General features: G+C 33.5%; 6 protein-coding genes and 1 pseudogene across 6 annotated transcripts in view; 4 read left to right on the top strand and 3 right to left on the bottom strand.

Moving 5' to 3' along the window:
• Positions 1 to 1,621, top strand: part of LOC133299649 (AP2-like ethylene-responsive transcription factor PLT1) — a 2,996-nt gene extending 1,375 nt beyond the window's left edge. The window contains exons 6-9 of the mRNA XM_061499132.1: positions 1 to 35; positions 146 to 196; positions 304 to 380; positions 870 to 1,621. The exon at positions 1 to 35 is cut by the window's left edge and continues 39 nt beyond it. Of these exons, the coding sequence (XP_061355116.1) occupies positions 1 to 35; positions 146 to 196; positions 304 to 380; positions 870 to 1,621 (915 nt within the window). The remainder of the gene's footprint in view (positions 36 to 145; positions 197 to 303; positions 381 to 869) is intronic.
• Positions 1,622 to 8,145: 6,524 nt separating this feature from the next.
• On the bottom strand, positions 8,146 to 11,735 carry LOC133299638 (zinc finger A20 and AN1 domain-containing stress-associated protein 8-like). The gene is made up of 3 exons (XM_061499121.1): positions 11,639 to 11,735; positions 11,465 to 11,522; positions 8,146 to 9,046 (listed from the first exon to the last, which is right to left on the bottom strand). Exon 3 carries the CDS (start codon positions 9,030 to 9,032, stop codon positions 8,514 to 8,516), a length of 519 nt encoding a protein of 172 aa, XP_061355105.1. The 5' UTR covers positions 9,033 to 9,046; positions 11,465 to 11,522; positions 11,639 to 11,735; the 3' UTR covers positions 8,146 to 8,513.
• Positions 11,736 to 17,519: 5,784 nt separating this feature from the next.
• Positions 17,520 to 17,867, top strand: LOC133299647 (uncharacterized). The gene has a single exon (XM_061499129.1). It carries the CDS (start codon positions 17,520 to 17,522, stop codon positions 17,865 to 17,867), a length of 348 nt encoding a protein of 115 aa, XP_061355113.1.
• Positions 17,868 to 21,438: 3,571 nt separating this feature from the next.
• LOC133299645 (uncharacterized) lies at positions 21,439 to 24,432 on the bottom strand (annotated as a pseudogene).
• A 15,823-nt stretch (positions 24,433 to 40,255) lies between these two features.
• LOC133299650 (cytochrome c-type biogenesis protein CcmE homolog, mitochondrial) lies at positions 40,256 to 41,417 on the bottom strand. Its single transcript, XM_061499133.1, has one exon. It carries the CDS (start codon positions 41,292 to 41,294, stop codon positions 40,512 to 40,514), a length of 783 nt encoding a protein of 260 aa, XP_061355117.1. The 5' UTR covers positions 41,295 to 41,417; the 3' UTR covers positions 40,256 to 40,511.
• A 661-nt stretch (positions 41,418 to 42,078) lies between these two features.
• Positions 42,079 to 46,000, top strand: LOC133299651 (zinc transporter ZTP29-like). Its single transcript, XM_061499134.1, has 12 exons — positions 42,079 to 42,142; positions 42,400 to 42,458; positions 42,623 to 42,715; positions 42,810 to 42,899; positions 43,033 to 43,114; positions 43,241 to 43,296; positions 43,503 to 43,559; positions 43,762 to 43,802; positions 45,099 to 45,166; positions 45,420 to 45,476; positions 45,566 to 45,683; positions 45,967 to 46,000. The coding sequence occupies exons 1-12, from the start codon at positions 42,079 to 42,081 to the stop codon at positions 45,998 to 46,000; spliced, it is 819 nt and encodes a 272-aa protein (XP_061355118.1).
• A 12,900-nt stretch (positions 46,001 to 58,900) lies between these two features.
• LOC133299644 (uncharacterized) lies at positions 58,901 to 62,727 on the top strand. The gene is made up of 4 exons (XM_061499128.1): positions 58,901 to 59,152; positions 59,242 to 59,700; positions 62,403 to 62,506; positions 62,697 to 62,727. Exons 1-4 carry the CDS (start codon positions 58,901 to 58,903, stop codon positions 62,725 to 62,727), a joined length of 846 nt encoding a protein of 281 aa, XP_061355112.1.
• The last annotated feature ends 9,362 nt before the right edge of the window (positions 62,728 to 72,089 follow it).

Raw genomic sequence — 72,089 nt, 5'->3', positions numbered from 1 at the left:
ATGACCAGACAAGAATTTGTGGCCGCCATTAGAAGGTGATTAATTAATATCAGCATATTTAAGTTAACCATATATAGTGCAATAATGATTATTTGAACAATCATTTTTTAAATTTAGTAGTTAAATTTTCGGAGATGAATTGCAGGAAAAGCAGTGGTTTCTCGAGGGGTGCATCAATGTATCGTGGAGTTACAAGGTGTCAAATGGGACGACAATGTTTTCTTCTCCCTCTCATCTCATGTATTAGTTCCCTTTCTTTCTATACTTTATCTTAGTAGATTATTATTATTATTCTTTGATCAGGCATCACCAACACGGAAGATGGCAAGCAAGGATTGGTAGAGTCGCAGGAAACAAAGACCTCTACTTGGGAACTTTCAGTAAGCCAAATATTTAACCTCAAGGCACACAAACTCACACTACGTTGGAATTCAATGTTGAATATATTAATAATATATTTCGAATAACATGTTCACGTATAAGTAAGCTCAATAGGTGAGAGCATCTTATTAGATATATTATTAGATATATATGGACCAGAGTCAAATAGTTTGCATTAATTCTAGAATTTCACTGCACCGGAAATACCACTGTTAACTATTCCAAATATATAGCGACGAAAAAACCTATATAATGACGGAATTGCGAGGAAATCTGTAACCGAAAATAGTTGTGAGGATCAAATAAGCGACACAATTTTCATAGCAATTCGCTCGTTATACAAGTTTTTATTGGTGTATTGATTCAAACACATCTAAAGTCTCAACCCTTATCTATCAAACTCATAACCTCCAACATTCAAAACAACAAAACAAATTAATTACCGATCAACACTCATCTTAGTTAATCGAATTCAACTTATATTACAGGTACTGAGGAAGAGGCTGCAGAAGCTTACGACATAGCTGCGATAAAATTCAGAGGTCTTAACGCTGTCACTAACTTTGACATGAATCGTTACGATGTGAAAGCCATTCTTGAAAGCAACACTCTCCCAATAGGAGGAGGAGCTGCTAAACGACTAAAGGAAGCTCAAGCTCTTGAGTCTTCGAGGAAGCGTGAAGAGATGAATATTGCACTTGGATCAAGCTTTCAATATGGAACCTCAAGCACAAGGCAACAAGTACAAGCTTACCCTATAATAATGCATCATCAGTTTGAACAATCTCAACCTTTGCTAAATTTACAAAACCATGATATCTCTCAGTGCTCTCAAGACCCTTATATACAAACACAACTTCAGTTGCACCAGCAGAGTGATTCTTCTAATTACGTTCACCAGTCAGCTCAGAATAATGCTCAGTTCTATAACAGTTACTTTCAGAACCACCAAGTTTTGCTTCCGGGAATGATGAACATGGGGTCTTCTTCTTCATCATCTGTGATGGAGAATAACAATGTTGGTGGCGGGTCTAGTGGGAGTTATAGTGGAGGGTTTATGGGGAATAATGGGTTTGGGATTGCTTTGAATTCCTCATCGGGTAACACAGTGGGATCAGCGGAGGAACTTGGGTTGTTTAAGGTTGATTATGACATGCCTTCCGGTGGTTATGGTGGCTGGTCGGCGGCGGAGTCCATGCAGACGTCAAATGCTGGCGTGTTTACTATGTGGAATGACTGACAGAAGAGACGCTCGGAGGTCGGGAAGTGTGTGGGCAAAAAGTTACAATGCAATTTTGTTTCTGCTTTTCTTTTATTCTTTTGGTTTATCATTCTCGCAATTGAAAAAGAAAAATATATTGAATTTCAATGCAACATTGACTGCTTAGAAATACCATATCTATTATTTATGTTAGTGTATTTAGCTGAATGTTCATGAGGCTTTTGCTCGATTCGATTCAGGTAAATTATGGAAGCTCTGACTTGTATATCGTTCTAATAAATAAGCGATATATATATATATATATAATGAGAAAAGTATTTCTTCGGTCACCGAAGATAAATTATTTTTAGTGAACTCAAAATAATGTCGTTTTAGGTTATAAAATTAAAAAATTATAATGATAAAGACTAATATAACCCTTCAATACATTATAATTATAAAAATACTTTGATTTCTGCCCCAAAATGATATTATTTTGTATTCACAAGAGATAACTTATCTCCATTGACTGAAAAAATCCTTTACCATATATATATATATGAGGATGGATCCCTTTACAAACTTTTTTTATAAATTACACTAAGTATGTAAATAAAATGTTTGTAAATATAACCTTCTCATATATATCACTATAAAAAAATGGTTGATTATTGGAGGTTTTTTAGTGTAGGTTAGGAAATCCTCCACTAAATGATTTAATTTTTAACAGGTTTTAAACATCCACAATTTAAAATTATATTATTTCATTATCTATATACCAATCCATATTATTGTTAGCGATCTCCATTTGTTTTGGTCATTAAAATATTTTCTGGCGGGCCTGGTTTTAAAAAAGAACTTAACTTAGCTAAAATCCAACCCAAACTTAACGGGAAAAAAAAGGAAGCACCAAGAACGTGTATCACTTAGGTTTTTATGCTTCAGCGCTCATCTTCTCTAGCGCCCCCGCCTCTGGTGGTACTCTTTTTGTTTGCTCCTATTTCTTCTCAAAAAATTAAGCTCTTTCTTCTTGTATCATTTCTCACTTCATGTGCATCTTTTGTTTTTTAGATTTAAGTTTTTCAAATTGGAATTTGCTTAATGCTTCATATGCTCCAACTTTCTCTCCCATCACTTTGCGTTCCTCAACTCGACCTTGCCGGAATCTCGCTGACGCCGGAAAAGTGAGACTCGAAGCTCGTGACAGTCACAACCAAATTATTTGCAAGAAAGTCATCCTTCATTTTGTTTCGAAGTCTTGTTTTTACAATTTTCATTGCTGAGAATGCACGCTCACTACTTGCTGTTGAAACATGTAGTGTTAAGATAAGACGAATTAGCATGTCAACCAAATGATAGAAATTTGGCTTTGTATTGAAAATATAACATGGTAAGCAAAATGCAGCATCTATAGAAGGTGAATACTCAAGCCACGAAGAAAATTCTTTGAACCAAGAAGCTTGAAAACGTCGAGGATGCTTTTCCTTTGAAAATGGATAGGAGCATTGAGGTTGATATGACCCAACTTTTAAATAAGCTCTCTGTATCTCATCGACTTCATTAGCTGAATATTCCCAAATTGGCTTACATTTTCCTGGATCATGTTCAAAAATTTTATTTTTGACTATAATAATGTCATCAGTATGTTCAAGTCTACAACACTTGGAAGGAGGTTGCTCATAAAAAGGTGCATCACTTTCACCAATAACCTCCATAGGAGCATCACTTGATTCACCTTGAGAGACTACTTTCCTTTTAAAGAACATATCTATACTTTTATGTTTATCCTTGCCCATAATTTTTCAACCTACATGTCAATTTGTAGATAGACGTTTATGTTAAGCAATAACAATACAAAAGAGGTTGTGAATTTAAAAAGAATAAGAGAACAACCACACTATAAAAAAATAGCTTTTAAGAGAACAAAATTAAAAATTATCATTGAACAGCAACACTACAAGAAGTAATGAATACAAAACAATATACTCCCTCAATAAGTGCACCGTTCACCTATCCAACAATATATTAGGTGTTGAGCTATTTAAAGCCTCACTAAGTGCAAAACTCCCTCACCAATTTTGTAGCTGCAAAAAATATATAACACTGTCAAATGATATGGTTTTAACATGATATATTAGTTTGACTAATTTTTTATTTTTTTTTAAAAAAAACTTGGTGTCTATTGACTCTAATCCATTTCCCCAATCAAGCCAATGCAAAAAGTGTCGTATAGTTCCTTATTTTTAATACAAAAAGTGCAGATTTTTAAAACAAAAAAATCCATGTCGATGTCGTATAGTTCCGCTGTTCCTCATTTCGTATATCACTAATACAACAAAAAATTGTAGATTTTTCACAAGCTGTAAACCAGAAAAAAAAGAAACCAATATCATACAATAGTTCCTCATTTTTAATACTCAGAATTTTCAGATGCATTTGAATCACGCAATGCTCAACAATGCTCCAGCCTCCAACATGGATCTTGTAAAAATTGATAATCATATTTAGAGAGAGAGAGAGAGAGGTGCCTCACCTTAAAATAACCAAGAGGCAGCACCACCAGAGGTCCAGAGCACTGCTGATGTGAAGAATCGAAGGAAGAAGAAAGCTAGATTTGAATTTGAAACTGAGAGATAAGGAAAGAAAAGCTCTTGTTTGTCGTATATAGGGGTGTAAATGCGGCAGGCTGGCCCGGCCCAACCTACAGCCCGGCCTACATTAAGCCTGGCTTGGCCCGACTTTTCAGAAAAGTAGAGTAGGCTTAGGCTTTTAAGAAAACATTTTAACAAATAGGCCGTAGGTCAATTTTGCCAAGCCTGGCCCAAAGCCTTGTAGGCTGGCCTATTTAATTTAATAAAAATAAAATAATATATTTTATGTGACATGGCAAAGTACCAATACCAACTCTAATTTTTAGATGAATGACATTCTCTTGTATACTTTATTTCAGCACCCAATAATTTTTTTTTTTTTTTTTTCCATTTCTTTGACTCTATTCCTCTATGATATACATTCTAGAGCTGGGGTATTATGTTGACTCTTTCTTGTTTGTTATTTTTTTCTTATGATAAGTATTAGTGCATGCATGAATGAAACTTTCTTTGCTCTATACAATTATTTTTTTTGCTTAGTATCTACAGTGGAAGGCCTACAAGGCCTGTAGGCCATGTCGGGCTTTCTTATTTTAAAAAATAGGCCGAGTTTGGCCTACAAATAAAGCCTTTAATAGGCCAGATAGGCTGAATTTTTTTTACGTAGGCTTGGGTCAGGAAGGCCAAAGCCCAGCCCATTTACTAGGGATGTGCATGGGTCAAACCGAATCAGCTTTTTTGAAAAATCGAACCGAATTGGTTTAAATGGTTCGGTTTAATTCAAAACTGGTTCGGTTTGGAACCGGTTCGGAAGTGGTTCGGAATCGGTTCAAAACCGGTTCGGGTCAACCTTCTTTTGAAAAGAAAAAAAAATTAAAATTTAAAAAATAAAGTTATAAAAATTAATTTAGTTTGATTTGAAAATGGTTCGGTTCGGTTCTAAAAACCGGTTCGGTTCATGAACCGGTTCTTTAAAAATCGGTTCGGTTCATGAACCGGTTTTTAAAACTGGTTATTTTGTGGGGCAGTTCGGTTCGGTTCGGTTCATGGTTCGACTCACTTTTATGGTTATTTCGCACACCCCTACCATTTACACCCCGTATAGCTTTCTGTACAAAGTGCCCATTAGGCTTTTTATAATATTTTTTAATTTTATTAGATATATTTTAATTTTTTTATACAAGTAAAAATAAAACACATAACCTAATATAATTTACCCAAATCTCTCATACTCTCATTAAATATATTTTAATTTTTAGCCCGAGCCAAATTATAATTTTAATCCAGATCAAATAATATTTAATTATATAATTATATATAATAAATACAATTTATTAAAATTTAGCCTGTCCCATATACCCCCAGCTTGTTTGTGGCTCCGCCACTTGGAGAGTGTTGTTAAACTAAATTAATATTGCTTTATTCATTGCTTCAAAACAGACTGTTCCAAATTTCACATGCTCCCCATCAAAGTTTCGTTTTTATTTTGCAAGATATCCAAAGGGGAATTTTTTTTTTATGATTTTAAAAGATACAACTTTGTGTCATTTTAAATTTATTTTATGTAAATTCTTTTATACATTCTGTAGAAATATAATATAGAGTATGTATTTATTATTTATGTTTTATGTTTTATTTTATATTTATAATATATATTAGTTACATTTATATTTATATTTATTTTACCTTTTTAATATGTGTGTTTTATGATAAAATAGTTTTAATCCGTGAGTAAGTTTCGGCCCAATCCACTTGCTCAAATGGTTTTGTGGATTAGGGTAAAGAAAAGTCCACACAAAATAAGTTTTGTGAATAAGGGCCAACCATAAAAATTATGGGGCTGACTCATAAAATTAAAATCATTCTGACAAAATTCTTTCTCTATAGTATTTTTTATTTCTCTATTTTTTCTTTTTCTTTTTTCGTGTACAAGCTGTTGTTTTCTTTGTGAATTGTCCTAGCATATAATCTGGGTAGGGCTTTCCTACAGATATGACGCGAACATATAATGAGTCCTCAACGCTTTTCTGTGGGCCAAGCTCAGATAAAATCCGACCCACAATTTAAGGTGAAACTACTAAAGTCTCAGCCGAAGATTGAACACTGTAAGGGTGTGTTTGGTACAAGAGCAATTTTTTGGTGACCGGGAATCATGATTAATGGAAATTCAGTAGAAATTGAGTTTACTTGGAATCTTACGAAAGATGTGTTTGGTTCGCCACAAATATTACCGGGAATATTGGGTAAAAATTACTGATTCCATATTTGGTTTAGAACGAAATATGTCTTGGAATATGAAGTTATTTTACAAAAATAACCCCAAACTATTTTTACTTTTGTAATTGATAGATTGGGTCTAGATTTTTATGTGTATTGGGGTATTTTTGTCTCAAAATTTATTGTTGTGCTTTCCCTTTACTTGGTATTCTGATTGGTATTCCGAATTACCATATTATTTTTGGTAATCTGAATAGTGACTTTTCTTTATAAATCAAATTACCGGTAATCCTTGGATATCCGGGAATCGTAATTTATTCCTTCTACCAAACGTGGTAATTACATTTACCAAAGAAGGATTACCGGTAATCCTCTCCAAAAACTTGAACCAAACACCCCCTAAATGACTTTGATTTATTTAATATTTGCATCGAGGGTGAAATGAATAATTCCTCGGCGGCTTTTGGTACGTGGTATTTTTCAGGATTTTTGGAAAACTGAATTTTTTTAAATTTTAAATTTTCGGATATTATCGTAAACTGTTAAAAGTTATATTTTTTAAAATCGAGATTTTCGAATAAAATTTTTTTTCTCCTCTATCAAATGCCCCCTCAAAGTAGAATACCTATTTGAATCCCCAAGTTTAATGTGTGTATGGGTGGGGGGAGAGAGTAGAACACCTCTACCTACAAGTTTAATGGATTATTAATTAGGTTGCAGAAGGGTATGTTAGATGTATGAGTTGTGCTGCGCACTGCGTCAGTAAAATTGCCCACATTACACAATTTAGCTAAAGCATATTGAGTTTTTCCCACCAACTGGTGTTCAGAAATTGGGAGTGATTAGTTTTCTAGATAATTTTGTGTTCTGTTTTCTTTTTATTACATGGTACTTACTGCTCCAGCAATCCATTTGGTTTCAGTTTGTTTGGCTGGGAGAACATAACCGGCTTCAGGCTGTGAGAATGACTCAATGAGCTTAAGTGATTATGGCTAGGATCTCCTGGCAATCCCTCTAAATTGTCCTTTATAGTGCTGATGCTTTAATATTTCGATCATTGAGAAATTTTAACCGTTGAGTTCGAATGGATTACCAAGTCTACCTTGCAGCTAGCCAATAGGGTTCAGCAAACCATTAGAGCCGCGGCAAATTTTAGGTAAGTTTAACCATTTTAAGCTATGATGCACGGACACGGACACGACACGTTGACACGTAAATTCTAAAAAATATCATATTTGGACACGTTGGAACACGTTTTAATATTAAATAAAAATTTTAATATATATATAATATAATTTATATTTAATACATATAAGAGTCCATAATAAGTCATATAACCAATCAAATATATAAATTTCATAACAGAAAAAAATTAATTTATAAATTATTTCTTTTATATTTAGTTAACAAAATAAAAAAAAATTATTTTAAAAAAAAATAAAAATAAAAATAAAAAATATATCCGAGCGTTAACTGCGTGTCCAAAAACGTGTCGGAATGTTGATCACGTGTCCCCAAATGTTGACTACATGTCAGACGCGTGTCCGAGCATGTCAGAACGTGTCCGAGTCCGACACGCAAATTTTTTCTCACGGAGCGTGTCCTGCTTTGTAGATTTTAACAAATAAATTTACTAAATCGTGTTCACTCTGTCCCAATATACAATTACTCTAGCTGAGTTCCAATTCTAACACTGATTTTCAAATTTGCAAACATTCAAGGATATGAAAAGGCCCAAACGTTTACAAGACACTGTTATCGAGAGAAGTTCATAGATAGCCCAAAATAATTACAATCTAAATGTCCATGGATGCTCTTGAAACCATCTGTAAATTGAACGTACCATTCTCCGAAACAGAATAGATGCATTACAAAGCTAACAACACCAACTTCCACCAAACCAGCAGAGATTTAAAAACACACTCGGGCAACATACATATTTTCGCCAAACACAATAAATAGTCCTTCAAATTGCAGACATGTCATATAACTCCCAAGTCCCCCACCACATATAAACAATATAATAGAAGAAGACCAACGAAATGTGCAGGAAACTTGCGCCATGTCATGACGAAATTGGGTATAACATCATCTCAAGGCATGAAACTTCAAGATACCAGATCTTAGATCTTATCAAGCTTCTCAGCCTTGACAACTGGGTTTGCTTTAGCTATGGCATCCCGGGCAGCAGTGCGGTAATCAAATGGGCAATCATGCTTGTCTGAGTAGCGATGTACGGCACAGAAAAGGTTACCACATCGACAATTAAATCCGGTCAAACCAACCCGCTTATTGCAGCTACTGCAACGTTTTGGACCATCCTTCAGCTTTGCCTCACCACTCTCCTCTGAACCTGAACCAAATAAATATTTCACAGTGATAGTTTTAGGCTCTACTGGAAGGACTGGGATATCCACATTAGCAGCAACAACAGGTTCATTTTCACTGCTGCTTGATGACCCATTCATGATATTCCCAATGGATGATGCTGCAAGCTGGGCCTGCTCCTGTTTCAACATCATGTCTTTGTGGCACTTTGAACACATGTTCATGGTGGCTGCACTTCCAAAAAACCCACAGTTGTTGATGCACAATATAGGACCTTCGGGGGGAGCTTGGCATCCAGTCTTGTCATGGTCCATTTTTTTTTAACTTCCTGCACCAGATATATTCATCTATAATCAAGTTATAAAAAATTTAACAATAAATATAGTAGTCACTCCTGAGCAATTGTGTTAAAACGTAAAGTCTACGTAGAAACGGTAGGAATGAGCAAAAACGTAAAATCGTGAAACGTAAATGAAACATAAGAGTTTACTACGAATATATATATATATATATATATATATATATATATATATATATATATATATATATATATCCAGCATATATAAAATAAAACACACCAATATATAGAAAGGAATTATAATTTATATTTAGTATATTCTAACAATGTTTTTATTATATAGAATGGAATTATAATTTATAATTTATAAAACAACTTTCAACCAATGTTTTTAGTATATTCTAACAATTATAATTTATAATAATTAGTAGTAAAAGAACTAAGAAAGGCATTCAAGTAGTAAAAAAAGATAGGCATTCAATCAGCCTGATGGGTGCTTGCGAACAAGTGCAGTGACTATGATTGAGCTGAAGGCAGAAGCACAGCAACACAAGCAGAAGCACAGCACAGCACATCACTACAAGATGGTGATGTCCGCAGCGCTGCAACTGGGTGAAGAACGATGCAACTGGGTTAAGAAGAAGAACGATGCAACTGGGTGAAGAAGCAAGGACGACAGCAGATTTCTTTTTTTATTTTTTTTCAGAACTGAGTCAACTCGGTAAACTCGCCGAGTCAACCGAGTTGACACGGTGTTTCAACCGTTTTGATCTAGATCCTGTTTCTACTTCCATTCCAACACGTTTTTTGTCAACCAAAAAAAAAAAAAAAACCACACAAACATCGACAACCATGCCGAAACTACATTTTAACAACCATGCTCCTCAACATACCCAATATCCAAATACGATTATTAACTAATTGATATAAAACATCAATATGAACACCCTTTTCCCAATGCAAAATATTGGCAAAACAAGTATATAACAGGGAGACAGTGCCTTGCTTCTCTTTAAACATGCATGTGCAAGGTTGCACAAACAGATAAACCTCCAAAATTCAAAATGTAGTTGTAGCCAAAGAAAAAGGAAATTCTTCCACTCCTAAGGGAGGGTGGGGTGAGGGAAATCCTTGCATGCAGCCTTACCCTTGCATATTTGCAAAGAGGCTGTTTCCTGGATTCGAACCCATGACCTTTTAGTCATAAAGGAACAGCTTTACCACTACTCCAGGCTCGCCCTCTTCAAAGATAGAAAATAACAAGTTAACAATTATGAATGTTAAAAACAAATCTTAAAAGAACTCAGAAGTTTATATCAATATAATTCAAACAAGTCAAAATAGCAATATTAGTTATGAAATGCCTTTCTACACCAATAAAAGGGTAGTTTAAAACAATCCCAGTATCCCAGCACTCTATCCCCGACCCCCGACCATAAAAGAGAAAGTTAAGGCACTAATACAATTTTAAGTGCTTACGGATTGCACATAGACTTCATGCAGTACTAAAAATCTTACAGAACATCCATTTCAATTAGAATTCACCACAAACAAGATGAAATATATATCAATGTATACTACTTCATTTCTTCTCAATTATAAACACACACTACTTCTGGCTAAAAGATTAAGATAGTTGCAGATGCTCAAACTGTAATAAGATAACAGAAAGCAGTCAAGTAGGACTTTTCTAAGCAAGTCCTGTTTTTAAAAAAGCTTTATATTTTTCAAGTGCATATATGACTCCTCAGTTCAACTAGTGCTCAACACCTGTTCGGTTGATATATCAAACCACAAGCCTTCCCGGGTCACATATAATTAGAAGAAGCCACATCCTTATCTATATCGAGCAGAATGGAAAATGAATCCTGTTGACCGACTTCTAAACGTTTTTGCTCAAAGCTAACCATCACTATGAAAATTGAAACCTTTAGTAAAAACATTTAAGGAAATCGTGAAAACATTTAACATCACATCATCTACCTATTGACCAACAATAAAAATCTTTTGACAGAAAATTCAGGAAAAATAAACAGAGAAACACAAATAACAAACCCCCCCAAAGCATTCAAGTCTCAATTTTTAGCAACAAACAAGTCCAGAAGCTATAGCCAGAACAGTAATACACACCAATCAGATTATAAAGCCAGAACTCTAACACCATACTGTTGAGTCTCAGCAGCGAAAATTTTACTAAATTGATTAAAAATTCAATAACACAACCATGGCATGTGAGAAAAAAAAGACCCTACGCCTCTATTCTTTGTCCCTATATGCAAACAGAACTTAGTATTTCCATCCAACTATAACTCGGATTCATTCACATAACACATGACAATTAAAACGACACATAATCATTACCAATGAATCGAATCAAAGACACGTCGTCCACGAGAAAATTGCAAGACATACGATAATCTAACCTGTTGGCAATAAAAGAAAAAAAACCTGGAAAATGAAACCTCGACGTGGATCTACAAGCTCAGAATCGCATCGGATATGAATCCTGAACTCACCGAATGAAACACCAAAAGGGAACTGAATAATTAATAATCGAATACGATATCGGATTAATGAGTAAAACAAAAATTGAAAACGAGACAGGGGCGATGAAACCCTAACCCTAGTAGATTTGGGATCGAAGAGGAGAGAGAAACCAAAGCCCAAAGAGAGAGACACAAATAGAGAGAAAGAGAGGAATGGATGCGTCGTTTGTGTGTCAGTGTTTGGTATTTAAAAGCGCTTTTTACTGTTTCTCTGTACCAACAAACTCTGTTTACTGAATTGAGGCGACGTGGGAAGTTACTATTGGGCGCGCGTGTTACTCATACATTCCCCATTTTGTCCCTTTCTCTTTTACTATTAACGGTTTTGCCAGCCTAGGAATATTTTTATTATTTAACTTCACATGCGTCTCAGGTACAGGGAGCATGCTAAAACGGACCGATTCATATTCTGATATTCATATCTTATGAACTGCTAAATTATTATCTTAATTAATGAAGATTGGCTGACATGGTAGATTAATCATAGTACAAAAACAACAAGACATGCATGCTCCAACCATTTTGCTTTTTGTAACTAATATTTTGTGGGTTTTTATTTTTGTTTTGCTTTCTCTTTTTTGATTTTGCGAGTGCTGTTATCAAATGTGCCGAAGGTACCACAACACCTCTATCGTAGAACCAATGATATAAAACATACTCAAAATTATTAAATTCAATCCGATCATCGACTTGGACGGGATATTGGATCATTGATTGGATTGATAGATTATGTTGGTTTCGGATAAACTTAAAAGGGGTGAATTGAGTTTTATAAAAATAATTTGCTAATTAAAAATTAACTCAAAGTATTAAATCAGGATAAGGATAGAGAGATATTAACACAATAATTTTTACGTGAAAAACCCAAAACGGAAGAAAAACCACGGGCCTTAAAATTGAATACTGAAATTCGACGGAAAATTCCACTATGAAACTTGCGTACAATGAGTTCTTTAGTATCCTAGTTTTCTAGTCTACCCCTTACACAAATTTCTAACTGTTATTCTAGTTTCCTAGTACGAAATTCTAATTCTTTAGTATTCTGAAACCCTATCACACAAGGATTCTCGAGTTACTCTCAATTTTCAAGAAAAAGAGACGTGCTGGTATCCCAATTTCCCAGCACAAGGACTGATATCCAAGTTTCCCAGAACAGACCTTCAAAAAGGTCAAGAAGAAAATTACAATTAAAGTATTTACCTCAGTGCTTCTTTTGCTTAAGCATATAGGTAATCTGAATTCCTATGGAGAAATATTTACTTTGCCAAAGGATGAATATATGAATGATTATTATTGAAAAAGCTCTTTAATTGGTGCACAAGAAAGAATTCTAATCTTGCAAATCTAATTCTCTCTTTTCTTTATTGTATATTCTTCTCTCTTTTCTCTCTTGTATTTTTTTCTCTATGAATAATATGCAATGAGCCCTATTTATAATAATAACATTTTCTCTCTCCTAAAAGCCCAAAAGGTATAATATTTAAGTTTAAAATCTTTTCCAAAATCTAACTAGAAATCTTTTACCCTTAAATGAAATTTTCAAAAATAAGATTTCTGATTTTTTCAAATAAAAAATATGTAAACCTTAAATATCTTATTCTATTATGCAATGCAATCCTAATCAAATCTTTGGCAAAAAATATTTTATTTCTCTTATATGAAATTTAAAAGATAAAATCTATTCTAAACCTGACTTGATCCCATGCTTTTCTAATTTTCTTTCTCTTAATGATATTTTCCATATCTTCTCCAATCTTCATGCAATCTTCAATTATCTTTAATACTATTTCAAATCAGAATAAATATTATTCTGAAATCTCAAACAATCAGCTCATTAGTAATTTCAAGACAATTAAATATTATCAATTAAATTAACATTAAATTGATTGTAATCATCAAAACATATTTTAAATCAATTAAACAATTGGGGTATACAAATATCCAACAGGTTATTAATCAGATCGGTGGATCATTGATATATATAAATATATATATAAAAATATGAACATATAAATTTAATTATATTCTCCACATCTAAAAGGAGTTAAACAAACTTAACTAAATAAGTTCAAAAATTACTCAATCACACTTTTACAAGTTCATAAAACACAAATAAATGAAAATGCACGCTATTACTATGTCAATTTAAATTGTAACTCAGAATTCCCATAAGCATACCTTTAAATGACATTCAAAAGGCTAGATGTTATGAATTCATATTTTTCAAATTCTTCTACATTGAAATGACATATATCACATTCTCTTAATTTATTGTTGCACAAATTGCTTCAGTATTGGAAGTTGAAATTTGAGGTCATTAAAGAAGAATATACTACTAGCAAATAAAATTACAAAAAAAATTAAAATGAGTTTTACATTTTTTTTAACAAGATGAAACAATTTTGTTTTTTTATTTATTTCTAAAAATGCATGACCCGACCAGGTCACCGAGTCACCGGTTTTGACTGGGTCCAATGTATGGCTGGTCCGATGATTGACTTGAATCATTCCAATGTCCGGTTCATCAGGTTTCGCGTCGAGCCGAGTTTCACAACACTAAAAACCATAAAGGGTAGCTGTCAACTAAGTATTCAAGAATTTGCTTTGACTAGGGGTTCAAACTTGGATAAAAGCAAAGTCATGAAAATTTTTGGGGATCGAAGGGGAACTGCCTCCCCTCGATGGGGGATTATTCTCACCCTTCCTCCGATGACAGTGACCCAATGTACTCTCTATTCCAATAAGGAGCTAGCCTTAGAGACCGTATTCCGAGGACAAGGTATGAGGTTGTGTGGGGATACCTCCATGTTATTTACCAAAAAAAGAAAATACTCAAATTGAATTGTGTTTGGATTTATTTGATTGCATTTTAATTACAAGTGTTCTGCTAATTACATTTTCTTGGTTAATTTATTTTCTTGCGATTAGAGGTAGGAAAACTCGATTATAATTAAAGTATTTTTTTATTCTTAGTAATACTCTCATAAAAAAATTTATATTTTGCAATAATTTTTAGCTCAATAAAGAGATAAATTGGAGAGCTCAAGTGGATTTTCTTTGGATTTTTGAATCATATAATTCATTGAAATCTAATTGAATCTTGCATTGAATATATTTAAGGAAAGTTTTTCTTTAAATATAAAAGGGAAGATTTTAAAGATTTGATTAAAGATATGATTAGAGATTCTAGTGAAGATTCCATTAAAGATATTATGGAAAATTAAAATATATGATTTTATCACTATAAAAAGCCAACTCTTGGAAACAGAAAGAAGCTGGCACATTCAGAAAGAAAGGAGCTCTTGTTGGAGATTGGAGAATTTCAAAGAGAGAGAAGACTTGAAGAATTGAGCAACATTGATTTCTTTTCTTCTTCGTCTTCTTCATGACTTCTTCTATTTCTTTTTCCTTTCTTTATTTTGTTTCAACCAATTATGTCTGGCTAAGTTTCTTTTGAAGTAAGGGTTACGGATCCAACGTGAATCCTTTTTGTGGTTTAAATTGTTTCTTTAACAAATTATCTCAGATTGTTTGTGTTTTACCTTGGATTAAATTTATATATTCTTGTATGAATTGATCATTCTTATAGGAATTTGAGAGTTAGAGTTCACAATAGGCATATTGGGATTTTAATCCTGACAGGGGTAAAATACTAGTTCTTGCATGATCTAGACATAGGCTTGCTTGGATTGCAAACTTTTAGAATTCATCAAGCTTAATGCTTAATCTAAAAGGAATTACTAAGACATTAGGGTTCTAATTGGGTTAAAGGGTTAAAGTCACTAAGAAATTAGGATTTAACCAACTAATTAATTATAAGGTGAATTGTTTGAAATAATTGAGATAGTTTATTATTGAAATTAATTTATACTACTCAAGGAGGATCAGATGTGAAATATTCCATAGTTACAGTTTCCATTATTAATCTTAAACTCCGTTTTAGTTCTCAGCATTCTTTGCCTTAATTATTTTAATTGCAATTATCTTTAAATTTAGTTTTATTATTAAAAATTATTCTTCCAATTACTTTGATCTGTCCAAATTAAAGGGAATAATGAGAATAGTGCTTGGTACAATTAATCCTCGTGTGACGACAAATCTACTCATTACTCTATTACTTGTACGACCGATATACTTGTCGTGAACGCAACAAGTTCTTGGTGCTGTTGTCGGGGATTAATTTACGCTAATATTATTCGTAGCTTTCGATCTTTAAGATTGGACTTTATTTTTTTATTTATTTTTTAATAAATTATTTTCTTATTTTATGCGAGACACAGTTCATCCTTCTTCTTTACAATTTGATCCAGAGATTGAGAAGACTGCAAAGAGGAACATGAAACTCACCAAAATAAAGAAACAAGAAGAATCCTGTAGTTCACAGCCAAGAGCGAAACCAGATATGGCCGAAAATAATCCACTACCACCTCTTCCTGAAGAACTGATGGACGTGATTCTCACGCCGAGTTTCACAAGGCCGAACTCAAGCATCGCGAGACCAACAATTACAGTTAACAACTTTGAAATCAAGCCGACATTGTTGACATTGGTCCAACAAAAATAGTTCGAAGGAGATGATTTAGAAGATCCACATGCTTATCTAGACAACTTCTTAGTGATATGTGACACTGTCAAGTGGGGTGGCGTGACGGATGATGCAATCAGGTTGTGGTTGTTCCTATTTTCTCTCAAAGAAGAAGCACTCAATTGGTTGTGTCAACAACATCAGTACTTGAGATGACATGGCTGCAAAGTTTTTAGCTCGATTCTTTCCAATGACCAAGTACAACCAGATGGTGAATGAGATCACCAACTTTATTCAACCTGAAAGAGATACCTTGTGTGCAGCATGGAAAAGATTCAAGGAGCTGCTGAGGAGGTGTCGTCAATATGAGCTACAACCCTGGGAGAAAGTTCATCTATTTTTCAACGGGATCACATCGAGAATGATGATCAATGCTGCCGCAAGAGGATCCATAAGACAGAAGACACCAACTCAAGCATTAAAGTTGTTTGAATCCATGGCTTCATTAGAGAATGAGAGTATCTCAATGCAAACAAAGAAATGAGTCTTCCATCTGGAGAGCAATGCTAGCACAACAAAAGCTCATATCTCAACAAATTGCAAATATCACTAGCATGTTTGAGAACTTTCAAGCTTCTGCTATTCAAGTTTAACCACTAGCTTGTGAGTATTGTAGAGGAAATCATGATACTAGGGATTGTGATACCCTAGTTGGAACAGAACCAGCTCAAGTTAATTATATGGGGAACCCTCAAAGGAACCAGAGTAGTCGCTATGGTGATGCTTACAATCCAAGATGAAAGTATACTCCAAGCTTTCCATACCAGTCACCACACCAGTTGCAACCACTACCTCCACAGAACACTACTTTTGAGTTCGAAAAGGCATTAATGCATTTAACCAAGACCACCACAGACTATATGCAAGGCATCGATGCATTTAGGAGTGATACAAGTGCATTCATTCAGGAGGCAAGGACTTCCTTCAAGAATTAAGATGCATCTATCAGAAATTTGGAGAGTCAAATTGGGCAGCTTTCAAGGCAACTAGCTGAGAGAAGTCAAGGCACTTTCCCTAGTGACACTGTGGTTAACTCGCGAGAGCATTGCAAGGCAATTACCACTAGAAGCGGGAAGGTGATTGAAAATCAAGAAAAACCAAAGGTGGTGTAAAAAAAGCTAGATGTAAGCTTAACAATTAAGAGGAGCAAGACAAGGAGAAAATTGAAGCTTCTACAAGTAACAATGAGCACACTCAAGAAGACAGAGAAAAAGCAAAGGACCAACCTCCTATAGTTCAAAAGAAGCAATGAAATTTTTCACGTTTTGAGAAACCTCCTTATCCCATAAGGCTCAAGCAACAATATGCCATGTTTTTAGATTTTTTAAAAAAATTGCAAATTAATACTTTTTTTGCTAAAGCATTAACTAACATGTCTCACTATGCTAAATTTATGAAACATTTATTCTCTAGAAAGCATAAGTTGCAGGAATTTGAGATAGTGGCTCTTACAGAGGAGTGTAGCGCTATTATTCAAAAGAAATTCCCACTAAAGCTCAGAGATCCAGGAAGCTTCAACATTCCAATTACGATAGGCAACATTAATGTTGGTCGGACATTATGCGATCTTGGAGCAAGCATCAACCTCATGCCATTGTCAGTAATGAAGTCTTTGGGGATTTCAGAATTAAAGCCTATTATAGTCTCATTGCAACTTGCTGATAGATCTTTGAGAAGACCAAATAGAGTCATTGAAGACATCCTCGTCGAGGTTGACTAATTCATCTTCCGTGCTGATTTCATAATCCTAGATATGGAAGAAAAAGGTGATGTGCCCCTTCTATTGGGAAGACCCTTCTTAGCCACCGCCAGAGCATTAATTGATGTGGAGCAAGGAAAGTTAGAATTGAGAATGAATGATGAAAATGTCATCATCAATGTCTTTGAGGCTATGAAGCATCCTGAAGACAAAGAAGATTGCTTTCAGGTCGATGTAATAGAAGAAGCAGTTTTAGAAAAGATCCTTCAGGAAACGAAACCTCCCACTATTGAAGATCAGTTTGCAGACATTTTGCACTCCTCATAGCTACTCAATGATGATCTATTGATTGAGGTAGTTAAAGACATCGATTCAACTGAAGTTTTAAATGCACAAATAGAAGAGTTAGTTGAATTGACTAGAAAATCTGGGGATAAAGTTTACTACATTGATGAGAAGGAAGTTGATAAAAGGAACAAGAAGGAAGTCCATCAGAACTATGAGGAACACAAGCCAAAAGTTAAGATGGAAAAACCCAGGAGCAATGAAAAACATGTAAAGACTAAATTTAGAGTTCCTGAGGCAACTCCATCCCATCCATTTGTGCAGGATTATTATGGAAGGACACAATACTTATTCCTTTGTGATGCGTACTTAAACAACAAGTGTTAATATCTGACAGATTTAGTATTCAAGTGAGAGTTATGGATAAAATAGATTCTACATCTTTTCTTCTGTTCGGTGGAGACTATGTTGCTTTGTTGGGAATGTGTGCTGCTAATTTATGCGAGCAACATTTCAAAAGGGTTTCATTCTAATTCCTCCGCATTTTCTGTTCACTGAGTTTCCTTTAAGAAAAATTAATTAATTAAATTAACTTTGTACAACATTTTGATGCAGGGTGGTGATTTGGATCATTATCTGGAAGAGCTTAACGTTCTTCATGATAAATCCATGTTATTTAAAGTCAATATAAAAAAGAAGAATTTGGAATCGTACACGGAGCCAAATTATCAAGTTTCTAAAGTTTGTTGTAGCGAAACTATTATCGCATCATACCTTAAATCTGTTGTTGACCCGAATGTATGTTGTTTTCATTTTTAAACGTTATTTGATTATATTAGTACTTTGCATTAGTTTTACAAATATTTTTAATTTTCAGAATCAAGCAGTATTCGTAATGCTTGTGACACTGGTGTTGTATCAGGAGATCCAGAAAGAGCTACGGTATCTTTAAATTAAAATCAGATTTTATCAATTAAATATTTTTTGCATTATTTGTATAACGTTTCATAATTTTAATGTCTTATCAGGATGATGAGAGTCAAACATGTGATAGTGCCGATGTTTCCCTCACTTTGTTGTCACTATTGATTATAAAATCTGATGTCGTCAAGGAAGAGGATTTTAATTTTTCAGTTAATCGTACTAAAAAGAGATTAAGATAAAGAAAGAGTTAAGTACTTACCCATTATTTGTGTGTTTATAATTTTTTACTACATATTATTTCTATAGTCTATATCATTAATACAATATATAGTGACTTCAACAATTTTTTTTAATTAGTTCTATTGCTGAAGTCGGAGACACCTTGCGGGAGAAAGGGAAGTTGTGTATAGATAGAGCTGTTGGGGTAGAAGTTGTGTAGCATCAATATTGTTCTGGGTGTTGTTGAACTATATATTTAAGAATTATTAGACAGTTAGGAAATATACAATGTCTTAATATTTATTTGATGTTTGATTGAACGATTGTGGATGATTGTCTAATGTTTAACATTAGGTTAAACATTAATTATTTGACGTTATGATATTTAATATAATCTAAATTTTTTGTGTTTGTTTTTCTTCTTCATCTTTTGAACTTTTGAAGTTAATCTTCTGCAATAATTAATATAAAATAATTCGCTTATTACTTGAAATTTTAAAATATTTATTGCTTTGTTTGATTACGAAATAAAAGGTTTAATGAAATATATGGTAAACCATCTCCAACTAAAAAAAATGAAGAGACACATTCTGCATCTTAAAACTATTTTGTCATTAAATTTTTTATTATTCATGTGTCTATACTTCAACCTACTTCTTTTAATTTATATGTATCAAGAAGTTTATTTTCTTTTTGTAAACTACATGATAGTCACTTAATCCTGATTATTTTCTGAAACCTTCTGATGTTTTTTTTCCTTAACCTTCTTTCAATGGTTACTTCTTCATCTTCTGCAAAGCGAGGAGCGATGGAGAAACAGAGACAGATACTCCTGAAATCTCTTTCAATGGATTTATTGAAGATTTTTAGAGTCACTAATGTAACATTCTTATAATCTATTATAGACATCATTCAATATTAAGTTGCAAATCCCTTATCTATTTTATCTTTTAATTATTTCTTTAATAATTGTGTCCTACAAAATTGCATTTATAAATTTTATTTAAAATTTACGTTAACTTTTATGAGACAAACAAATCGACTTCTTTCTTTCTTCGTGCATCACTCGGGTTAAAATACTAGTATTTATAAATGACTTATCAATAAAATTAAAACTTTTTTTTTATTGGGTACATAACTATTTTGTTAACACTATTTGATACTACAAGTTGAGTCTATTGTCAGAAGTTCAAATGTAAATAAAAAAGTCCCGCATCAAAAATTAATGAAACAAAATAAGTTTATGTAAGTAGAAAAAAATCATAAACACAATACTTTAAAGTATTTAGTCAAAAATATAAGGGATAGAATATTGTGACAACCAAATAATGTTACTAATAATGTTAATATCACATCTTACCCATTGATTTTCGCCAATCAACGGTTATAATTTTTCAAATCAAACTCATTAATTAATTATTAATTCGCAATAAATGATAACCGTTGATTGACGAAAATCAACAGTTAAGATGTGATAGTAACATTGGCAATAACATTATTTGGTTGTCACAATATCCTGTCCCAAAATATAATGTCAAACTTACAGTAATTTTTCACTTAATCCATAAAAATAAAAAAAGTAGCCCAAAAAAATCTTCACATTATTTCGAGCTCCCCTAAAGTAACGCTCTAAAGTGAAATATTTATGAAATTAAAATTGATAAATAAGATTTTTGAGTGGAAAAATGACAAATAAGTTTAAATATAGAAGGAAAGTCACTTTCTTATTTAAAAAATCATTTTTTATTGTAAATAAATATTTGTATGCTTTAAAATTACTGAAAAGTATGGATCTCAAGAGTAAAAATATTATGGCACATACAAATACAGCAGTGGAATATATATGATTTGTGAGGGAGCAGGACACGGGAAGAACGCAATAATTCTTTCGGTAAACAATCGATTCCAATTTAACATTAAACTAGTGAACTACCCGTGCTGATGCACGGGAAAAAAAATTGGTTTGTTTGGCATGGTGGGTCGGCCCTCCGGGCCGAACTCATTTTGTCAGTATTTCAAAGGTCTCAAATAGTCATTTTTTTAAATAACAAAACAGTCATTCATTGTTACATTAAAAATAGGAAAGAAAATGGGATAATAAAGTTCATATCTTTGAAGATAGATAAGGAAAAGAGACGCGAATAAATAGTCATTTTTTTTGTCTTTACCTGTAACATACAACGAAGTTATATCTTTGAAGAAAGAACCCAATATACTATAGCAATCTTTGAAATACTTCCTTGTAAACTATATTAAGGGTACTATTCGTAACGCAGCCATTTTCATCAAGTATCAATATCTTCAATCCATGCTTACTCTTTACTCTAGACAGTGCCACATATAATTGCCCATGAGTGAAGACAGGCTTAGGGAGATAAATTGCAACATGTGAAAGTGATTGTCCTTGACTCTTGTTGATAGTCATGGCAAACGATACAATCAGGGGGAATTGTCTTCTTTGGAAATTTACAGGAAACGTATGACTCGATGGGCTCATCGTCATTCTAGGGATTAACACAGTTTCCCCTATATTGCTTCCTGTAAGTACAATTGCCTCAACAACATGATTCCCTAATTTTGTAATAAGCAATCTCGTGCCATTGCATAAACCTCTCGACTGATCAATATTTCTTAATAGCATTACTGGAACTTTAACTTTCAAGATTAATTTATTATCAGGAATCCCTGAGCATGATAATGTATTTAAGATCTCAGGGGTGATTTCATCATCCTCAACAGAGGAAGTCCCACCTTGCTTAAGAATTTTATCCGAACTCAAAAAAGTCCTTTCTTCACCAGGAATCATAGACATTAGGTGCTCGTTTAACATAGCAACATCAGACAATTTAGGAGTTAGAATAACACGTTCTATAAAGAAGGTCTGATCCAAAATATTATCCAAGAGATTCGGATAAACAAAATTAACCATATCCGACAGCGGATCTTCCGATTCGACAATCAACAATTCATCTGGAATTGTTATAATAGATTCTCCATCAACATCATCTCCAAGATTACCATCCCCAACTTTAAGTAGCCACTCAGAAAATTCTTTTATTTCCTCTAAATTGTGAGTGCTACTTCCAGAATTAAGACGCATGTTCTTGGTCAAAGTTAATAAATGACAATGGGACCATAAATGAGAAGAATTGATGGTTGCATGAACTATATCTTGTCTGCTGCCATGAGGAATGACAGGTAATATTTGCCAAAAGTCACCTCCTAGAACAACAACTTTTTCACCAAATGGCATATCAACACAGCTTGTATCAGAAATTCTAAGAACATCTCTCAGTGTCCTATCCAGAGCCTCAAAGCAAAATCTATGTACCATTGGAGCTTCATCCCAAATGATTAACTTTGTTTTTTACAGCAACTCAGCTATAGTAGATTTCGGCCTTATATTACACGTTGAATCTTCATTGATTTGAATAGGAATACGAAATCTAGAATGCGATGTTCGTCCTCCAGGAAGCAGAAGGGAAGCAATTCCGCTAGAAGCAACATTAAGTACGATTCCAGCTTTTGATCTAATAGATGCTGAAAGAGTATTCCAAATAAATGTTTTTCCTGTACCACCGAACCCGTATAGGAAAAATAACCCTCAATTACCTGCCGTAACTGCTGAAACAATTTTATCATAAACAGCTTTCTGCTGATCAGTGAGGGAATTAATTAGTCTTTTATGCTCCTCTTCCAAAGCAAATTTGTCATACATTAATTCATCCAACACTAATCGATTTTGCATATCAAGCAAAGTTTCACTATTGATGCGTGGCATTGACGGATAATCAGAGAGGCATTTCCCATTGCTCTGCAGTACCTTATCAATTTCTTCAAGAGTTATGTTTTTTATAGACTCTTCTGTAAGAATTGCATCCAACAAAGCATAAAATTCAAAGGAAAAAAATTAAAAAAGTAACAAAGATAAAGTAATCAAAGAAAGAAAAGAGAGCGAAATAAGTACTAAAGCATCATTTGCTGAATGCGGAAAAAAAAAACAAAATAAGCACTAAAGCAACATTTGCTGAATACGGGCAAAAAAAGATAATAAGTACTAAGGCAACATATGCTGATTTCGGTTAAACAAAAAACAATTGTATGAAATATTATTATAACACGTACCTTGACGTCCTATTCTTTTCCTATGCCGATAAACAACGTCGTCGGATAAAAATTTCCAACACTCTTGCCAAACTTTTTCAGGTCTGTTCATTGAGTTGGCAAATAACAACAGAGCAAACAGACATCTAAGATAAGCAGCAGATCCCCAGGAACTTGCCTCCTTAATTGCATCAATATACTCATTGTCATCATCCAGAAGTCCTAAAGAATAGCACGCATCCTTAAATGTAGGAAAAACCACGCCATTGATCGTTCTAAGATCTTCATAACTGGTGCAACCTCTTTGAAGGAAATGGTTTGTTGGAAAAACCACGCCATTGATCGTTCTAAGATCTTCAGAATAAGATTACTCGTGACAAAACATTAAAAACACAAAACTATAACCGCAAAGAGTTTAAAAATAAGGAAATAGTCATGATACAGAATAAACCAATGACGTTTAAAAATTAAAAAAAGGCAGCAAAGAGTATGGGAAAAAAATAAAACCTGCAATAATTAAAAAAAGGATAACAGTGAGGAAGAATCTATTACCAACTAAATAAGGGGAGTCAGACGTTTCTTTCTCAATGATGTTTATAATCAACTAAATCAAAATCACTCGCACAAATATCAGAAACAACAATCGATTTAACATCAGTCCTCAAGTTGAAAGACAAACGATACTGATGCTTGGTTGGCCTAAAAACATCGCTATTGAATCCAACTCCAATTTTTTTTATAAAATAGCACTCTCCTTCGTTGATTTTATTCCGCACCTGCAAGATACCTTTGACAGTGGCGTGGAGCCTACCACCCTACAAAAGAATGGAGCCAACTTATGTCAACAACGTTAACTAAAATGATCAAAACAAAGATGAAAGATTTTTAAAACACAGAACACAACCTGTTCATCCAATAAAACCATTTCAAGATTGTCCTCCAAATTTTTACGCTGAAAGTTAGGAACTTTCCAAGTCCGAACCACCTTCACCTTAATCCTCCAGTCCTCCTTGGCAGGATTAACATCCTTCAGAAAATCATATTTTGAACTCATATTTTGTGTAAGAAGAAAAAACAGAGAAGCAATCACCGACGTTGAAGAATAATGCGTATGAGGAATTGTATAAATGAGAGTGATTTATAGTTTTTGAATTGTCTTCTTTAAAAAATGTGAAGTTTTTGAATTAAACTGAATAAAGATTTAAAAAACAAAGATAACGACAAAAGAGTGATTCAGTAGTTATAAATGAGATTTTCATGGAATAAAACAGTCATTTGTTTTAATAACAATGAATATCCCATTTTTTTTTTCAAAAAACGTAAAGATTTGAATTAAACTCAATAAAGGTGAAAAAAACGATTAGATTACATGATAACCATCAATTATTTAAAAAACAAAGATGACGACAAAAGAGTGATTCAGTAGTTATAAATGAGATTTTCATGGAATAAAACAGAAGTTTTTTCTAATAACAAAACACTCATACCTGATTCCATTGAATATAGAGGTTAATAAAAGATTCAAATTTAAAAATCTGAAAATAAGGAACAAAGGTCGGGATATGTATAATTATTTTTTTTTACTAATTAATTTTTTTCCGAGTAAATAGAATTGTATTCTTTAAAAAATGTGAAGTTTTTGAATTAAACTGAATACAGATTTAAAAAACAAAGATAACGACAAAGAGTGATTTAGTATTTATAAATCAATGAATATCTCTTTTTTTAACAGTCATTTCATGGAATAAAACAGTCATTTGTTTTAATAACAATGAATATCCTGTTTTTTTTTTCAAAAAACGTAAAGATTTGAATTAAACTGAATAAAGGTTAAAAAAACGATTAGATTACATGATCAACATCAATTATTTAAAAAACAAAGATGACGACAAAAGAGTGATTCAGTAGTTATAAATGAGATTTTCATGGAATAAAACAGTCATTTGTTTTAATAACAATGAATATCCCATTTTTTTTTCAAAAAACGTAAAGATTTGAATTAAACTGAATAAAGGTTAAAAAAACGATTAGATTACATGATCAACATCAATTATTTAAAAAACAAAGATGACGACAAAAGAGTGATTTAGTAGTTATAAATGAGATTTTCATGGAATAAAACAGAAGTTTTTTCTAATAAAAAAACACTCATACCTGATTCCACTGAATCAAGAGGTTAATAAAAGATTCAAATTTAAAAACCTGAAAATAAGGAACAAAGGTCGGGATATGTATAATTTTTTTTTTACTAATTAAATTTTTTTTCGAGTAAACAGAATTGTATTCTTTAAAAAATGTGAAGTTTTTGAATTAAACTGAATAAAGATTTAAAAAACAAAGATAACGACAAAGAGTGATGAAGTAGTTATAAATCAATGAATATCCCATTTTTTAACAGTCATTTCATGGAATAAAACAGTCATTTGTTTTAATAACAATGAATATCCTGTTTTTTTTTCAAAAAACGTAAAGATTTGAATTAAACTGAATAAAGGTTAAAAAAACGATTAGATTACATGATCAACATCAATTATTTAAAAAACAAAGATGACGACAAAGAGTGATTTAGTAGTTATAAATCAATGAATAAGCAATCTTGACCATTGATTTAAAGTAACAAAGTGATTTAGTAGTTATAAATCAATGAATAAGCAATCTTGACCATTGATTTTAAGTAACAAATCCTGTCAATTGAAAATATAATTCTTTTTTGTATTTATTATATTCACCGATTTACCATTAAAGGAAACTTTTTTAAATGTTGTAGTGTGAACACAATGGTGAAATTGAACCACAGTGCGACACGTCAGCAAGGTTTCCACAGAATGAAATTCCTTTATAATATAAGATTATATTCACCGATTTACCATTAAAGGAAACTTTTTTAAAGGTTGTAGTGTGAACACAATGGTGAAATTGAACCACAGTGCGACACGTTAGCAAGGTTTCCACAGAATGGAATTCCTTTATAATATAAGATTTGCTAGTAACAGAAACATTCTAACTTGAAAACCATATTGGGTCACGCTTGATCAAGTCGTTATTTGAGTTGGTGGCTCGCAACTGGAGTTGTGATTTTTTTGGGACCGCATTTGAAAGTTTTTTCAAGTTCTTTGAAAATAGGAGGGGAATGCAATCCAAATACTCAAATCAGTATTTGAATTAGTAAATTGGTATATGGATAAAATATGTAAAGAAGAAATTCAACCCAAAAGCTTAAGCTGTTGGGCGAGGCTACATTAATGGTTTTATATATTTCAACACGCTCCCTCACACCAGAGCTCGCTGGGCTTGAATGGTGGACAATGCACAGACCCACCTACCTGTGCGAACAAAGAAATTCCACTTGAAAGAAAGTGGGGGGCGACGAGGATCGAACTCGGGACACGAGGCTCTGATATAATGTAAAGAACCAATTCACCCCAAAAGCTTAAGTTGTTGGGTAAGGCTACATTAATGGTTTTATATATTTCAACATGTTAGGATAACATCACCTTTGATCTTATCCTCCAAAACACTAAGACCGATTCTTCAGCACCTTTGTATAGTTGTTTAGCTGTTCCTTTGTATAGTTGTTTAACTGTTAGCTTAATTCTAGGTATAATATCTTGTTAGCTTGATTATCTGTATAGTCGAATATTTCTGTTAGCTGATAGCTTCTTATCTGGTACAACAATATCGTGTATATATATTGGCAATCTGCCATCACTCAATACAATTTGATTCAAACCCTTTCATAGCTTTCTATATGGTATCAGTTTAAAAACAAGGTTCCGATCCACAAACCTCCTTAATCTTTACTGATTATTCTTCCGATTCTTCTTCTGCTGCCCATACACAACCCAATCCAGAACCTACCCCCAAACCTTCTGATCCTCGTTCTCTATTTTTCATGCCTACCTCTGATAGTCCTGGCTTGTTTCTTACCAATGTGGTATTGAAAGGAGAAGCTAACTATGACGTCTGGGCCAAATCAATCAAGAATGCACTTCTTGCCAAAAATAAAGTAGGTTTCATCGATGGCACCATTCTCCAACCTGCAAATGATGCGTCTGATGAAATCCATGCCTTGACTCTTTGTAATCCATGATCAATAGCTGGATCCACAACACTATTGATCCCCTTCTCAAACCTTATATTCATTATTTCTCCACAGAAAAGGCCCTTTGGGATGATCTCAGGGAATGCTATTCTATTCAAAATTCCCCCAAAATTTATCAGTTGAAATCAAACCTCTTTCAACTGCGACAACAAGGTGCTTCTATAGGCACGTACTACACAAAACTCAGGGGTGCATGGGACGAACTCGATGATGCAAGAGCACTACCCGACTGCCCTCTTGGTGCAACTTGCCTTGTCACACAACATATTACAAAGGAAATGGCCGACGATCGGGTCTATCAATTCCTCCTAGGCCTGGACACTGCTATGTTCGGCACCATCCGCACTCAACTGCTCAATCAACCTACCCTCCCATCTCTGAACAAAGCCTACTCAACGCTAGTGCACGAAGAAACTCAACTCCTTATGGCTCAGACTCATGAGGTACGCAGTGATGCACTTAGCTATATCGTAAGGGAAACTCAACAATTTAATTCCTCCACTGCTAATCCTGTTCGCTGTAGTCATTGTGGTAAGTTGTACCATGATGCCTCTAAATGCTATCAACTTCGTGGTAAACCTTCTTATGGCCGTGGAAGGGGACGTGGCAAACCTCATGACAGACGCTACAACATAGCCAATCCTCCTGCCACACAAACAGCAACAGCAGCTCCTATGGTGTCCAATCCTAATGTTGTTTCTAACTTGAGTCCTAAGATTCTTCAGCAACTTGCCAACATGGTAGTCTCCTCCACTGCACCATCCGCTGATGCCACTACACTTTCTGGTAAGCAAACTACACCTTATACCTGGCTAGTGGATAGTGGCGCATCCCAACACATGACTGGGAACCTTCATCTACTCTCAAATATTGAAACCATTCAGCCTACTTCTATAGGTTTGCTCGATGATGATCAGCTTGTTTTAAATCAATGTGGAAGTATACACTTGACATCCAATATTACTCTTCGGAATGTGCTATATGTTCCAAAACTCCAATGCAATTTAATATCAGTTGCTCAACTACTTACTGATACAAATTGCACTGTTTCTTTCACTCATAATGGCTGTGAATTGCAGGACCCCACAACGAAGATCAAGACTGGACTGGGTAGATTGCAAGCTGGTGTTTATGTGCATGACTCCTCCACGTCCATCTCTACTGTATGCACTGCTCAGACCCAACAAAATGCAGAAATTTGGCATCGTAGACTGGGTCACCCTTCATTTCAGTTCTTGAATTTCCTTCCTTTTGTTGCAATGAATAAAAATAGGGACACTTCTTCTTCCACTTGCGATATATGCCTCCAAGCACAACAAACTCAGACTGTATTCCCTATTAGCATTAATAAAACTACTTCTTGCTTTGCTCTTATTCATTGTGATATATGAGGCCCATATCAAACCACTTCTTTAACTGGGGCAAGATACTTTTTAACGATTATGGATGATTTTAGCAGAAATGTGTGGGTCTATTTAATGGCAACTAAGTCTGAAACATACCAATATTTAACTCAATTCGTTTCGATGGTACGTATTCAGTTCGACACCACTGTTAAAGTTATACGTTCTGACAATGGTTCTGAGTTTTGTGCTCATAATCTATGCAAAGTTTATTCAGATATGGGTATTATACATCAGACATCATGCGTAGACACACCGCAGCAAAATGGGCGTGTGGAAAGAAAGCACAGACATATTCTGAATGTAGCACGTGCCTTACGCTTTCAAGCTAATCTCCCCATCGAATTTTGGGGGGAATGTGTACTCACTGCTATCCATTTAATAAATAGGACCCCTACACCTTTACTTCAAGGCAAAACTCCATATGAATGTCTCTTTAATCGCAAACCCAGCTATGATCATATCCGTGTATTTGGGTGTCTTTGCCATGCTCATCCACGCCCCAAATCGTTGGATAAATTTGCTGCTAGATCAATAAGATGCCTATTTTTGGGATATCCTTTTGGAAAAAAGGGATGGAGGTTTTATAACCTTGACACACAAACCATCTTTGTCTCTAAAGATGTAGTATTTGAGGAATACACCTTTCCTTTTGCAATGCAAACACAAAAACCTACCCCTGTTGATATCCCTCACCTATCATCACATGAACCCATACCTATTGCACCTGAACCAGCCTTACTCATCCTTTGAGATGACCGAGACATATCCACAAATCCAACACCTTCCGTGCATAATGACATTCCTGATGACCAGCCACCCATCCATATGCCAGCTCCAATCGAACCATTAGCCATACCTCAAACACATACCTCAGACACTTCAACTGCTACCCAACCCTCTTTACCTTTACCAGCTTCCAACGAACCACACAGCAACACATCAGACACTTTGCTGGTCAACCATCAAGAGCCTCAAGTGCAACCTAATGATACATCAGAGAACCTGGGACGTGGTCATCATTCTCGTCATCCTCCACATTATCTAAAGGATTTCCAATGCAGCAATATCATAGCACATAACCTAGCAACTGCTTCTACCACATCCAGTCCATCTTCAGGTATTACTTACCCTATTGCTAATTTTGTTTCTTGTTCCAGATTTTCTCCCAAACATCAACAGTTCCTTGCTGCCATTTCTGCTGGAGTCGAACCAAAAACATTTCGCGAAGCAGTTTCTGATGAAAAATAGCGTGTAGCCATGCGCAAGGAAATTGATGCATTGGAACAAAACAATACTTGGGAACTCACTTCATTGCCACATGGAAAATGAGCAATTCCATGTAAACGAGCAATTCCATGAGAGATTCAAAGCACGGTTAGTAATCGCTGGCAACAATCAAAAATCTGGAGAGGATTACTTCGATACATATGCTCCCGTAGCCAAAATGGTTAGCGTAAGGACTCTTCTTGCCGTAGCAGTGGCCAAGAAATGAAACTTATATCAGTTGGATGTGATGAATGCTTTTCTACACGGAGATCTTGCGGAGGAGGTATACATGCGAATTCCACAAGGTTTCAATAATCACAAACCGCATCAGGTATGTCGTTTGCAAAAGTCTCTTTACGGCCTATGACAGTCCCCTCGTAATTGGTTTGCCAAGCTGCGATCTTCTCTTGAGTCATATGGTTTCACTCAATCAAAAGCAGACTATACTTTATTCACCCTACACAAGGATGGTCACTTTGTTGCTCTTCTCATCTATGTTGATGATATTATCCTAACCGGTGACAATGCAGCCGTATGCAATGATGTTAAGACCTTCCTCCACTCATGCTTTCACATTAAAGATTTGGGGATTCTCAAATACTTTCTTGGTATTGAAATAGCTCACAGTTCCTCTGGTCTGTTTCTAAGCCAACGTAAATATGCTCTTGACATATTAGACAATGCTAGCCTCCTCGCATGCAAACCGTGTGACTTCCCTCTTGAAACGAACCATAAACTTGCTGTTACAGAAAGCCCACCTTTCTCGGATCCAGCACGCTACCGCAGGTTAATTGGATGTCTAGTGTATTTAACTATTACTAGACCTGAGTTGAGCTACTCAGTCCATGTACTCTCTCAATTCATGCAAAATCCCACAACCGCTCAATATGAAGCTGTCATCCGAATTTTGAGGTACATAAAAGCTAATCCTGGTCAAGGCTTGCTTCTTAAATCAAATAATGATCTTCTTCTTCGTGGGTATTTGGACTCAGATTGGGCTAGTTGTCCCCTCACTCGTCGCTCAGTCACCGGTTATTTTATTATGTTGGGCAACTCACCAATTTCTTGAAAAACAAAGAAGCAGCCTACAATGTCTCGCTCCTCCGCAGAGGCAGAATATCGCGTAATGGCAGCAGCTACAGCTGAGTTATTATGGATCAAATCATTCTTACACTCTCTTGATGTTTCACACTCACAGCCCATGCGCCTGCATTGTGATAATCAATCGGCTATGCAAATAGCTGCTAATCCCGTTTTCCACGAACGCACCATATATACAGAGATTGATTGCCATTTTGTGTGAGACCATGTTTTAAGCAACACAATAAATACTTCCTATGTTCGTTCCGATCAGCAGGTTGCAGACATATTTACTAAACCCCTTGGCATGAAGCAATTTGGCTTTCTACGCAGCAAGTTGGGCATCTCTTCCCTACATGCTCCAACTTGAGGGGGAGTGTTAGGATAAGATCACCTTTGATCTTATCCTCCAAAACACTAAGACCGATTCTTCAGCACCTTTGTATAGTTGTTTAGCTGTTAGCTTAATTCTAGGTATAATATCTTGTTAGCTTGATTATCTGTATAGTCGAATTCTGTTAGCTGATAGCTTCTTATCTGGTACAACAGTATCGTGTATATATATTGGCAATCTTCCATCACTCAATACAATTTGATTCAAACCCTTTCATAGCTTTCTATAATATGTATATACTATAAAGTTGCTGTATTTATAGTGATAAAGAGACCTGCTTTGGGGTTTGAGTGACCACAAGGTATTAGTTCCTTTGCTGTTATCCGTCTGGTTGGCTTTATGAGAGGTTCTCATGATGCTGTTTATGCTAGTGTTCTTGTCCTGCTATGGTACGTGGAGACTATGTCAACCTTGTCAATTAATTAATTAATGTGCTTGAATCAGTCTTTTGTGATGCTAACCATGCATTCCTATGCCAGTGCGACATAAATTACGTGTTGAACTTGTTCTCCAAATGGTATGCTAAGTTTACTTTGGAGGAGGATAAAGAATGGTAAATATTGCCTTAAGAGGATTGGGCCCTTCCTATTTAGACCTCTTAAGAATTGTCTAGATCAGTATCCAAGACCCTGCGGATTATGTTTTAAACTTCCACTCCACCGATTAATGATGTGATCACGAGATTAATGATTTTCATGTTATAGGAGATAATTTTATCTCCTATACATATAAAAGTGTGTGAGACTTATGTTTTTTTTCTTCTCTCTTCTTCTCTTCACATGATCTCACATAGGCTCCACACATATTTTTATGTATGTATTGGAGATAATTTTATCTACTATAACATAACAAACACTTAATCTCATTAAGTGCATATATTGTTATTTAGGAAAATGGAAGAGAATTCAAAGAAGAAGAATAAAAGGTGTAAAATTGCAATGTATAATTACAATACTTATAAAATCCAGTAATTAACATAACATAAAATTAGAGAAGAATAACATTTTGCTTAAATGTTTGCGTAAGTAGCTGGGAACCGTAATGAAAGGAACAAGCGAAGCAATAGCATCGTATTAATTAGGATCTCCACCTCCTCCTTTAATCTTTATCATCATTGATATAGAAATTTACTGCAAGTAAGAGACGAAGAATGACAAGAATGAAGCTCCAAGCAGGGAACCAACAATGGGGATCGTTGGGCTTGACCCACTGGATGGTCCAGGAGCTGCTGCTGGGGCCTCATGGGCCGTGGCCAAAGCCATGGACATGAAGGTGGCAGCAACGAGGAAAGCACAAGAGATTTTCTTCATTTCCATATGTCTCTGCAATGAAGATGATGTTCTGTGGAGGCTAATATATAAAGAAAGAGCATAGATGATTAAGTATACATATATGGTATTGGACAATTTGTATATAAGACATATTTTACGTGTATAGCTTGGGATTGAGAAGTGTACATTCATTTCCAGCATTTTTGAAGCTGTTTAGTATATTGAATGAACCAATGATTACATACAGTTGTCATTAAACTACTGTTTCTCTCAGAATCATATAAATTTTAAGATTTGTATCAAAATTATTGTTCTAAATAAAATAATAATAAAAATTAACACCATTAATTTATCAAAAAAGAAAATTGACACCATTTTATTATCAATTAAATTTAAAATACATTAATTTTAAGAAAGAACATAAAAAACTTTTAACACGGAGAAAAACAGAAATAAATTATTTTGATTATGTTGATACCTTATATTTAAAAAACCTTATCTGAATATTTAATTGATTGGAAGTGTAGGAAATTAGGCGAAAAGAATATATTCACGTGGTTCTACCAATAATCATTGCGTATATTAAAGTTGGCACACAATTTCCATAAAGTATTATATAATATCGAAATCGAAAGTTCACTTAAATTTTCACCTAACATATCAGAATTTGCAAAAATGCCCGATACACGATGCGCAGTGGCAGACTCCAGATTTTTTTCCCGTGGGGAAAAAAATCAAATTTTGTTCCACTCTCCAACCACAATTTGAGTTGTACACCATGATTAAAATAATCACTTAACCTTAAAAGGTAGGAAGAGTAAATCAATGCTGCTTCTAAGCTAGGTATTCCAAGGCTCATGTTTCATGGTGCAAGTTATCTTGCGCACTTTGCTGCGCATTCTGTCGAACACTAGTCATTCTGGCGCAAGCTACATATCTTGTCTTCTGCTTTAAGTAATGACCTCTCAATCTTCTTTTTCCAGTATCTACGCCAAGTTGCTTGTATGAAACATGCAGCCCATGTCTTCATTTGGGAGGATTAGAACTTGAATAAGCAAATTGCTGAATGAGGTTATGAAACTTTTTTTCTTCTTCTAATTTTAAGAGACAATAGATTCTAATATATTTACCATAACTCCACATGTCCCCATGCATTTGTTAGACACTCTAGTGCTTTTATGAAGAAGAACTACTATTATAAGATTGGTCCTCATATAATTTTTATAACGTTTTGATTTGCTAATATAAGTTTATAATTAAAATGAGTTTGACGGGACTAGCTATAAAAGCAAATTATCTCAAAATAAGAACCTAAACAAAATTTATGCTTTTGAATTATATCTGCTCCTTGTTTTCACAAAATGTAATGATGCATCATCAAAGATATAAAAACAAGAAGAGGAAGAAGAAATTAACATTGATATCAAGCCTTACCTGAAAGTTGTTAGAAATTGACACACACAAAAACTAAAAAACAAAAGAGAAAGAGAAGAAAAAATCGACACAGTGATTTACCCCAATTCATCCAACATAGATTACGTTCAGGTTATTTGTACTATATTCACCTCACCGACACTCATTACAAGTCACTCAGTTTACAAAGGAATATAAATAGGTTTTAGAAAACCCAAAAAATAACAGTTATTCATGGACCTAAACTCAAACTACTAAGAAAAAGAAAATACAATGAGTCATCAATGATTCAGCAATGAGTTAGCCATGAGTCGGCAATGAGTCATCTGAATGCGAAATATGAGTCATATCCAACAAAAATGTGCGAGAGCTATTTGCTGTGAAGACGTCGAAATTGGGAAGCAACAAACTTCTAATAAAGTACACTAATTTTGCCTTGAAAAGATGTTGCAAACACTAATAAATCCACATAAAAGTTGCATATATAGTTCATAAAATGTACATTTGCATACGAAGACAAGGACACAGAAGAGATTATTCACCAATGTTAAATTGCACTAGCCCCCCTTGGTTCGCCTTTGATGATACGTATCGTACGATTTACAAGCGCAACGATATGGATTGAGCATTGTATCAGAAAGGGCAGGATTGTATTGGACAATACGATATTGTATCATATAATACGATATTATATCATACAATATGATACTGTTCGTGTATCATGCGATACAAAAATTGAATCAAAATTTATAATTTTTAACATTAAAAAAGGATTTGATGTGTGATTTAAATTAAAAATAATCTAAAAAATTATTATTAATAAGAAAAAGAAAATACAGATTTAATTTGTGATTTAAACTCAAATTTTAATATGAAAAATCTATATTAATAAAGAAAAAAATATTGCCAACAAGAATGATAAGGAAAAAAGGATCTTAGGTTGTTGAACAAAATATGAGAGTTGTGTACCCTAATAAAAGAATGATGGATTAATTATGTCATTGATAAATGCTAATAGTGATAGTAGTAATAATAATAGTTTTAACTATTGATGAGTAGGAGAATAATTAGTTTGTATTTTAACTACTTGTATATTTTGCTTATTTGATCCATTTTGAAATTTAGATTTATATGATATAAATTATATTATATATTTTGAATTATTTTTCATTATGTTTCTGTATCTTATGATTTGATATAATTCACGATACACGATACAAAAAATCGGTCAAATGATACACAATACATATCGCGTTTCAACAATTTTGCAGTCAAAAATCAAATTAAAACAATAAAAAAACAATTTTTAGAGTCCTTTTAACTATAAGTACATAATATATATTTTTACATCTTATATGTAAAACAAGGTTAATTTATCTGTATATATATTCATATAAAATCAAACAGTGTTAAGATCTGTCACCTCGTTTCTTGTTAGGATCTAACATTGGCCACCCTGGACATGGGCCATTTCCCACCCTTCCAACCTTCACCATAGCTTGAAATTGGGAAATTATGGAGTCACAAAATAAATTATGAAGGTGTATACCACTGTATCTTCTTAACGAAAATATTTTCAATATTAAAAGAGTACTGAACATTTAGTGTATTTTTTTTCAAATGTGAAAATTACACTACTTCTGTCTTTATAATTATTTTCTATCATATCCTCTCTCTTTTTTTTCTTTTTTAATAAAGGAATATCTATTCTGGTAGCATAAAAAATATCCTCCGACCCTTGTCTGCACAGCTGTTTCAAAATGAAAAGAAAAACATAGCCGTTTGAAGCCTACATGAAGGGACCACTACAGGAAACAAAAGGAGGATGAGATGACCTGTCTGGTGCGTGCGCGGGTCCTACACCAACCGTCAAAGTATTTAAAGCAGAGAGACGTTGCCGTCTAAACGCATATTAAACTCAAATTAATATGATTAACTTAAAATATTAATTCATTTTATAAGAATTATTACCGTCACAATAACATGAAGTGGAGCCTATAAAACAACGAGTCTTGGCTCTCTCCAATAACACAACACAAGATAGCAAAGCAATTTACACACTCATCCACCACCCTCTCTAAGTATCTATTGTCTTTCTTTACATCTCTTTGTGTCTGAGAGAAATGGCACAACTTAGCAAGAGCATAGCAGTATTTTTCTTCATGGTGTTTGTTGTGGGGCTTGTGTTTGCTACTGGGGTGAAGGCGGAGGATAGTGAGTTCCTTCAAGCACCAGCGCCAGCACCAGCACCAATGGATGCTGGAGCTGGATTTTTGGTGACTTATTCTGGAGCATTTGTTTGCTCCTCATTGCTCCTCTCTCTCCTTGCCCTTCTATGCCATTAAATTTTCCTACGGCATGGAGGCATATATACTTTACTCAATTCTGTTCTCTTATTTGTTCATTCTAAATGAGTGCGTTCGTGGCCACTGGTGGCAACATTATGAATCATTTCTTCTGTAGATGACATTATTGTTGATATATTATGTTATTGTTTTTCCCTAATTATTGGTTGGGGTGTGATTTATCTCTATCGTCAAATATTTCTGATCTTCTAGATTTGCACGGTGTTCTTATTCAGTGACAAAGCGTATTAAACCAAGTGAGTATTTAGAAGAGAAGAAATGCGTAAAAATCATATTAATTAATTAGACAGGAGAAACACAGCATTGAGAACCTCTTCACTAAAGAAACCAGTAACTCTTTCTTTTCTGTCTGTGAAGGGAAAAATAAAATAAAAAGATGCATATGCAATGTTAACCACCTAATGACTAAGTTTGGATATTTAATAAGGGATGACTGTTTCTTCCTAAGAAATACACACCAAGTGGAATTTATTTTTTCTGTTTCTTTCTCTTCTCCCGATTAGATTCCACCCATTCCCATACGTGCAGGAAACATTAAACCCATTTAATAATTAGTAAAATGAAATAGTAAGTTTGGATATTTAACAAATAGTAAGTAAATGAAATAAAAAAAAAAAAGTGTTGTTATCAAAAAAAAAATAAAAAAATAAAAAAAAGTGAGATAAAATGTAATAAAATCATTGGATAATTTACAGTGAAACAGAATATAATTTTCATCCCATCAATTCTATTTCTTACTCCCCAATTTGACTCGGGAGAAAGGAAAATGTATGTAATGAATCGAAACTTAAAACATTCAAAACGATGACAATAAATGTGATGGGGTTATACTTCCATTTAGCCTTTGTGTTAACGACAAGAGTTGCTTAACATATGGATAGAGTTAGCATAGGGTCATGTACGACACTAGTTAAGTGCTTAATGCATATCATCATTTTGAGCAACATTTTAGGCGAGTCTCAAAAACGAACGATTGAAGACCGAGATTCCTAGATGTTGTAGGAAACTTATATTATCAGCAGCCAATTCCTAGATGATCACAAATTGTCAAAGATTCTTACCTTCAACCAATACATATGACAGTTATTATTATTCCGAGCACATTCAAAACAACACAACAATAGCCACTGCCTTGCGGTCTGCGCTCTCTTGTCCAATAGGACTTATTGATGCACTGCTCTGAAGTCTGGTTAACCAGAACTTATGTAATGTTTAAGCCTAAAATCAGATTAAGATAACAACATTTGAATTTCTGTACTCAAATGTCGGATTGCTAGTTGTCACCAAAAGTAATAAAAGGAAATCACTCCAGCTACATGTGTGTTCAAAACATAAAATCTGTACAAGGAACATAATTATTGCAATCCAAACTACAATGAAATAGGAAGTTAGGAACTATATTGCCTACCTTGCAACCAGAGTAAAAAGAACTAAAGAAATCACAGACAACTAAATCTATTCCATATTAAAAAAAGAGAGCTTAAATCAAGTTTGAAGAAATGAAAATACACACACAAAGTATCCAAGTTCATCTGCTCTTTTGTTGAGGGTTTGGCACTTGCGAAAAGAGTTGAAAACTACTAATTCTAACCATATCACAAGCAAATAATCCTATTAATTGGAAAAAACAGAAAGAAGACTCCAGAAACGCTGCAACACATATGCTTTTGCTTTTCTTTTCTTTTTTCTTCCTAGCCATCATCTGGCTTTCTGTAAGTGGAGAAAGGGGATGAAAGAATGCAAAATTCAAATTTGGGGAAGGAAAAGAAAAAGAGAGACGAGCTTATGAAGCTCTGGAGAGTGGAGAATAAAAGAGAGTATAGCACTGACCTTGGCTCTATTAGACTATTACATCCATATTTAGGAAGCATAAATACATGCACGGGACACAATACTTAGACACTAATATGTGCAAATGTCATTTTTTAAAAATTAAGGGCACGGCTAAGATACAAAATATAAAAATGATATAATATTAACATAAAAACATAAATGCTAAATTAAAATAAAGATATCAACCTACCAAAATAAAAATAAAAATAAAGATATCAACCTACCAAAATAAAAATAAAAATAAAGATATCAATGCTTCATAAGTTAGCATTAGTCGTTGAAGATCAAAGTTATCAAATGCGGATTGCGGCATGTTGCGGCCAACTCCGAAAAACGCCATAGTCCTATAACGGGTTGCGGTTGCGGAATAGATATATGACAGATATAATGACAAAAAGAAACATTTTTTAAAGACAGAAATAGAAGAAATGACAAAGAGAGATTAAAAAACCCTTAAATTTTTTCTCTTGCACATTTAAATTTAGGACAAAATCGACATTTTGTCTTATGATAGCAATATAGCCACAAATGCGATAGCAATGGCCGCTATTGCATTCCGATGTGGCGCGGCGCGGTTTCTTGCGGCAAGGCACCGCAACGCCCATACGATGTAGCTCGCGACGTATTGCGGCACAATTATCTACTATGTTGAAGATACGGTAAAATGCCATCATTTATCTAATCCTTGTGGTATCCCATTTGTATTGGTATAAAAATTCATAAAAATAATTGAAAGATGTAGGTTAGAAGTATCAAAAGGTATCTGGAAGGTATCAGACATGATATGTATCCAACACCAATATGACAACCGTGTTGAAGTATTAGTGTTTCCTAGATCCATAACTGTCTATTGTCCTTGGCAGAACTCTTTAAAGCCAAATGCACTGTTTTAAGGTTGTCCATTCATCCATGACCAAATCTTTTGGTGCCCTTATTCTCTTTTATCAAAATTAGTGGACATTCTAAAGAAAAGATGGAAAATCAAAATAATATGGTAGTTCATCTCAAGTGAATGTTTTGAAATACTTAGCTAGAGTTATATCTCTAACACCCCACACCCCATTCTTCTCTTATCTATTGCATACAAAGAAGGTTATGTTGCCCAACTTGGACGCCTTTACACTATATATACTCCAGCAACAAGCTCGATCCTAAAAAGTAAAAGCACCCTAAGAGCTGCATATATGAACTCAGGCTCTAGCCCATAAATACACTTTGTCATAACTCATAATCCTCACTTGGGTTATGCTCCCAATGGATTCCAAATTTGACGTGTAAAAAAAAAAATGGACTCCAAATTTCCAAAATGCAATAGATCAGAATCATTATTAAATAAAGTTCAAAGTCCCTGCATGGCTTATGAAACTAGACACTCGGAAATTTTGCATTTTAAACATTATTGCAAGTAATTAACATTCTGATACAAAAAACTACACCAACTTTAGTTTTACGATTAAAGGTTGCTTGAAATTCAAACTCTAATAGCATAGATTCTGATAAACTTCCAAGACAAAACTATAACAGGTGAAGCTTGAGTGTTCAAATCCATCATCAGTTTTGACAATACAGACTCAACAAGCTTACCAGTTACCACAGCAAGCTAGAGGGCACAAGTTTGAACCTAAATCCAGCACAAACATTCTTCCTTTTTGATTTTTTTGCAATTTACCCAAATTGAGTTGGCATGACAAAATTAACAGTATTTAGAGAATGAAGTATAAGAAAACTACATTATAATTTGGTTAAAAACCCTGTAAACATTTATTAAGAAATATCATCGCACAATAATGCATTACAACAACAAGACATAGTTGCCTCATAAACAATAAAAATTTCTATCTCTCCATTATCCTTCCTGCCTTCTTTACCAACGTGTACATCCTAATTATTATCAGAAAAAATCGGAGCCTAGTCTTAAATTATCCATATCCCTTCAAAAATCATAACATTGTAAAAAAAGCCCCAAAAAAATAAAAATTCAAAATTGAGGATTACCATCCATCTAGGAGGTCTTGGGTCCCTCCTCCGCGGCAGCCGCAGCCTTAAGAAGCTTCTTGTTCTTCTCAATGGCCGCGGCAACTTCTTGGGGCATATACTTCTCGTCGTGCTTAGCAAGAACCTCCGCGGCCGAAAAATAACACTCTCCACTCTTAGCCTTCCCTGAAACACTCTTCCCCGAAACTTCTTTCTTGATCTCCTCCGTGATCGGCTTCACGAACCCTTCAACCACCACGGAATGCCCCTCCCTGAACAAATCAGGCAACGACCCCTCGTACCGAACCACGATATCGGTGATCAAATCAGTGACCACGAATTCAACTTCGGGAGACGAAGCCGGGTGTACCACGCTGCCTTCGAGGACCAAACCGCCCAACCGGAACCTGCTCTTCGTCGGGTTGTTGGAGTATTTTTCGAGCACATCGGTTGGTGTCAAGTAGAACACCAAATTGTTCTCAATGGTGCTCAGCACGATCACGATGAACCCCGCGACGCAGCTGAATGTTAGGGCGTAGGTCCACAGCCGACGATTCTGAAGCTGCCGGGCTCGCGTGCCGATGTCCACCGTCTTCTTCGACCGCGGCGGCTGGCGCCGCGCCGTGGATAGGAACCGGTGGCCGGAGAAATCGAAAAAGGAAGATGAATTGCGGTCAACGGAACGGGCGTTGGAGAAGGAAGAAAATACCGGCGGCGAGGGTCTGATCGGAGGTTGGCGGAGAGAGGAATGTAAGAGCGAGGCGCTACGGAGCAGATGAGATCTGAATCTAAGGGCGAGTCCAGAGGCCATTTGAGAATTTTCTCGAGAAAATGAAAAAGGAAAATTGGAGTTTGGGTTTAGGGTTTTGGTTTATACGCCAGGGAACTTGGACGAGAAGTTTCGAGGCAGCACCATTCAACTCACCAACTCTTATTGAAGCTGTCGAAAAATTACAAGTAAACAGAAGAAGCTGCAAGATACAAAAAAACAAAAAACAAAATCTGACGTCACGTGAGTCCTCAAGTTTGAGGTCCATTCACAAGCCTAGAAAGAGCCCAGGCCCAGAAAGCATGGGCCTTGAAAGCCTATAGTTTTTTCATATGTCGTTTTATATTCTAAGTATAACCAATATTAATATATTCGATTCGACCAATGTTAATTGTTCGTACGCACTCACCTTATATGATATACATAATAAGTAGGGGTGGGTAAAGAAGAAAGATGGTGCATGAGGATAATAGGATTGAGGAGGAGGCAAGAGAGGAAGAAAGTGCTTTTCGTGGAGCAGTGACGCAATTCATCTCTTTCTTAATTTGTGTTGATGTTCCACACTTGCACCTATGGAATATTCAAATCTCTTCTCCCTCGGCTTTCCCTCCACCGAGTTCTTCAATTAACATAAAATAATAACTATCATTACTATATATGGAAGCCTTACCTAACTTATCGTGTCTGGTGGAGTCTACGTATAGTTCCACTTCTTCCCCTCTCCTTTTCAAAATTCAGTTCTTCTATATATATCTTTTAATTTCCTTGCGTTCCAATTCTTGGTAATAGAAAAAAAAAAATCACCAAAACCAACGTTCTCATACCAATGGATTCTCAGGTCATGCTGGGTATTGCTCTTTCATCCCTGGGTGGCTTCAGCACTTCCATCGGTAGGTGTTCCTATTCCATCGTTGTTAGCCTTTTCAGAAATAATGATAGGTCAGTTGGGGCCGAAGTAGCTGAGATGAGAGTATATGTTTGATCCATTCTATTACCGTCTTAGGGGTTAAAGTCTGTATCTCATGACTCGCCCCCGAATTGGATTACTTGCCAAACATCAACTAGAATATCTTCAAAATAAAAATTTTCCACAATGAGTTTATGTATGTATATATAGCTGGGCTAAAAATTTCTCAATGTGGAACAGGTGCACTATTTGTAATCATGAGTCAAGCTCCAAGTTTGAAGATGCTTGGGTTGTTACAGGTTGTCTTTTTGGTGCATCAAACTCAAAAAATCCATTTCATCCATCTGTTTTGAGATTGCATAGATTCATTTTCAATCTTTTCATAACCCCCCCTTTTGTGAAACGTGACATAAAGTCTACAATTTTATTTATTGACTAGCTTAATTACTTTCATGCCGTGAAGGGTTTTGCTGCTGGTTTGATGCTGAGTATATCATTCTTTGATCTGGCTCATAATGCTTTGAACTCACTTGGCTTCCTTAGAGGCAACCTTTGGGTAGGCTTTTCTCTTCACTCTTCAGCATAATGCAAGTAATCTAGCATATTTTCTCTCGTATTTGTTCTGACCATAAAGTTCTTTTTTTGTCTAGTTTTTTGCTGGTGTCGTATTCTTTGCTGTTGTTGCTAATTTTATACCAGAACCAACAGTTGCTCCCATTTCAGATGAGAAGAGTAGAAAGGTTTTAATGAACTTTTTCCTGCCAAATCATTGCTTCCTCTGTTTTTTGCATTTTCAAAAGTGTCATTGCAGCCGCTGTGGTATTTTCTACATAGCTAAAAATTCTTATAATATGATGCCATGCTTGAAAATAGGAAGTTGAGGACGAAGGAAACAAGGACTTTATGAAAAAGCGTCGCCGCCAAGTTTTATCCAGTGCAATTATTACAGCCATAGGTATGACTGTAAGAGTACTACTTATCAAAGAGTGGAGGAAATTAGAATTCTCATAATCTATTTTTCTCTTTTATTCAGTGTTTCTTTAAGTTTGATTTTAAAATTGTCATTTTGGTTTTCTCCCAGGTATAAGTTTACATAATTTTCCAGAAGGAGTCGCAGTGTTCCTTACATCCAGGAAGGTAACACTTCTGTCAACAATTTTAGGTGGTAAGATGTAGAATTTTTTAATTAGAAGTTAGTTATATATATCCATAATGGCATTAATGATATACATATGGATTCGCAACTTATATAATTAATTGGTAAGTCTTCCTTATACACTAACTAATATGCTTGTTAATGTCATCACTACAATTTGATGATTGTGTCATGCTTCTTTTAATAGGGCCTTCGTGTTGGTCTTAACCTTGCACTGGCCATTTCTCTGCACAATATCCCAGAGGTATAAATTCTTATCTTGTGAGAGGGCCCGTTTTGACTGTATGCTATAATTTTATTTTATTTGGTGCAAGTAGCAATGAGGGAAAACCTCGCTCCTTATAGAATACGATGCCTTCTCTTGATATTTTAACTTAACTTTCTTTGTTTTTATTGTGCTTTTTTTTAGTTTCACATCAACAATTGTAACAATCTTCTATTTCCAGGGTATTGCTGTTGCACTTCCTGTTTATTTTGCGACACAAAGGTAGGAACCTTTATGCGCTTCTGTTGTTTAGCCTTCGATATCAATTAGAACTGACAAATGACTTGGTGGATTCTATATACTCTAGTGTGAAGTTTATTGTCCATTGTTTAGAGGACGAAATAGTGAACTCAAAAACAATTAATATGAAATAACAGATTGACTGTGGGTAATATATAATGTTGAGATATATAGTCCCACGTTGGTTGTATGAGCAACTAATATGGAGTTTATAAGGCTTTGAGGCTTTGGGCACTCCCACCCTTTGAGCTAGCTTTTGGGGTGGTGTATCTCAAGGTTCTTTATATATATACTGAGGAGGTTGAACTGTTATGTAAATAGTTTTTGCCGTAATGCATTCCTCATGTATGTGACCACCCTTTAGGTAGTGTTTGGTTGAGGGATTCTCAAAATTTCCCCATCTAAGTGCATGTGGCAATCCTTGTTCTCCTTGTTTGGTTGAAAGATTTTATAACTTTTATCCATCAAACACATTTGTCTATCTAAGTAGAAATGTGTGTTAAGAAGGTAAAAAACACTGTTGATGAATGCTATTTGAGACATGGTATTCTTGTCAAAAACTGGAGTAATGAAAAAGTGGGTGAAGACAATGACATTAATACCCCTCTTCTTATATGTTGCAATGGTACAAAATTTTATAGAAAAGGTTGCTTTCGTAAATTCCATCTATTTCCCCATCAAATTTTTATTTTCAACCAAACACACATTCAGAAATTTCACTCAATTTTCTTGGTAAAATTTTTCCAAACCAAACAACTTTTTTAAAATTTTCCTATCTAACTCAATTTTCCTACAGATCCCTAGTATTTACATTTTCCTAGTATTACAAAATTTCTCCTCAACCAAACACTACCTTAGGGTTTTTGTTTTACTAGTAGTAGTTGTGATGGTAGCAATGGAGATGATGGATAGGTTGTTCTAAGCTCATGGCTATTTTGTAAAGCAAAATCTTTTTCTTCATTTTGTTACTTTTTCTTTAGCCGAAAAAAAGGGTAACCAAAAAACAAAAGAAAGAAATCTGAGTCTGTTTTTGCCTTTTTGTCCATTGATTTAGTACAAATTAAACTAAGATGCTTATAACATTCTATATACACGAAATGTACATTGTCAAATTTGACATACTTGATGTCATTCTTTTGTTATACAGTAACATCGGGAATTATTTATTAATCTTAAATTTATGGTTGATGTTAATATGTTTATGTTACACGAGTTATATATACCATTAACTATAAATTTGAATTATTACTAATTTTTTAATTTCTGGATGTGTCGCAGTAAATGGCAGGCATTCAAATTGGCATCACTTTCTGGCTTTGCTGGGCTCATGGGTGTTATAGTTATAGGTATATCATCTGCTTTTGTTACTTCGCACATACTAGTCTGTTTTTCTTTTCAAAGAATCAGAAATCAAGAATTAGCAGTAATTTGATGTAATTTTCATGAGGACATGCTTTATATTAAGGTCAGGTGAGGCGTGCATGCCTAATATATGTATATACAACCTTGCTCATTTAATCTCTTTCTCTCTCAACCTAGGAGTTGGTTTTTATGTATATAGATACATTTTTCTAACAATCGGGCTATCTTGCTCTGTAGCCTGTCTATTCCCAAGCAGCTTAAATCCTGAGATTCTTGAGGGTATACTTGGATCAGGTTTGCACAAATAAAATTTCTAAATGTCACAATTTGTATTCGGGAACTTTGTTATGTATATTTGTTGATTGTTGTAATTATGATTACAGTTGGTGGAGTTATGGCCTTTCTAACCCTTCATGAAATGCTGCCATTGGCTTTTGAATATGCGGGACAGAAGCAATCTGTTAGGGCCGTCTTTTGTGGGATGGCTTTCATGTCTGCAAGGTAATAAATCTCAAGAGCTAATGCTTTCGTTTACTTTTTATTGTTACCTTAATAAATATCTAATGTGGTAGAAGTTAAAGTTCAGTTTCATGTCTGTCTATGTAATATGCATGTTAACTAAAAATTATTAATATGAATATTGTTCATTGATCTTATAACATATTAGAAGACAAAGGGTGTTGTTCTGCTTACTTTTCCTTCTCACAACTAAATGATGTCTCATTCTCTCTCTTATGCTACAAATGTCTTATTCAGTAATAATTTAGTATTGCTGGATGTGCAGCCTGTATTTGCTACGTATCTGCTTACCAGAGTAAATGGGCCTCTGTAGCTGGGAACTATATCTCTTTTCTTTTCTGAATAAGATGCATTCCACGACAGCAACAATAATGTACAGCAATCAGTAGAGGGTGGCACAGTCAAACATGAATAGAGTTTATCACAAAGAATAGGAAACAATAATGTTATTTTTAAATTTCACAATTTGTATATATTTATTTATTTCTGACATGGGGTATAAGAAACAATCGTACACAGCATAAATATGAAATGTAGAGACAATAAAGTTGTACTGGGGAGAAGGTTCCTTATAAATATGAAATGTATAGACAATAAAATTCTTCCCCTCTTACTTTTCAGTTTCATACTCCAAAATGTAAGAGCATGTTTCGATTGTAGTTAGCCAATCCTCATTCATGATTTAGAAGGACAAACCGGGATTTTAGTCTCCAACCATGAATTGAATGGAGGTAAAAAAAAGTTAATTTGATGTTAAATTAGAAACATTTATGGCCAAAATTAAATACTTAAGTATACTTTATAAATCAAAACTATGGTTTCAAATTTAAATTCATCCAAAATGAAATTTGTTGACTATATTCCAAACAAGACACAAGTGTCTGAAACCAGCCACACCATTGAGCCATTTATGAATCGAAAATTCCAAGGCCCACAAAAAACGAATTAAAGGAAAACTTTGTATTTTCCAGAGGCCCGGTGAATATTGATAACCGGGTACCGGCCCATACATCTGCTTCGGTTACGAATTTAGGTTCCCATTTGCATATGAATCGGTTTTTTATTTTAATGAAATATAATTATTAGTATTTTACGATACACGAATCGAAGTTTAGAATTTTTAATATAAAAAAGAAATAAATACATAATTTGCAATTAAAATTAAAAAAACTAAAAGAATCCTTCTTGAAAGAGGATAATGGATTAGTTATGTCGCTGATAGATGTTAATAATGATAGTAGTGATAAATATTAGTCTTAATGATTGATGAGTAGGAGAATAATTGATGAGTAAGAGAATAATTGGTTTGCACTTTAATTACTTATGTATTTTTCTTATTAGACCTTTTTGGAATTTGGAATTTGGAATTTAGATTTATATGATATTAATTATATTATAATTTTTTAATTATTTGTTATTGTATTTCTGTATCTTACAATTTGATGCGATACACGATACAAAAAATTAGCCAAATAAAATGCCAGCTCCTTTCAGAATGCCAGCTCCAAATCCAACTTAACTTGGTAATAAATTTCGGAAATGAAAATGAAGTTAAAAAAAAATAAAAAATGAATGATTTAAATAAGGGGTCACTAGATGTTATTTAAAAGGACACAAGTTGTGTTCTTTTTTCTTTTTCTTTTTGTAAATCAAGTTGTGTTCTTTTAGTGACTAACACAAAGTATGATCGGTCATACTTTGTGTAAATATGAAAAGTTAATTTTTTCACTTTATATGTCAGTGATGTGACTGGAGAGAGAGAAAAAATTATTTTTTTAGATTTACACAAAAGTATGACCAGTCATACTTTGTGTAAATCATCTAAAAAGACACAAGATTGTGTTCTTTAAAATGATATTTTTTTATCCTTTAAATAATCACAATAAGCCATTTTTTGTAGCGACTTCGTTTTCGTAAAGAAAAAAAAAGTAGGAACGCAATATTGATGAGTTTTCTTTCACTCTTCATATGTGAGACTAATTTTCATTCGAAATAATAATAAATATTTTAAAATAATTATAATTATAATAATTATTATTTAACTATTAATTTTATTTTTTTTTTAAAATTCACTTCACACGCTTTTTTTAACAAAGGAGAAAATAAAAATATTAATAATCAACTTAATTAAAGATGAAGCCATCAACTTTGATTAAATATAGATAAATTTGTATATAATTTATAAAATGGGATAAATTGTAATAAAAGCAATTACATCAATCAGCGTATCTAATGTTTAAAAACTTGTAATAATATTTCTTTTTAAATAAAAGTATAATGAGAAAAAAAGTATCTAATGTTACTTTAGACAACTTTGTCTAATGTTTATCGAGACGATGTCGTTTTGGGGTTTAAAATTAAAAAATTAAAATGATAAAGACTATTATAACCCTGAAATAAATTAAAATTACAAAAACACCATAATTTCCGTCCAAAACGACGTCGTTTCGATGAACATTAGATAAAGTTATCTAAATTAACTTTAGAAAAAACAAACCAAGTATAATATATAAACGTTAAAAGATGAGATTTGATGGAACGCTGACACACGATGATTTTCCAAACCCGGATATGATTAGCATTAGAAGATGAGATTTGATGGAAAATACATACAGTTAACATTAAGTGAATGAAAATTGGTGTGAATTAATGAGCATAATCACAATAAGATATTTCCATATTTTCCGCTTTCTCCTTTATTCACATCATAATGTTTCTATAACAAAAATGAAAACAAATAATATAACAAACCAAATCATATGCAAGAATCAAGCCCATGACGCCCTACCAGCATCTATGACTATATAAACATAGTTCTATAGTCCATTTCTCCTTGAATTGAAGGAAAAATAGGTCTCTTTCTTTCATCAAGTTACCCTGTCCTTTGTGAAGCTGTTGAGTTAGTTTGCTCCAAATTTGTATCCAGGAGGATGGTAAGTGATAACACTGAAATGTTTGTTTTATCCCTTTTCTATTGATCTATCAATTTATTCTTGATTTTGATGCCATCAGTAGTGATATTTTGACTTACATTATATGATATTATGTACTTGGTGGTGCAGTCAGGTCACGGCTACCGTTATCCATATGGGTCTTATTCCCGTTATCCATATGGGTCTTATTCTTACCCATATGATTATTATGATCAAATGCATTATACATATGACAATGACTATAATATCGTGGGAGGAAACCCATACCATGGTCCATATTTTGTTAGAAGAATGGTGGAACGTAGTTATCCAGTTGGAGCATATCCTTATGGAAGATCAATGTCTTATCCCTATCACGATTCCAGATACTATCCCCAAATGAGAGCGGATGCTTATACCAGCAATCGAGGATATTACGAGACTCCGTTCATGGCATATCCTCAGCCACCGCCACAATATAAGAAGCATCCATTTTATACTCCAGACGCTATGTGCACTATTATGTGACATAGTAGTTTACTGGATGCTGCTGCTTGGAGTTTTTGTGACTTGTTGGTTCGCAAGTTTATCTTTATTAGAGTAATTTGTTTTTAATTAGACTTTTTATTTTTATTTTTGTTGTTCAAATTTGGTTACATGAATTATTTTATGGATTGTTATGTTGAAAGTATTTTTAGTTTTTAATTCAAATTAAGATTTTGATTCCATTTTGAATTTCAATTGCAATTGTTCGTTAATAAATAACGGACAAATATATAAGCGAATAATTCATGCATAATAAAATTATTAAATTTCTTTTTTATTTTTTTCTCCCAAATTCTTTCATCCTGATCTCCCCCAATCCTAATTGTTGGATTGGTTAGGGTGGTGGTAGTTAGAGACAATCGTCATGGCTGATAGTTCAGGATGATGGTAAGTAGTGATGATAACGGTGATTGGTTGATTGTGGCGATAATAGATGATAGAGGTGGCCGATGGCATAGAGACAAGTCGTGACAAGGGCTACCCTCACGTGCTCAACAAAATTTGTAAAGAAGAGAATATGACTATATTTAAAATGAGAAGGGTAAGATATTTACTATCTTATTTTATGTTCATTCTTAACCCGAGTCTCCATTAAGATAACTACTCATCTTATTGCTGGCTGATTAAAGTGAACTAATATGATAAACTTATCATATCGAGTTAATTCACCAAATAATAAATATATGGTAGCCTATCCGAAAGTATAAGAAGTACAAAAAAAGAAAAGAAAAAAATAGGTTATAATATGCCTCTTTTTTACCGCTTCAAATTATAATAAAAAGCTCGAGAAGGAATCGCTTTTCCATTTAAAAATTTGCCAAATTTTTTAATTGATTTTATTTCATTTATATCCTCGTTTAGAAAATTTAATTCAAATTTTAACCTTTAAACCTAAACGCCTTTTCTCTCACGGTTACCTCATTTTTTATCTCTTAATTTTGTACTCATAGACGTTACATGAAACAAGCCATTCCTTTCTTCTTCTAAGTTTTTGTGTTCTTTCTTCAATCACGCTTGGTCTTCCTCTTTCCCCTTCAGACTTACCATTGTTGTTCCCCACCCGTTTCCCTTTTGCGTAGTCATTGCTGTCAGAAGGTGTACATTGCGGCCACCATTGTCCAATCAGTGTTACGACATTTAAGGTACTTGGTTCTTCTCCTTCCTCTCCTTTGTAGATTGGCTAATATTATTGTATGTGTTTTTTATCTTTGTTATATGCTAATTTTGGTTGTCAGCATTCAAAGGTGGATGTGTGCTTTTCTGTCTTGACACTGCATTCTTTTATGTGTTGTGTTCAATGTTTATTTATATATATAAATACCATCTTTATTGTTATTTAATTGATGATAAGCAGCGTATCTGCTTGCTCTGTGATCTATTTATGTATGTGTTTGTAAATAAATCTATGCGTAAACACTGAATTTATTAATGTAGAACAGTTATTTTATTTATATTTTTTTGTTGTAAATAATAATTATTTAGTTATTATTTAGTCATTTATTTGTTGTATTGGGCCAAGCCCATTAGGTCAAAATTAGGTCAATTATTCTCTATAAATAGATAACATTTTGTACAGATTATACACAATTCAATAATATTTCAAATACCCTTTTCTTCCAAGTTGAGAACCAGACTCTGATACCAACAGGCTCTGATACCAACTTGAAAGAAAAGGATATTTGAAATATTATTGAATTGTGTATAATCTGTACAAAGGGTTCTCTATTTATAGAGAATACTTGACCTAATTTTGACCTAATGGGCTTGACCCAATACAAAAAATAAATGACTAAATAATAACTAAATAATTATTATTTACAACACTCCCCCTCAAGCTGGGGATTATGGATGTTAACTTATTTGGGATACAACACATGTTGATTCCAACTGGCATCACTTACAATGGCATCACTTACAAGCATAATTTGTATTTCACATAACCTCTTATATTTGTTTAAATAATCAAAGTCTCAATTAAGTGTAAATTACTTAATGTCTCCTTCTAAGATTGTTGAACTGTTATGGGAGTTCATGGTTTGTATTTGATCTTAGGAATTTAAGCTTAGAATTGGTGGCGCAAGTCAATGAATTTTCACCAAGTGACCTTCAATCATAACTAGAATTTCTTTCTTTGGAAGGTTGATTAAATTCTGCTGCTGATTCATTAAAGTGTAGGAGAATATTGTGAAAGTTGAATAATTTATCATATTCAATTGTGAGAGGCATGACGAATTTCCTCCTATACTACTATTTGTTCGGAGATGAAAACAAATGTCTAGCTAGAGAGCTAGTAGTTGTATATACGGAACCAATGGCTAACAACAAGAGATATAGTTTCACAAACCAATAGTTTGATGATATGGAAATCAAGGGTATATATGTGTATATCGAGAAAGGTGATTAGGGTTCAAGAATGCAATGTGCTGGAAGTGGTCCCAAAGCCGTTATCACTCGCAGATGGTGGTCGTGGGTGAGAGAGTGAAGAAGATACTGTTTTGTGACCCAAGTCCTAAGTTGGTGGGGTCATGTAGCTGACAGTGTCTTCATTCTACGATGTCTTCATTCTACGATGTCTTCATTCTACGATGTCTTCATTCTACGATGTCACTATCACCATCACCACAACCACGACGACAATTTCATCGCCACCATCTCCATCCATCGCCACCACCCCCATGCCACCGTCATCATCACCACCACCATCGCCACTACCATCACCGTCACCAACCACCACCACCATCATCGCAGCCACTGCTGTCACCACCACCACCACGCCATCGACACCACGATGCCCCACTTCCACCGTAGTCACCAACCACCACTACCATCGCCGCAACCACTGCCATCACCACCACCTCCACCACCATTTGGTCATTACTTTGTTTAAAAAATAAGTAGCTATTTTTCAAGAAGGTGACATTTGAGGGACACAAAAAGTGAAAATGATAAATCAAAACAGGACAAGAATGCTCACTAAAAAAATTGCTTGAGAATTTTTAATGAATTTTCATGTGATCTTTACGAACATTATTTCATGTGTTGTTAATGAAAATATTATCATGTGATCTTTGTGAATAAGAAATTTTAAGAACATTATTAAATGAATTTTTCATGTGATTTTTATGAACATTATTTCATGCGTTGTTAATGAAAATATTATTTCATGTGATCTTTGTGAATAAGAAATTTTATCTTTTATATTTCAGTTTGGTTTGAGCCTATAAAATTTAGTTTGCAACTTGATAGGCCATGTGAGGCTTTTTATTTTTTTTATAATAAAGCAGACAAAACCTATAAATCAAGTCTTTAATAGATTAATAGGCCAATATAAGCTCTAAATATTTTACATAAATTTTGGCTATCAAAGCCTGAGCTTGACCTATTTACACCCCTACTTCTATCACATGGAGTTGATAAGGGCTTTTTGACCCTTTTACCCTTCATTAATTAATTAATAATTATTTTGCCCCTTATCCGAAACTATCTACCAATATGCCCCTCTTTAATCGATTAACTTGAAGATTTAATCGATTAAATGGTCAAAACTGACAAAAATGGTTGACTTGAAGATCTAATCGATTAAATCTCCCTCTTAATTGATTTAATCAATTAAAACTTATATTTAATCGATAAAATATACCAAATGAGCGTAAAGCATTGATTGATTGCGATTTGTATTTAATAGGAGCTGATTACGTTTTGTATTTAATAGGAGCTGATTACGTTTTGTATTTAATAAGAGTTGAATGTGTTTTGTATTTAATAGGAGTTGATTGTGTTTTGTATTTAATAGGAACTGATTGCGTTTTATTAGGAATTGCCATTTTAAATTACAAATAAATTTGAATTGGTGACAATCTGTAACCAACTCGTAAAATGACAACTCCTAATAAAACGCAATCAACTCATATTAAATACAAAACACAATCAACTCCTATTAAATACAAAACGCAATCAGCTCCTATTAAATACAAAACACAATCAGCTCCTATTAAATACAAAACACAATCAGCTCCTATTAAATACAAATCGCAATCTACTCTTATTAACTTGCTGTTTTGCTTCATATGCATGGAATCTGCTTTTGTTTATGGAGGAGATTTGACATTTATTGCCGATTAGGAGATTTAATCGATTAACTTGAAGATTTAATCGATTAATCTTCAAGTCAACCATTTTTGCCAGTTTTGACCATTTAATCGATTAAATCTTCAAGTTAATCGATTAAAGAGAGGCAAATTGGTAAATAGTTTCAAATAAGGGGCAAAATGGTTATTAATTGATTAATGAAGAGTAAAAAGGTCAAAAACCCAATTGATAAGATATATACTTTGGTTTGTCGCAATGGTAGGTAAAGCTAGGGAGTGGTTAGGAGGGCCAATCGCCTCCTTCAAATTCGTCAAATGCATTTATCTTAGACTACATTCAAACTTAAAAGAAATGTATTGTATCTACTTAAAAAAGGAAATGTATTGTAACATAAATTCGCCCCCTTCATCCTTATTTTTCCTTATGTACGAAGAAAAATTATAGAATTCTTAAAATATGACTATGTATTGAACCACTACTATGTTACTTTGCCTAATTTAGTGTGAATTTTGATATCTTCACCCCTTTACAGAATTTTCTAGCGTCGCTGTTGGTTTGTTAATAATCAATATTCTAATAATCTTATTTCCTATGTATATTACAATACTAGTATACTAGTTTATGTTTAGATTGGTTATCCCTAATTGATTGATCATTTTAGCTCTAGTTCACCTTTTTTTTTTATCACTTTGCTTATATTTTCAAAATTATATATCAATATGCACTTCTTTTGAAATTATATATCAATCTATTTTCATTTGATCAAAGTTTGACTGATACTTAATCGAATAAATGACTTACTCATAATTAGGGTTTGGTTAAACAAGAACATATTGATATATTATTTGAGAAAAAAGACATATTGATATATAATTTTTTTTTAATAATGAAATAGTAAAAATAAAAATAAAATAGAGGTAATCATATCCAAAATCCATTTAGAGATTATTTGCTATATTTTCTTTATGTTCTCGTCGAAGTAGCATATATATTTTATCATTTTTCGAAATATATATTTCTTCTACAATTTTGATTTAGGAATAGTGAAAGATCAAAAAATGTCTTTACAAGAGGATTTATCAAGGATCGATACCGACATGGGACACGAGACATGACATTTTGACATGTTAATTCTAAAAAATATTAGATTTTGACATGTTAGGACATGTTTTGATATTAAATAATATTTTAATATATATTATATAGTTTACATTTAATACATATAATAGCCCATAATAAGTCACATAACTAATCAAATATTCAAATTTCATAACATAAATATAAAGTAAAAATAATTTTTCATACCTTGTTAATTTTTATATCAAATTCTATAACAGAAAGTATTTGATTTATAAATTAATTTTTCATGTTTAGTTAAAAAGATAAAATAAAACAAAATATGGATTCGTGTGAATGTTGACCGTGTGATGAAAAACATTGATCGATATCGAAGCATTAACTGCGTGCCTCAAAATGTTGATTGCATATCGAAATGTTCAAAATGTGTCGGTGTCCAACAAGTAAAATGACGGGTCCATGCTTCATAGTTTTTGAGCATTGCGACCGTTACCAATTGAGTATATTTTTTTTTTTGGTCTGTACCAATTGAGTATATTTTATTATTTCTGAATTCTTCTCACATATAATATTTTTTAAGGCTTGATCAACGTTGTCAATAGTAATTTATACGGTAAGAAAAAAATTATATGTTATAATCCTATAGTGAAAAGTAAAATACCAAATAAATAAATATATGATATCATGTAACAAGTATATGTATATTGAAAACCTTAGGTCAAAACAAAGAAATTATCATTAAATCATTAAAGTCAAATCATATCAATTAATCTTGAAATATTATAATAAAATCATATCAAATTTAACTTTATCTAATCAATTTACTGAATTTCATTCAAAATTTTAAACACCCTCCATAATTAGAGTTTCAAATCACATCCAGCAATTAAAAAATAAATAAAAAATCCTACCTCTAGTATGAAAAGGCCCATTTGATGGATAAGATATAATAGGAGAGTTGGATAAGAGTAAAAAAATGGAATGGTAAGCTCATATTTTATCCTATGTTTGTTGTGCATTAGATAAACAATTTGATAGGATAATATTAACCTATTTAGTGTTTGAAGTGAACCAGTCATGATATGATATGATATAAATTGACAATAATACCACTTTTTAGGGGATATAACATGATTTTTTAAAATTTAATTTTTAAACTACTTTTTTTTTACCTATTTAGACATTAGTTCTTATTTTAAATTATTGAAAAAATTATAAATCACAATTTTGAAGAAAATACATAAATAAATTACAAAAAAATTGAACAAAACAAATTATTCTCACCAAATAAACTTTTAAAAATAAAATTTTAAATTGATTGTTAATATTTTGGTGGCTAGTGACAATGGTTGGTGGTGGTGGCCGGCTAGTGCGGTGGGTGGCCGATTGAAGTGGTGGTGATGGTACTAGTGACAATTGTAGTGGCTGACTGATGATAATTGTGGTGGTTGTGAATGTCGGTGCCTAGCTATTGGTTGAGAGATATTGGTTGTGGCTAATGATAATTACATTGATTATGATGGAGGTTAGTGCAATGGTGGCAGTGGGTGTGGGCAGTGGAAGTAGTGGTAACACCGACAATGACCGATGGCAATTGTGGAACTGATTGATGGTGGTGATTGTTGGATTGGTTAGGGTGGTTGTAGTTAGAGACAATGGTGGTGGCTGATAGCTCATGATGATGGTAGGTGGTGATGATCGTGGTGATTGGTTGATGGATGATGGTGGCCATAGTGAATGATAGAGGTGGCCGATGGCCGGTGGCTAGTCATGGCAAAGGCTACCCTCACGTGCTCAACAAAGTTTATAAAGAAAGAGCATATGACTATATTTGAAATGAGAGGGGTGAGATATTTACTATTTTATTATATTTATTCCTAACCCAAATCTCCTTTAGGATCACTACCCATCTTGTTGGGACAGGTTAAAGTGAACTAACATGATAAACTTATCATATCCAATTGATTTATCAAATAATGAATATGATAGACTATCCGAAAATATAAGGACTATAAAGAAAGAAAGAAATAGGTTATAATATGGGTTTAGTGTTTGTCATTTTAAATGACATAAGTTATGTTATTTTAGGAGAGAGATAGACACATAAAAACGGAAATCATGGGAGAGAAAGTGGCTGGTTTTTTTTAATTTAAAATTCAATTTTTTTGTGTTTGTATCTCTCTTAAAATGACATAACTTTCTGTCATTTAAGATGACAAACACTTTTCCCAATATAATATACTTTTTGTTTACCACTTCAAATTATAATAAAAGCTCGAGAAGGATATCGCTTTTCCATTTAAAAATTTGCCAAATTTTTTAATTGATTTTTTTTCATTTATATCCTCGTTTAGAAAATTTAATTCAAATTTTAACCTTTAAACCTAAACTCCTTTTCTCTCACGGTTACCTCATTTTTTTTTTTTTTTATAACAAGTTACCTCATTTTTTTCCTCTTGATTTTGTACTCATAAACGATAAATGAAACAAGCCATTCCTTTCTTCTTCTAAGTTTTTGTGTTCTTTCTTCAATCACGCTTGGTCTTCCTCTTTCCCCTTCAGACTTACCATTGTTGTTCCCCACCCGTTTCCCTTTTGCGTAGTCCTTGCTGTCAGAAGGTGTACATTGCGGCCACCATTGTCCAATCAGTGTGACGATATTTAAAGTACTTTGTTCTTCCCCTTCCTCTCCTTTTTAGATTGGCTAATATTATTGTATGTGTTTTTTATCTTTGTTATATGCTAATTTTGGTTGTCAGCATTCAAAGGTGGATGCGTGCTTTAATTTCTGTCTTGACACTGCATTCTTTCAGCAGTTAGTTACATATCTTGTGTTCAATGTTTATTTATATACAAAAATACCATCTTTATTGTTATTTAATTGATGATAAGCAGCATATATGCTTGCTCTGTGATCTATGTATGTATATGTGTTTGATAAGCAGCATATATCTTCTGTTCAATGTCTTGACGCTGCATATATGCTTTTTTTGTACACGGGTACAAGATGAGAAACAATTATTTCTTTCAATAACTCTTCACCACTATTATTATCACCATCACCACTATCATTCTGACACGACCACTGCCACCATCGTCGCTGCCGTCGTTGTACCACCAATGTCATCGTCACCACGACGACGACGACGATGCCACCACCACCATCACCATAACCACGAACGACGATGTCATCGCCACCATCACCACCATGCCACCGTCATCATCATCACCACAACCACCACTACCATTACCGTCACCACCACCACCATCATTGTAGCCACTGCTGTCACCACCACCACCACGCCACACCACTACCATCACCACGATGTCACCACTTCCACCACCGTTACCAACCACTACTACCATCGTCGCAGTCACTGCTGTCACCACTACCACTGTCATCACCGTCACCAACCACTACCACTATCGCCGCAGCCATTGATGTCACCACCATGCCACCACTACTATGCCACCAACCACCGCCACCATTATCGTAGCCACCACCACCACCATTGCCGCAGTCACTGGCGTCACTACCACCACTGCCGCCACCACCACCACACCATATGGAACAAAAAGTTATGATTCAAAAAAAAAAATTATGCTTAATATGAATTATTTTTTATTATATTATTTATTGTGTTATCAAACGCAATTCTCATTCTCAGATTAAAAATAGAACATGTTATCAAACACATTTTTTTCTCAAAAACTATTCCGATGCACAAAAATAGAAAATAATTGTTTCTTTTCAGAAACAGTATAAGGGAACGGAACGATTGTCATACACACCCCAAGTATTGCTTGGGATCCTCCCTGGAACAATATCTAAGTCATTTTTAAAAAAATTGTCTATTTTTTATACGGCTTGGACTCATTGGAATATGGCTAATATTGGACCCTTCCATCATAACAAATAACTCTTTAGTTTTCTCTGACTATCTCACACGACTCTTTGGTTTTCTATGGCACGAGTGGGTTGACTCGTTTCCATTTGGTCCCATTTTTCTTAATAGATTAGCTTATAACTATAGAATTAGTCCACTTTAATCAGTCCACTTTTCTTCTTCTTCTTTTTCCTTTCATTTTGCTTGGCATTTCAACTGTTCTTCCTGCTCTGCGTGTTTTTTCCTCTTTTTCTTCCTTTCTCCGGCATTCAAATTGTTGTCCCCATTATGAAACTCAACATTCTAAGCAGAATCCTTCCTTCTTCTTTTCCTTTTTTATTTCTTGATTTTTTATACAATACATTGACTTGACTGAGGAAAAATGTATGATTAGGGTGAATGATGCTTGTTTTTCACGTTCATTTTGCACATTTTTCTGAATTTTGTTCTTCTTTAGTTATCGATAAATGTTAACATTTCTTTTGCATTCTTTTGTCAAATACCTTAATTGCTGATAGTTTATCAAACTTATGTGTATACTTTACGCCTTATTTTAATGCTTGAATAACATAAATTGCAGTTTATGGATAGCAAAGGAAGGCTTCTGCATAATTTTGAAATTTCACGAAAATAAAAACAAAGTGCGAAGTGGGATTCAATCACTACCAAAATCTTACTTGAAATTTGTATGGACGAGATTCGTACTACTGGAAAATCAGGAATTGGATTTAGAAATAAGAGATGGGAAGCTATACTTGATAAGTTTAATAAACGTGCTAATAAAAGTTATACTCAGAAGCAATTGAAGAATAGGATGGATAGTTTGAGGAGTGATTTGATTATATGGAAACAATTACTGGCCAAAGAAACGGGTTTGGGATGGAATCATGAGATGGGAACTATTGTAGCTGATGATGCATGGTGGGAAGCCAAGATTAAGGTAAGTATTCTAATTTCTAAATGTTTAGTTATTTCATATTTATTTGAAAATTTGGGTTTGTCCATAAGTTTCTTTCTATGATTGTGAAGGATAATGCAAAATATGCAAAGTTTCGATTTCAAGGACTGAAATTTCGTGAAGAATTGGAATGCATATTTGGAGTGACAATAACAAGTCAACATGCATGGCCACTAGCAATGGGTGTACCAATTGAAGATAATGCCATAAATGTAACTCGAGCTATGCCTAAGGAAATTGTTAAATATGGGGATGAAGAATTCAATCTCGATAAACATGTTAGCCCAGTGGTAAGCATGCAAAAGACATTGGAACAAATAAGCAATGACACAACTGAAGCTGCTGAAATGTCAGACAAATCTCAAGTCCGTGGACAGTTTTCCATTCCAAATTGCATTAAAATACTCAAAACTCTCAATGACGAGGGAAAACTGGATGATGAACAATTTTGCTATGCAGTAGAATTGCTTAGAGTGGACAAAAGTAGAATTATTATTATTATGTCATTGTCAGATTCAATTGGCAAGCTAGTGAATTGGATTTTATACAAGTATAAATTAAATCAAAACTCCCATAATTAGGTTAAGATTTGATTTCATGTTTGTTATTTTAACATTACACGTTGGACTTAATTCTCTATCTATTTTGCTTTTAGTTTTATGTTTAAACTATTGGTGTTTGAATGACTTTACTATTATCTATGTTTCTTATGTGTATACTTTGATGTGTTTGTAGTTATATTTATATTTATGTATTTCAATTACTATATACTTTTGGTGATGATATTAATTTTTGGGTTAATCTCTAAGTATAGCAGTTATGGTAAGCATGTCACATATATAATTATTCACTCTCCTTTTATGTGCAGTATAATGCCATTTTAAGCAGTTACCAACTTTTTCACTTCTGTTGGTCTCTATCATTTTATGCAAGCAATGACTGGAAGATAAAAATGACTTCTAATCAAACCAAAGCTTCTATGATAATTGTTAAAAAAGGAAATGTGCAAAGTTTTATCAAGAAATGAATGGATCATATATTACGAAATATGTAATGAAGCAAGGCAAGTGATTTAGATGCTCATTGGATGAAATTGGGTTCTAAAAACCTTCTGGGTGGAAGATACATAATGTTTAGGGTGGAATCAAATGTTGTGTTAAAACATCAAAACATGTTGGTGAGTAAGAGGTGATTTACATCCATCTAAAGAAATGATATCATTGAAGTCATTTGCTCTATTTATTTGGGCACAACGACATTTTTGGACACAACGACAAATTAAAATGTTAAAAATAAATTTGGAATAGATTAGAATATGAAGTTTGGTGAAGTGCTAGACACTTTATATTCATTGGTGAAGGAAATTGTGGCCTCTAGATTTTTAATCTACTGATTGAATATATTGGCTTTATTTTTATGGATGAATCTGTGCTAGCTATAGATAGATCGCATATTCTTGTTATTCCTCCTGTGAATGATCAAATTCACTTCAATGTCATGTTAGTGTGCAATTTTGACATGTTTTTCACTTTCGTTGCTGTTGTTTGGTCTTGAACTGCCCATAACATACATATTCTTTCATTTGTGCTTGAAGAAATAGAAAGTGTGTTTCCTTGCTCTCCTAAAAAATATAATACTTATGTTTTGATGTAACATTTCCAGTTTATACATTTATCCAGTTGTTTTTGAAATAATAAAAAAAATCTTTTAGTTTTCTAAGAAAGTATTATGCAGTGGATGTTGACATCGTAACATGAAAAAGGGTATCCAACACCGTATATGTATCCCATTCCTGATTTTAAAGGTTATAATACACCGCAAGGCTTACATGAAGTTTTCAACCATGCACATTCTTTTTTAAGAAATGTCATTGAAAGAAGATTGAAGTTGCAACAACATGTAGCACATCTTATGTGATATAAAGTCATTTTCATTGATCAAGCCTGAGAAGCTCATTGTTGCAACAATGATACTTAATTCGAAAGTGTGATATTGAATATGAGTAGCTTGACAAATGTGATCGTAACTCTAATCATATTCTTGATTATTAAGAAGAAAGTAATATTAATTAAAAACTAAATTAGTAGTTATACGAATAGAGTTTGCAATCATATATAACATATTAGAACTAGAACCACATTGATGAAAAATATAATTGTCTTATGAATATAAATCATGTTTTACCTTTAAATTATTTATTAAATTAAGCTAACCTGTTTTAACTTGCAATTTCTTATATTCACTTTCTTTATTCTTGGATTAAAATCAAATCAACATTAGTTGATAATGTTGATTTGATTTTAATCTAAAGATAAATGGTTGTAAGCAAAGATATCCTATAAATATAACCTTACCTATTTATAAATTATTTTTATATTATTATTTATAAGGGTGTGTAAATGAGTTGGGCCGAGTCAAGCCTATGAAAAATATTTTGAGTTTGGCTTGACCCATTAACTTGGTACAAGGCCACGAGCTAAATTTTAGGTTTGACTTGATTTGTTTATGAAAAATTAAAAGCTTATCTTAAGCTTGACTTAAATCATTTATAATTATAAAATGTATTTTTTCAAACCCGCATAAATCCAAATGTTAAGACTATAAATGCATCAAATTCTGTAACTGATCGAGGGAGGCAAGGGGTGACCAATAGTCAGAGAGCTTGTTTGTGAAACTGTGACCATGAGAGAATGTCAGTAGACAATAATAAAAAAAAAGTAGGGTTAATGATTCAATGACATAAAAATATATTATTTATGAGAAAAATATTTGTCCTTTTAAATGATGATCATTTTAGTTAAAATGAGTGTTTTTATTTAATATTTAAATTAAAGAAAATATCCTACTTTCTTCCCCCTTGATTTCCATTGTGCATCGCTTTCTATCAGTATAAACACTGTAATTTTGACTAAAATAACACAATTCTATGTCCTTTAAAATGACAAACACTAATCCATTATTTATTATAATAATATATCAGGCCAGCTCTAAGGGCTTATTTGCTAAACAAACTTTTTTTAAAACTTAAGCCTGTTCTATTTATTAAACAAGTCAGGCTAAGCTAAACTTAAAGCAAGTCAAGCTTTGGGCCCCGACAAATCACTTGGCCTATTTACACCGCTGTGAAGTTTTATTTATACAAATAGTTAATCTAATAATGTCGTCTGGGACACAGAAATTGATACTGAACTTATACAAAAGAAATAGTTAATCTAATAATGACGTAATTAAGATTGTTCCTGGTGCCAAAATTCCTGTTGATGGTGCTGTTATAAAGGGGAAAGGCAATGCAAATGAAAGTATGTTCACTGGGGAGACAAGACCTGAGGAATCATGGTATTTATTATTCATGCGGTGTGACCTTTAGTTGCAAGTATACTTCTATTTATTATAATTATGAAAGATATAAGCATTCCAATTATGAGCATCCTTATCACCGGTGTGGTAGGATGAAAGATAGGTGTAATTGAAAGTTAAAGAGATGTATGCACTGTGCTATGTGTTTACTAATGACTAAAATGTATAGGATTCTGGAGGTTGATAAGGGAGACATGTGACTCAAAGGCCTACTTTATATCAGCAACAAGTTTCATATGCAAACTATTCAAGTGCAGGGTTGCAATATCCTGTCATGCCAGAATGCAAAGCAACATGTTATCTGCCTTATGTTGATTCAATCATTCAACTGTTTCACCTGTGTTTGCGCCAGCCACATCAGAGAAAAGTTTCGCAAGCTTTATCACTGATATTCTCGTGGGTGGAGTTTCTGCTGCAGCGTCCAAGAGACCAAGACTGCAGTTTCTCCCTTGGGTGTTTGTAGTCCGGATTGGTTGATTTTGAAGCAAAAATTATCTAATCCAGTACCTTCGGTTTGATCATTTATTCATTTATTCGGTTTGGGATTTTTTTCCAATACAATCCAATTTTATTCGATTTGGATTGGATCAGTTTTCAGTTTTTCGAAAAATCAAAAATTTTAGCTATACAAATCACTAGCTATACCAAAATAAAGTCATTCAAAATTGTAAACCATTCGAAAATTCAAGTCTTTCAACTAAAACAAGTCTTAAAACTCATGAAGAGTTAAAATAGATTAATAGATAATAATAACTAAAACAAACCGATCTAATTCAATTAAAATATGTGATTTTTTCAGGTTAATTCGGTTATCAGTTTTTCAGTTCGGTCACCGCAGTTCGTATCGGTTGATGAACACCCCTAGTTTCTCCTATCCTAAAAGCTTAAGCTGGGTGGGATTACCTTAATTGTTTTTGTACTTCTCTAACATGCTCTATTAGTACGCTCCCTCACACGAGAGTCAGTGAGCTTGAAGGATGGATAATACACAAACCCATATAATTGTACTTAATTAATTATTAATTAATTGGGCAGTGAGAATTGAACTCGTAACACCGAGGCTCTGATAAAATGTAAAGAATCAATTCAACCAAAAAACTTAATTAAGCTAATAAGTGAAACTACCTTAATGATTTTTATACTTCTTTAACATTATGATTCAAAATCAAGATGAGATGATTAAGAGCCTGTTTGATAAGTGTTTTGTAAAATAATTTTTTGTTTTTAAAAATAAAAAAACTTGCTTGGTAATAGGTGTTGTGTTCATCTCTTCTTAAGTTTTTAAATCAAGAATTAGAGAACATCCATTAGGTGTTTTGGTTTTGTTTTTTAATTCTCTGTTTCCGAAACAAGAAAAACACGGAGAACTATTTGTTTTCATTAATGGCAAAACTATAAATAAGAAAATATTAGAAATCCCAGCAAAAATAAATTTGATTAGAGTAGATGAAAAGCTAGATGGAACTCAGAAGGTTATGAAGATTGGTGCAAAGTTGTTGAATAACAAGAGCGAAACCTCGTGAAACCTTGCTCCGGAGGAATCTGCATCTTGGCTTGCCTCGCTCCCATTTTCAGCTTTAGAAGCCGGTAAAAGTTCAGGGTGCTTCAGAGTTGCTCTCAAATTAGTCATTTTCTCAACAAAAAAGATTCAAAATCGAAATATCATAATTGAAAGGAATAGAATGGATGTTGCTAATCTTTTAAATCCAGCAAAAATACTTTTTTTCTATGAACCCTCTTCCACCTCCATCGATAGCTTGTCTCAGAATCTTCACACAAAAAAAATCATCTTGGCTGTTGAGGTTTTTTTTTTTTTTTGGTAATCGGCTCTTGAGGTTTTTACATATAGTTAAAGAAATTATTAAGGTAAGTTAAAAAAACAAAAGTTAATAATCAAATGAGTTTTTATTTTTATTTTTTTGTTTTAAAAACATGTTCTTAAAACAAATTTTCAAACAGATTTTTTTTTGTTTTTTAACTTTTATAATTCTTTTCAAAACAAGTTTACCCAACAGATTTTTTTTATTCTTTTATTCTGAAAATCAATTATTAAAAACTATTTTACAAAACAATTTTAAGAACATAAAAATCAAAACACAATCAAACAGACCCTAAGTGCCCATTTAGATGAGCTTCCAAAAAAGTACTTTTTATACCTTGCTTATTTTAGTAGTATTTTTTACAAAAGCTAAAGTTATTTAGATTTTTAAAAATAATATTTGATTTTTGAAAAAAAATATTTGACTTTTGACTTCTACTTTTTTTAGAAACTAAAATTTTTAGTTTCTAAAAAGATAAATTTTTAGCTTTTTTTATGACTTTTACTTTTTTTAAAAGTAAGTGTCCAAACAGACTTTTTTTCATAAGTGTTTTTCTTCCAGAATAAAAAACAATTTTTTTTTTTAAAAGTCTATCCAAATGGACCCTAAGGCTTGTCGGCTCTCTAAACCCTACAAGGTAATTGGAGAATGTTTTGGTAGAAGGAGGGATTCATTTCTTCGTGGAGACTGCTAGTGTTATCCGTTAATTCAATGTTGCTACTTACAGGGGAAAATAACCTCTCTTTTTGTTTAAATCATGCATAAAATATTTTTTATTTATATTTAGTTAGCTTTATTAGTTTATTCTCTTGCCTTCCCCTTTACCCTGCTCTAAATTACTCTTTGTTGAAATGAGATAATATTTGTTGAGTTGTATAGTTGTTGGAATTTTAATCATTGATTATACAATTACATAATCATAGGAGATTTGTATTAAATAGATTAATTTTCTTATTTGCAGTTGATTGACATAATCATAGGAGTTTTGTATTAAATAGAAATAGTAATAGGTTATTTCATTTCCTTATTCATAGCTGATTGACAGCTTATTTGTAATGGACCTAGAGTCCTTATTTATGCATATAATTATCTCAGTAGAGGAAGAATAAACACGCAGAAATATTCATAATATGGCATAATTGTTTTGACATGGTATCAGAGCTTCAGTGACCACGAGGTCACGAGTTTGATCCTCACCAAAGCACAAGACAGACCAAGAATGGGCTTGTGCAGCACAAGGCAGACCAATAATGGGCTTGTGTCATATCCACGCTTCAACCCCAAAGGGCTATTGCGTGAGAAGTGTGTTAGAGAATATAATATAAATCATTAAAAGACCCTCACCCAACACCTTAAGGTTTTGGGTTGAATTGATTCTTAACATGGTATCAAAGCATTTCTGATCCATGAACCTATTTTTATTAAACCTTCCACATCGTATTGTTCAATTTGCCTGACTCAATTTTTTTTTTGTTACCCATTTCGAATTTCTATTTTCCCATGAACAATCCCAAATCCTCTTCTGAATCTTCAACCCCGTATTTTTTCAATAAACGTTCCCGGAAGAAAATACCTGCCAAAGCCATGGTCATTGTCTCCGCTAGGGATGCTCCTGTCCCTGCTGCTAATTTTACTCAATCTGGTATTTTGGGTAAGTCTCTTGCTTTCTATACATTGTTTAGGAATAATATTTGGATAATTGATATAGGTGCTTCTGATCATATGATTAAAGATTCTTCCAAGTTGTTCAATCTCTGTAATTCTTCACAATCCGTTATTTCCACTACCAATGGGGGTACCTCAAAAATTACTGGTCAAGGATCCTTAACCCTTTCTGATAGCTTATTTCTAGACTCTGTGTTGGTTGTACCCTCTCTTGAATACAATTTACTCTCTATGAGCCAATTAACTTCAAAGCTTAACTGTTCAGTAACTTTTTCCCCTCTCACTGTATTTTTCAGGACATCCCCACTCTGACTACTCTTGGTTATGGTGTTAGACGTGGCCAGCTTTACTTCTTGGAGGTCCCTGATCCTAGCCATCCTTCTTTGGCTACTACATGTGCAACAAATGGTCCAGAACAGTCCCGTGCTACCATTTGGCTTTGGCATCGAAGACTTGGTCACCTTTCCTTTAGTTATCTGAAAAAGTTATTTCCTTGGTTATTTTCCCATTTGAATAATGCTGATTTCAAATGCAGCACTTGTGAATTGGCCAAGAGTCACAGAGTTCCTTATTTTCCTAGTACTAATAAAAGTTCTATTCCATTTCAAGTTGTTCATTATGATGTTTAGGGCCCTGCAAAGGTGCATTCTTTCTCAAAATCTTACTGTTATGTGACTTTTATTGATGAATGTACCCGAATGACTTGGTTGTCACTATTAAGACACAAAAGTGATGTCTTTAATGCCTTCAAAAAATTTTATAGCATGGTCCAAACCCAATATCAGTCTAAGGTTCAAATTCTACAATCTGATAATGGCAGGGAATATTTAGATGGCCGCTTTATTGATTTCTTAAGCACACAGGGGATCCGACACCAAACCTCTTGCCCTTATACACCCCAACAGAACGGCCTAGCTGAACGAAAAAATAGACAACTACTAGAAGTGGTTCGTGCCTCCCTTTTTGGTATGAATTTGCCTAAAACATATTGGGGTGAAGCATTATGTCTGCTGCCTACCTCATCAACCGTATTCCATCTAGCGCCCTTCACTTTAAAACTCCACAACAGACTCTGGAATCTTATTTCTCCATTCCTCACATTCCCAACCTTGAGCCTCGTGTTTTTGGGTGCACGGTGTATGTCCATATCTGTAAGGTATTACGAAACAAATTGGATCCTTGTGCTAAAAAATGTGTATTTGTGGGTTACTCTGATGTACAAAAAGGTTACAGGTGTTATGATCCTGTTCTCCATAAAATGCATGTCACCATGGACGTGTCTTTTCAAGAATTGGAACCATATTATTCAGGGGGAGATTCTGTTACTTCTTCTCACGGGGAGATACCTACTACTGGAGAAGAAATTACAACTCTTCAACACACTCCTGAACCGGATGTTACCCGTCCCATGAATGATTTTGCTACGCGTCTAACACCTATAACTGAGGCATCGTCCCTAGATGTTCCTGAATCCATACCTGAGGTAAACACTAATCTTACTCCTATTTCTTCAAATGGACTTTCTATTACTAGCATAGATGGTCCCATCTTACCTGTTAGAGTGTCACAAAGACCAAATAAAGGTGTACCAAAATAGCTTTATGAACTAGATCCAAACTTTAAGGTCAAATACCCTATCGGTAACTATATGTCCAATCATAGGTTGTCAGAATCATATATTGCATCTGTTAATCAATTGTCTAGTATATTTGTTCCTAACAATGTGCAGGATGCTTTGGATGATCCAAATTGGAAGGAAGCCATGAATGTAGAAATGAAGGCCTTACAAAAAAACTCAACGTGGGACCTGGTTCCTTTACCAACCGGGAAGAAACCAATTGGATGCAAATGAGTGTTTACTGTGAAGCTTAAAGAAGATGGCATCGTTGACAGATATAAAGCCAGATTAGTTGCTAAGGGATACGCACAAAAATACGGAGTTGATTACCAAGATACATTTGCACCAGTAGCAAAACTGAACACAATTAGTGTTCTGATTTCTATAGCAGCTAACAGGGAGTAGCCACTCAAGCAATTTGATTTAAAGATTGCATTTTTAAATGGAGACTTAGAAGAAGAAGTATATATGGAAATTCCACCAGGCGCCAAACATGCCAACTTGAAGGGAAATGAAGTGTGTAGATTAAAAAAAGCACTATACGGCCTCAAGCAATCACCTAGAGCTTGGTTTGGCAGATTCTCTCTAGTCATGAAGAAGTTTGGATACAAACAAAGTAATGCAGACCACACCCTATTCATAAAACATAATGGAGGAAAGGTAACAGTGTTAATAGTGTATGTTGATGATATGGTTTTGACTGGTGATGATTTATTTGAAATAGAGTTATTGGAAATACATTTAGCAAATGAGTTTGAAATGAAAGATCTAGGATCATTAAAGTACTTTCTTGGAATTGAAATTGCTAGATCAAATCAGGGAATTTTTTTGTCACAAAAAAGTACATTTTAGATCTACTTGCAGAAACAGGAATGACAACATGTAAACCAGCAGAAACACCAATTGAAATGAATCATGTATTGTGTTTATATCCTGATCAAGTACAGACTGATGTTGGCAGATATGAAAGGCTAGTAGGGAGGCTAATTTATTTATCACATACTAGTCCAGACATTCCTTATGCAGTTAGTGTTGTGAGCAGATTTATGCACAACCCAAGTGAGGATCACATGGCTTCTGTGTATCGAATATTGAGGTATTTAAAAGGGTGTCCAGGGAAAGGTCTGCTTTACTCAAAAAATAATAGTCCCGGAATTAAAGGCTACACAGATTCATATTGGGCTGGAGATAAAACTACCAGACAATTAACTTCGGGTTATTTTACTTTTGTTGAAGGCAATCTAGTTACTTGGAAGAGTAAGAAGCAGAAAGTTGTGGCTAGATCGAGTGCAGAAGCAGAGTTTAGAGGAATGACACATGGAGTGTGTGAATTGTTGTGGATTAAGAGCATCCTACAAGACTTAAGAATCTGCTATAATCAGCCTATGGAGTTACATTCTAATAATAAAGCTGCTATTGAAATTGCCCATAATCCAGTTCAACATGATAGAACCAAACATGTAGAAGTGGATAGGTATTTTATCAAGGAAAATCTAGATCAAAAAATTATTCAATTTCCCTACATCAAATCTGAAGATCAGTTAGCCGACATCTTGATAAAGGTTGTATCAGGAAAAGTGTTTGAAGAATCAATTAGCAAGTTGGGCATGATTGATATCTATGCACCAACTTGAGGGGGAGTGTAGAAATGAGATAATATTTGTTGAGTTGTACAGTTGTTGGAATTTTAATAATTAATTACACAATTACATAATCATAGAAGATTTGTATTAAGTAGATTAATTTTCTTATTTGCAGTTAATTGATTGACATAATCATAAGAGTTTTGTATTAAATAGAAATACTAATAAGTTATTTCATTTCCTTATTCATAGTTGATTGACAGCTAATTTGTAATGGACTTAGAGTCCTCATTTATGTATATAATTACCCCAGTAGAGAAGAAGAATAAACACGCAAAAATATTCATAATATGACACCATTGTTTTGACACTCTTAATTGACAACATGTTCCAAAATGTCACGGGGTTAATTATCCATTGAATAATATTTGATCATTGTAAGAAAGAGTATAATAAAATTATTAAAAAAAAATTCAGGAAATATTCCTAGAATAAAGACCACGAAGCACTGATGTGGATTCATGTCAGGCCGTTTTCTCTTTAAATGTCATTGGACATGTGATGTGCCATGCCTATGTAAACGACATCATGAGGCCTCTCCTTTTTGAACAAGCAGTGAATCTTTTGAGTTTGGTATTAATGCTGAGTGTATTGTGGGTTCTTTAGCGTTGCAGACAAAAGGAATATTAAGGGTTTATAATTATAATGATACTTTTCGTTCTTCACTTCACTTGCACGCCAGGTTTTTGTATCATTCGCTTCTCAATTATGTTATGTCTGATTCCCTCACATGCCTGACAGCCTTTTGCATTTGTTCCTTCTCAGATGTTTGCTTGCCTAGTTTATCTAAAGAGAGAGGATGGAGAAAGATGTGCTTTGCTTACTAGAGCTATCATCTACTAAGCTGCTATTCTAACCAATTACTCAAGTTGACACTGTTGATCATAACTTTTTACACAAACAAGTAAATTACTCGTGCGATGCTCGGCGGAAAGAACGAAATATTTGTAGCCGTCATAATTAATTCTCGCATCGGTAAATCAATACATACATTTTGCTATCAAATACTGTTGATCATAACTTTTTACACAAATATATCTGATTCAGAAAATTATATTGGGGGTGTCTCCTCTTGAGCTATCTACGCTAAAGTAATTTGCTAAATAATATTTTTATTAACAGAGTAGTATTTCTAATTTTTATATTAACTTGGTTTTATAATTTTAACATTATTAAAAAACAATGTAATTATACAAATTGTGAATACGAAATATGAAGTCACAAACACATAAATAATTTCCCGTCTTAATTTAAGCAGGTATGTGTTTTTCTTAAATCCTAGAATACCTCTTTATATATTTTCTTTTGGTGAAAGAAATAATAATAATAATAATAACAATAAAAGGTCACTCTAACATTGTGGGTAAAAGTGTTAATGACAATTTCCTAGAATACCTTTTTACACACGACATTCCGATACGTTAATTTTAAAAAATGTTAAATTTCAACACGTCAGGACACATTTTGATATTAAATAATATTTTAAATTTATGTAGTGCATATTATATTTAATATTCAATAATTTATCATAAAATAAAGCTAAACTTATAATACCTAACAATTTTGCAAATAAATATAAAATATCATAAATATTTATATTAAACTCAATAAAATAGTAGTCGTAATTCAAAAAATCTAATAGTTGGAACCAAAAATGCAACGCAACACAACTTTTAAATTCTTTTTCAAAAAATCTAATAGTTGAAACCAAAAATGCAACGCAACACAACTTTTAAATTCTTTTTTAAGTCTCTACAATATTGTTGGAGTGTCGAAAAGTGTCAAATACGACACGTTATAATTTTTGAAGTATCCGAGTATCACATAAAAAAGTGCTAATTTCCTAGAGTGCATTTCCAAAACTTATCTTTGTTAACAATATTTTATAACAAAATAATGCCATTATTTGGTTAAAAAGTATAGTTAGTCAAATTATATTTTCAATTTGACAAGATCGTGAGATTTTGATTTATTATATATTTCGAAAACGAAGTAATTTTAGTGAGTTCTAACATTATAAATATTCAAATTATAATTTAGAAATGCAATGCTGCTATCTCCATTAAATAAATAAAAAATCCGCTATTGTTAATTATAGATAATTCCTTCATTTATAGTACTTTTTTTAAGTAAGTTTTTTTTTTTTTTTTTTGGTAAGTCATTTATAATACTTCTGGTATTTCACGTATTGTCTCATTTATGATTTATATAAGATACTTTAATAAGGCTAACATGCTTCATCTGTATGATAAGCTGTATTTTCATGATAATGGCTTGGCACGATAGGAAATAGGAATAGAGCAAAATTATTTTATTTCATTAAAATAGAAAGTAGGCATAGATTTTGTCGTATGTTGATTCCTAACAAACCATAACTGATACCAACTTCATCGGATCAGTTTTGTTTGGTCACCCCTCTTCAACCACAATCACCACTCAGGGGATTCATTTTCTAAACACGGGCCAACCACTATGGTTGTCCCTATCAAGAACCCAAGAATTTGGTGGAACTCCATTCCATCTCATTTTTCTTATGATCTTTTCAATGTTAAAAATCATACGAAAGCTACTTCAACCCATTTCTCTTTGATGTCACTTATATAGTAAAAAAAAATTTAAGTTGATTTCACTTAATTTTCCTCCATGTAATTTACAAAATACCAATTATCATAATTTTTCTTCCTCATCAAAATCAATTATTTATAAGTTTCATGAGCTAGAATATTTTATTATAACTTTTTTTCAACTAGCAATCCACTGTCATTCTAATCACTGCTGGATCAAACTTTTTAACAATTTTATTCTCTTTCTTTAAC

The sequence above is a fragment of the Gastrolobium bilobum genome, unplaced genomic scaffold (assembly GCF_033153095.1).
Source record: "Gastrolobium bilobum isolate Gb01-03AN ecotype WA unplaced genomic scaffold, APGP_CSIRO_Gbil_v1 utg4283, whole genome shotgun sequence".
Classification (NCBI taxonomy): Eukaryota; Viridiplantae; Streptophyta; class Magnoliopsida; order Fabales; family Fabaceae; genus Gastrolobium; species Gastrolobium bilobum.
The sequence above is the reverse complement of the archived record's forward strand: the minus strand, read 5'-3'. Positions and strand labels throughout refer to the sequence as shown.

Coding starts and splice junctions, on each gene's coding strand:
- LOC133299638 (XM_061499121.1), bottom strand. CDS start 9,032: ATGGACCATGACAAGACTGGATGCCAAGCTCCCCCCGAAGGTCCTATA.
- LOC133299647 (XM_061499129.1), top strand. CDS start 17,520: ATGTCTCACTATGCTAAATTTATGAAACATTTATTCTCTAGAAAGCAT.
- LOC133299650 (XM_061499133.1), bottom strand. CDS start 41,294: ATGGCCTCTGGACTCGCCCTTAGATTCAGATCTCATCTGCTCCGTAGC.
- LOC133299651 (XM_061499134.1), top strand. CDS start 42,079: ATGGATTCTCAGGTCATGCTGGGTATTGCTCTTTCATCCCTGGGTGGC. Junction 45,477..45,565: donor TGAGGGTATACTTGGATCAG/GTTTGCACAAAT, acceptor TTATGATTACAG/TTGGTGGAGTTATGGCCTTT. Junction 45,684..45,966: donor ATGGCTTTCATGTCTGCAAG/GTAATAAATCTC, acceptor CTGGATGTGCAG/CCTGTATTTGCTACGTATCT.
- LOC133299644 (XM_061499128.1), top strand. CDS start 58,901: ATGGACGAGATTCGTACTACTGGAAAATCAGGAATTGGATTTAGAAAT. Junction 59,153..59,241: donor GGTGGGAAGCCAAGATTAAG/GTAAGTATTCTA, acceptor ATGATTGTGAAG/GATAATGCAAAATATGCAAA. Junction 62,507..62,696: donor ACAAGACCTGAGGAATCATG/GTATTTATTATT, acceptor TAAAATGTATAG/GATTCTGGAGGTTGATAAGG.